General features: G+C 40.6%; 1 protein-coding gene and 1 long non-coding RNA gene across 3 annotated transcripts; one reads left to right on the top strand and one right to left on the bottom strand.

Moving 5' to 3' along the window:
- Nucleotides 1-1095: 1095 nt before the first annotated feature.
- zc3h12aa (zinc finger CCCH-type containing 12Aa) lies at nucleotides 1096-11334 on the bottom strand. Of its 2 annotated transcripts, none has more exons than XM_076280494.1 (6): nucleotides 11227-11334; nucleotides 9820-10266; nucleotides 6889-7028; nucleotides 4595-4829; nucleotides 3631-3737; nucleotides 1096-2687 (listed from the first exon to the last, which is right to left on the bottom strand). In XM_076280494.1, exons 2-6 carry the CDS (start codon nucleotides 10230-10232, stop codon nucleotides 1396-1398), a joined length of 2187 nt encoding a protein of 728 aa, XP_076136609.1. In that variant the 5' UTR covers nucleotides 10233-10266; nucleotides 11227-11334; the 3' UTR covers nucleotides 1096-1395. The 2 variants fall into 2 exon arrangements, with proteins under 2 accessions (XP_076136609.1, XP_076136610.1); XM_076280495.1 differs by lacking the exon at nucleotides 11227-11334 and adding an exon at nucleotides 10978-11197.
- Nucleotides 11335-24495: 13161 nt separating this feature from the next.
- LOC143118410 (uncharacterized) lies at nucleotides 24496-25316 on the top strand. Its single transcript, XR_012986141.1, has 3 exons — nucleotides 24496-24576; nucleotides 24657-24714; nucleotides 24797-25316. It is a non-coding gene; the product is annotated as an uncharacterized LOC143118410 (long non-coding RNA).
- Nucleotides 25317-60948: the final 35632 nt, after the last annotated feature.

Below are 60948 nucleotides of genomic sequence, written 5' to 3'. Positions count from 1 at the left end.
GCTTACTAACACACACACTTAAAATGTGCCATCATATCATGGCTATATATAAAAAAAAGTGAGAAATGGTGAGACAAATTATTAAAATTAAGACTGTCTAAAAAGTCCATTCCCTGAATATTTTCTCTGCCCAGAAGTGTCAGAAAAATGGGAGACAGAAATAAAACTCAGGATTTATTTATACTATTCTATAATTAAGTAAAATATTTGTACAGTTTCAAATATATATCATATTTCAACTTGAGAAAAGTGTGTGTGTGTGTGTGTGTGTGATATAAATCCTGTTTGGTGTATACATAACACCATACCAACAACCAGCACCACATTAGCCACAAAGGGGCGAATTCTCCCATTCACGTGTAAATCGAGCCGACATCGAGCAATATGCTGTTTCACCTTGTAGTGGCCCTCGACCTTAATACAGCCCTCAGGAGCGCGTAGCTGAAAAGGTGCTTAAGTCAGTGGCAGAATGCGCGCAAGAGTTGTATAGATAAGAAACGCCCACACTCTTAAAACGAATGTGTGGAAAACAACACAACTTGCGTTGTTTTTAACACATATCTGTGTCCAGATAGGGACAACACAGTTTGTGTTGTTTCTTTTTTTTATGTGTTACACAACATGAGTTGAAAACAACACAACTTGCATAGTTTTTTTTTAACACATTCTCTTGTGTCCAGATAGGGACAACACATTAATTTTAAGAGTGCAGATTTTGGAGTTGCTTCTCCTAAAACGCGTAACTCCCTCCATCGCGCTAAATGACAGATTTAAGTAAAGGGGAGAATTCCTGCAGGCTAAAAAGCGCTTAGTTACACGCTTTTTTTTACGTACGCACCCTTACGGACATGGGAGAATTCATCCCTAAGTAGTTAAGTGCTATTTGGATATTTATAACATGATTTTTACATGTTCATTTATGACAGTACATGTTCATTTGTTGACTTTGAATGCCTTGTACTTTAAAATACAATTCATACCCGACAAGATACAATATGTATCAACAATTCAGCCCTTGCTACTCGCTACACAGTTTTTCCCCAGTATCATACCAAGTGCAAAGGCAAATTTATAAGGCAAGTGTGCACAATAGTCTTTACAAAAAATGCTAAGACCACTTTACTGTTCAATTAGACAAACAAAGAAATGGCATATAATTATCATATAACATTACTTGCCAAAGACTGATGGCTACTGAGATCACCTGGGCTGAAAAGCCCAACATAAACAAATACTCATACCGTAGTTCTAGTAGTCTTTGTGTCACATTGGACCTTGGTTCTTTGGTGTATTTGGCCACAAATACTTTGTAGTGCCATGCGAAAGGAAAATAAAAAATAGATAGAATAGTGAAAAAAATAGATAGAAAATAGAAAAGTGGCAGTGAAGTCTTCCTTAGAGCATTTCTCCTTTTGACTTGAGGGTGAGAATCTCCGCCGCCAGTCTCTGGGCATCCTTCAGGTGCGGGTGCATGCTCATGACTTGGTCCACCTGGTACGGGTTGAAAATGGCGTGCAGCTTCTTGCGCATCTCCTCCCTCTCTGGGTCCAAGCTGACCGGCGGTGGCTGTGCTTGCGCTGGCGGGCCGGCGTAAGCTCCGGGCCACACCTGCGGCTGGTGCTGGTAGCAGTGAGCAGGCCCTGCGAGGCTAGCCAGACGCCTGGCCTCTGGAAGACTGCAAGGGCTCAGTACGCCCCCCGGCAACCACAGCAGGGATTCTGACCAGCAGCTCTTCTGGCCTCGGCCTACCTGTCCTCCTCCTCCACCACCTCCTCCTCCTCCTCCTTCTCCGAGCTGGATGTTGCTGGGTAGGCTGTTGTGGTGCATATGGGAAGGCTGAGGATACTGAGGGGGCTCATACCTGCAGGTGGGGTGGTATGGAGGACAACCAGCTGGACTGGAGTAGCAGGACTGCAGGAGGTGCGGCAGTGGTGGCGGCGGGGCAGCCATGTGGGGGCAGCAGGCCAAACAGTCAGAAGGTGCTTCCAGAAGGCTTGGGAGCCTGGGCTGGCCACAGCATATGTCCTTAGGGTGGTGCTGGTACTGCTGGTGCTGCTGTTGCTGGTGGTGTTGCTGCTGGTGTTGCTGCTGGTGGTGTTGCTGGTGCTGGTGTTGCTGGTGCTGCTGTTGCAGCTGTTGGTGTTGCTGCTGGTGTTTGTGCTGGTGCTGCTGTTGCTGGTGCTGCTGTTGGTGTTGCTGGTGCTGCTGGTGCTCGTACGAACCCAGGCCTGAGTCTGCACTGAAGACAGACGCCGGGTCAGTGGCGAAGGGGGAAAGCAGGCTGGTCCACTCCGGTACTGAGTGGCCACCGCTGGAGCTGCTGCTGTTGGAGGACAGCGTTCTGCTAGAAGCTGCTCCGTCCCACCAGTGCTTCTCACCTCCATGACCCTTGAGGAGGGGCCGCCCGCAGGGGTCCAGGGTGAGGGAGTACTGCAGCTGCTGCTCCAGCGAGGGGGAGCTCGTTCCGGAAAAAAGACTTGTGCCAGAAACTGCAGCACATTCTCTAGCTGTGCTCGTCCCAAATGTAGGGCTCCCCCTTTGTGTCAGACTGGCACCTCTGCCACCCTCCTTCTGGGTGGTGGTGAGTCTGGCATTCTCCCGCAGCTCGTCTGCCAGCGCTCGCTGGGATTGGTTGGCACGCTCCGGATGGTAGAACTTGCACTTCATGCCATAAGTGCACTTCTTTCCTGTAGGGCAAAACAAGCAGATACATTACTGTGGTTTTGTTCTTGAAAGCAATGATACATCAAAGATCCTTGATTACCGCTTGAACTCTCTCTGGATACATGTTTGTGACTTGTTAACCGTGTGTTATTACACGACTCTTCAGAGTGCTGCATAATGCTCCATTCACTTGAATGGGCCTTCCCAATGTTCGGTGGTCTGCTAATTCTCAATAACAGACCGCTGCTAAGTATAACAGACCGCTGTCAAGGAAAATGGGCTTTGTGCTTCTAATTTACGTCTTTCATATTACTGCGCAAGGACTGGACCTTTATTCAAAAGTGAAAGCAGACGGTTGATCAGCTGTGTTCTAAAGAATGTTTGATTCAAGTTCAGCGTGTGCTGTTGCAAACTATTTGTTTCTCACCAAAAGCCACAATGAAACGGTAACAAATAGGCTATAGTCTAGGCTATGTAGGCTAAAGAGTCACATCGTGGGGAGTTTATTGTTTCGTTTTGGCAAGTAGCCGTGTAATAAGCGGGATAATGTATAGAACGCCGGTCATTATTGGGAAAATAAGTCCCTACAGGGCAGAACCAGACCCCTCCGGTTCGCCTTGTCGGGACTTATTTTCCCAATAATGACCAGCATTCTATACATTATTCCTTAGGCTACTTCTTGTATGACACCCTACATGAAAAACAGAACTGAGGCATTAGAAAGTGTTCTTGTTTTTGTCTAATTGTCTGTTGAGAAATGCTTTAAAAAACATTAGGCTTGGCAATAACTCAACTATTAAATATAAGATTAGAGATGAATACGCAAGTAATGGACCTAACGGAAAAGAAATTGGTTGTCTATTCAACATACTGTTGCTGTTGTCTCTAGCCAATTTTTCCCACATAGGAGCTTATTCAATATAAGAATTAAGTCACTTCTAAATTGACAGTGGGAAATTACTTTACCATAAGGGCAAAGCTGACGTTTGTTCTCTGGCAGTATCGGCTTCTTCCTTAGGAAGTTGTCAAGATTGGGACCATGGCGACCGAGAGGGTCATCAGGGGGCATAAACCTAGAAATCACAAAGTCAGAAAAGTCAATGAGTATCAGATGAACATAATTTATTAACAGTAATTCCACTACTTTTGACAGTAACAAACATGTAACTAATTATCTTTTAATCAAGTAACACAATTGTATTTAATGAAATTTAAACGGGCTTGTTCACATGGAATATGGGCAAGACAAGCAGACAAACACAGCCTGTTCCCTTGTTTTAACAACGCTCGACCTTACAGTGGCGCAGTAAATCGATCAATCAGCATAAATAACCGCACGATGGCTGACAGTTTGGGAAATGTGAGCTTTGATGATTTTTTTCTCTCCTTGAGAAATAGGCTATAGTCTAGTCTATGTGCAGGTGTGAGAAATGTATCCATATCAAGTGGAGGACCCAGTGTTAGCGAAGCTGACGGAGGAGCCACTCCATCCAAACAGCCGAGGCTTCATTTCAAACAGCACACATGTGCACAGTCTATAATCTAGATGGGGCTAAACAGACTGATTGCTTTCAAACTCATGTAGAAAAGTAGACATTCAAAAGACAATAACAACAACCATCACAAAGTCAAAGTAGTGGCAAGTTGGAGCAAAGGTAAAGCTCCAGGTAAAGTGAGCTAAGCAGAAGAGCGCTAAGCAAAAAATGCTTAGACAAAGGAGGGTTCTCCGTGCTTCTGTCGTTTGGCGACAATCCAGTGCAACCAGGCTAGGACAGATATTTTAGAGAGAAGGAGAGACGCCGGTGCAGCTCAGATGTCTTCTTAATTTTCTTTATTCTTTAGTAAAAGGTGCAGAACATTATTAAACTTTGACTAACGTTTCGATGTAGTCACATCTTCATCATAGTCCTAGTCCCCAACAAATGCTTACTTGTCGTTGACGAAAGAGTACATAAGCAGTCGCTCCTCAATGCAACGCTTCCATTCTGGCTTCTCACTCTGCAGGTCACGATAAGTGTCGTTGGAGACGATTACACCGTCCAGTTCATGGGCCAGCTTCACAATGAAGCGGTCATCGTAGCAGACCACTCGTTTGCCCCCTACACGCCTTGATGGAGTGAACACCACAATCTTCTGCTTCTCAAGTTTGCTTAGGATGTGCTGATCTAAATAGAGACAAAATGGAGTTATGTATTTTAAGAAATGATGATAGTCTGGGATGACATGTTGCCGTATGGTGCATTAATGTTCACATTTACTTTATTACATAATTATTCAAATACCTTCATAATTCCATGCTCATTCACTTTTCTGCTAGTACAACTTCTGTACATTTTGTATATTTTCCTGACAATTCCTTTCCAGCCCTTTAATTATTTTAAGGAATTGTCCATTAAAAAAAGTGAAGAAGTTGTCTGTATAAACATTCAAAGTCTTGGAAATTGGCAGAAAACTACATGTACATCTTTCTTTCTGGCAGATGTTTTTTCAGTGTTGAGTAGAATGAATATGAGTGATATTCTTCCATGTTCAAAAATTCCTACTCTATTGGTGATCCCAATAATGCCTACTAGTACTAAATGCATAATGCCGCTGGGATTTAATTGACAGTTTTTTTGTTTGGGCCAAACATAATCACGCCATCTCCACCACAACTGGGTATACAGAGCATGATGTTGTAACGTCCATCCATGTGTGGTTTCTACTCCTGTCAGACATGTTTGTATGCTGTGGGCCATAATTCCTAAATGGGACACACCGGTTGTCACCTGTCTGTAAAGTCCACACCTTCTGAACTTTGTCACGTGAACGTCAAGGACTTCAAGGTATGTCTCGGGACACTTTTTTACACACAGAAGACAAATCCCCGTATTCACACCGCAGAACAAAGGCACCTTTCCAATGAAAAGGTACAGAAACAAAACAAAAAAAGGCAAAACAGACTGATAGGCTTGGATGATATCAAAAATTCCTTCAGCAAACTGACTGCCTTTGTCACATGAGAGAGAGAGAGAGTGAGGAGTGGGTGTGTGAGAGAAAAAAATACTCCAATACTTCCTGCTAAGGGAATTTCCCTCTATGGGCCTCTATGTTTCCTGGTACTCAGATTGACTTGTCAAAGGCAACCTTTGCGTTCTTGCATTCCCTGACTTAGAGGTCTCAGAGGAGTTCACTTGTTCAACAATTACAGGGCATATCACAACAACCTTGCCATTGATGTAAAACATTATGGTAAAAAATCAATTCAAACTGATGACAATAACTACAGAAATATAATTCTTCATCAAGAACTGACAGATGTTTGAACCCTGATTATTTGAGGGAGCTGTGTAAAAAAGTGAATGGTAAACCATGGTGTGCAAAGCCAGCAAAAGGCACACACCTAACAAATAAAAAACAGCTGTCACAGAAACTGTTTTGGCCACTAAATATCACCAAAGAAAGGAATCTGCTGTTACTTTTGTCTCTGGTTGTTACTTGTTACCAAATCTTCTTACCTGATTCACCTGCACCTCATGGTCTTGTGGTCCTTTTTGATAATAGTGTCAGTTTATTTTAAACCCTGTTCTTTTTTCCTTTATCTTTGCTTAGTCTTTGTGAGTTCCTGTATTTCTTAAGCTGTAAACCTCCTGCAGTAATTCTCTGTCTTGCTGGATTTTGCCTTGGTCTGACCTGGACTGGTTAAGGTATCTCTTTTAAAGAATTGTTTGCCTTGATTTTTGGACTTGGATTTGCACCTTTTGTACATTTATTTTCATTTTTTGTTTCTAATTTTTTACATTGATCTTCTGAGCTTTGGATTTTTGTATTTATTGTTTGAAATAAATTCCATTAAACTTTACTTGCTCTGCCTTGCATTTGAGTCTCTGTTCTCCCATCTCTGGTGGTTAAAATGTCAATTTGCCACTCTGTTTGACAACAACAACATTGCCAACTGTCTTAATTATTTCAAAAACATCATGTGTAAACATTCCCTGTCAAAAATGTGAGTTCTCAGAAATGACACCGTCAAGTGGAATAATCTCAGAGCCATTCGCTAAAAAGCTAATCTACAATCAGATGATGACTCGCAGCAGGAATGTGTTTAGATAAGGGAGGGTGTGTGTAGATTCTATTTAACCACATATTTGTGTGCAACAGTGACACAAAATATAACACCACCACCCAAAAGATCTATACAAAGTCTATTTTACAGGAAGATTATTTTTTGCCCCTTTTCCCCACCTGAGATTGGCACATCAGGTCTGGGTTGTTCCTTCCTCCAGGAGGGCACGAATACCGTGATCTTTTTGTGTCCCCGCTTGAGGAAGTAGTTGACAGCCAGCTCAATTCCCCTGCATGAAAAAACTTCCTTGTTCCCATGACTGTGGGAAGAGAAGGGGGAAAAGGGAAAGGAGAGTGAGAGGGGAAATGTGAGGGATTCATTGACAAAATACATATGGCTTACCGTAAACGGTACATACAAAACCATACACATGCACCTAAGAATATGTAAATATTTACTAACACATCATGAAACAAGAGCCGCAATCAGGTCATGACTCATGAAGGAATGGAGCCAAAAGCCCTTAGGCTTAGTTCTACTGCCTGCCCAGCACTTAGAGCCAGAAGATAGCTGCTAGGGGTGAGATAATTTGCATAAAGCCAATTGACAACGATCTGCTTCAGTGGCTGCCAAAGAAATATAAAGAGAAAAAAACAACAATAGGGGTGACTGGCTTGAAGCCTTTGGCTTCGGATGTCTGCCCTACAGCTGTTCTCTGCTACACCAGTAACGAACACGTAGAGGGGCAAGGTAAAGCCGAACATGATCTGCATGGCCACCTTAATTTAGAGAGAATGCCAGTAATTTATTTTCATAATCATAGGTTACATATGCACTACGATATGTGAAAAGGGTGAAATGCACTCAAATTATGGAAAATTATTGTATACTGTGCTATCTGCACTGTCATGGTGCAATCTGCCATTAAATTTGTAACTTTTATCCAGAATAAAATAAGACATTTGATTAAAAGTAAGGCCGTTTCAAAAGAACGCCCTCTGGGTCTCGAGAATACTAGGAAAGGCCGGGACTTGTGTGATAGATTTGCATATAAGAGTACTGTCCTTTATGCAGACAAGAACAGACTTGTGGACGAGCCAGTCGGGACTGTTGACACACACCTTCATCTTGTCTGCTTTTAAGGTCAGAGGCTAGTTGACAGCCAAGAAGAACTGGTGTAGTTCGACAAATCTTCCAGATTTAACCCAGGATTTACACACAAAAACAATTTAGAGGAAGAACAGGGATGAGTTTCTGTGTGTGCATGTTTGTGTGTATGTATATATATATATATATATATATATATATATATATATATATAATGTGTGTGCATGCATATATATAGTACCCTCCAGAATTATTGGCACCTCTGCTAAAGTTGACTAAAAACCGGTATAAAAAACAATCTATTGATTTATTGTAAAAAAATTGTAAAAAAAATAGGAAAAATCTAACCTTGAAGGGAAGCAAATTTATTTTGAAAAAAAGGAAAATCTTTTAAAGAAATAAATATTTTTAACTAAAACACATTGTTCACAATTATTGGCACCCCTGAGAAATCTTATATACAAAACCTAACAGAAGCATTTTCCTAATTTAAATTTATTTATTTAGGTTAATCAGAGTGTCTGTGAACTTTCAGAAGTAGTTCATGACTTACTTTTTCATTCAGAAAGAGAGAGTCAGAGACAACTAGATACTCTGTTGAACTAGATTAGATAATTTGTTGAAAATGCCTATATTTACAGTTAAAACAATTATTAAAAGGTTCTAAGTATCTGGAAATGTGATAAACATGCTTGGAAATGGAGCCATGGTTATCTCGCCCCCACATACAGTATGGAGGATGGTAAGATAGGCAAAACATTCCATAAGAACCACTGTTGGAGAGTTACAGACAAAGGTATCATCTTGGAGTCACCAAGTCCCCCCAAAAAATCTTCAAAAGTGACCTCACTGCTAATAGATTATTTAGAGGGCATGCCAGATAAAAGCCTGTCCAGTCATTTAATTACCAATGTAAACAGCAGGAGTTACTGAATGGTACAGTGACTTTGTCTGGAAGTGTGGTCTAGTGTCAGATGAAATGAAAATTGCGCTCTTTGGCTAGAAACACTTTAGGTTTGTTTGGCGGACATAGAAGAATGGCTATACTGAAAAGAACCCCATGCCTAATGAGAATTATGGTGGAGGGGCTGTGCTATTGTGGGGCTGTTTTTATTCCCAAAGGCCTTGGGAACCTAATTAAGGTGCATGGTATCATGAACACCAAGAAGAACCTAAACATTACCAAAGGAATCTCTGCCAAGACACTAAAAATTGGTCATGATTGGATCATTCATCAGGTCAATGAACCAAAACAAACATCCAGATCAAAACAAATATTGTAACACAAAATCAAGCTTTGGACATTGCCATCTCAGTCCCCTGATCTAAACTCCATAGGAAAACAGTGGGGTGAGTCAAAGAGGAGAATGCACAAGCGTGGACCTAGGAATCTGGACGATCTGTGGAGATTTTGTAAAGACGAACGGTCTTAAATCCCTTGCTTTGTATTCTCCAACTTTATGGGGTTTCATAGGAAAATATTACAAGCTGTTTTATTGGCAAAGGGAGGCTTAAGAAGGTATTACAAGCAGGGGTGCCAATAATTGTGAGTGACGTGTTTTTGTTAAAAATATTTATTTCTTTATGAGATTTTCCTTTTTCTCAAAATAAATTTGCTTCCCTTCAAGGTTGGATTTTTCCTATTTTTTTTATTATACCGGTTTTCAGTCAACTTTAGCAGAGGTGCCAATCATTTTGGAGGGTACTCTCTCTCTCTCTCTCTCTCTCTCTCTCTCTCTCTCTCTCTCTCTCTCTCTCTCTCTCTCTCTCTCTCTCTCTCTCTCTCTCTCTCTCTCTCTCTCTCTCTCTCTCTCTCTCTCTCTCTCTCTCTCTCTCTCTCTCTCTCTATATATATATATATATATATATGAGAGAGAGAGGGAGAGAGAGAAAGAGATGTATGTGTGTGCTTGTGTTGATTTCCATATTACACTTGTAATGACATTATTACATATACCCCCCCAACACACACACACACACACACGTAGTCAGAAACCACTCACCTCATGGCGACATTGCTTCCATCAATAACAATAGGTTTGAGTTCATTTTCTGGCACTTCGTCCTCTTCCTTCTCTTTTGTTACCAGAGGCTGGGTGGCCTTCCCAGGGCTCCTCAGCTCACCGACCTCAGCCGCTGTGTCCCTTTCTGGGGTGGGGCTCCTGGAGGCCCTGGTCCTCACCAGCTCCGCTAGCACCGCGTTGGTGTCTGTGCCCATGCCCAGCTTCACCATGGCCGCCTGGATCTGCTTAGGCAAGTAGCCCAGTTTACGAAAGAAGTCCACCTGCAGCTGAAGCTCTGCCATGCTGGTCTGGTTCAGGGGAAGTGGCGAGATCTGACTGGTACTGGCTGGTTCCTGAATCTTGTAGGGGAGTGCAGATCTAGCTCTTGGAGGTAGCTCTGCAACAGGATTCATTGTTCCTGCCAAAGGTTTTCATGGCAGCATTTACCTGGTAAGCGACAAAAAAGCTTACATTAGAATTGTGCAAATACTTAACTGATAACTTTTCTGAGAACTTTGACCAGATTTGGGTAAGGTTCTTGAAAGACTGCGGTCTTTTAACTAATGCCCCCACTCAAGCTTTACTCAAAAGACTACAGTCTTTTAAAAATCTACCACAAATCTTGTGAAAATCGTATAGTGTAAGGAGGCCTTAATTTGGGCAATGTGTCTAGCTGCCTACTTGTTCGTTACAGCTGATTTTCAACATTACAAATGTTCTTGATCTCAGCTTCTTTGTGATCAGAGAAGAAAACTTAAGTTAATCACTTCCCTTGCAATTTAGGAGAAATTTTGTGGCGGCCCCCACGCAATTTAGGATAACTAAGGTAAGATAAACTGGTTTATGAATGTTAAGGGCAGTGTCCACGTTTTAAGTTTACAAAGATAATAGGGTACATGTTTTGGAGGTATTTACGCTTCTGAACTGAACATGTCACCGGATTTTGCCTCAGTAATCTGGTCACTTAATATAATAGCTCACCACACTGCCACACGGACAAAACCACGTTTTCTGTACTACCAAGATACAGCTTTATTCATTAGGCTAACAAGTTATGATGGTTCAAGCAGCGATCACATAACCTTCCAGTATAGGCCTATAGAATAACACCTGTTCATTCAAACTTATTACATGTTAGTTCGGGGTTACGCTGCTCACCTATCAGCGAGTGTATGTTTGATTTGAACGACGGGTAATCCATAAGTTTTAAGTAGGCTATAGGCCATGACATGTCTACATCATCTAAATAGCCTAAATAAAAAATAAAGGTCTATGGCCTAATGTTAAGCCGCATGTATTCCAAAATGTTGAAGTTACCGCAACCGGCTCGAAGGCTGTCTGAATGACCAATATGTCAAGTCAGAGCATGTCACACAAATAATCACACATGAATGCCTCCTGGCCTACCTTTTACTAGAGAAATGATCCTTCATGTCTTCTTTTTGTTTGACTATAACACCTGCATTCAAGCAGTGCTCTAGCAACATGTATTTCCTTGTGGAATCTCCCCTTGGATAGTGAACTTTGCTTCCTGGATGACGTCTAGGACACCGCCCTATCATGAGCAAGCAAAAATGAGTCTTTGAGACGGGATATTCCCCGACACTTTTGGTTCGTTCAGCCACCTGGGATTATCAGGGGCCATCTCCGTGATTAGCCTACGTTGTTTTTCTCACTGCGAGTTCCTGTGCTTTGCCGTTGGAGTATGTGAAAAACATGGATGCCACAACAAAGGTTAAAACATAGGCCTACTCAAATTTAAATGAACTACGGAGCCCAGGAGGTGTTATTGCAAGATATTTTTGTACATCCAGAGAATGCGCTCATTTTAGTAGTAAATTGTGCGCTCATTCTACTAAATTGTGGTCTCTTACTAGATTGTGTGCACAATTTGTGTGCTCGTTTTACGACATAGTGTTGTCATTATACTAAACTGTGGTCTCATTTTATTATATTGTGCATTCAATTAAGTAAATCAGGCGCACATTTAAATCGTGTGCACGTTTTACTAAATTGTGCGCTCATTTTACTAAAATTTAAATGAGAGCACAATTTGTAAAAACGAGCACACTATTTATTAAAATGTGCAAACGATTTAGTAAATTGTGCTCACAATTTATTAAAATGTGCAAACGATATTGAGAGCACAATTTACTAAAATGAGTGCATGTTTTCTGAATAAACATCCAGCCATAGTTCAGAATTTCATCACATTTGCTAAGATCTTGGTTCTATAGAGTTAGGAATGTGAATTGTGGGCACGGTTTCATGATCCTCAAACCCTTCTGACCATTTCAGGTACATTTATAGTAAACAGTAGTCAGTAAACGTTGGTTGTAGTGTATTCAATTGCGTCGAAGTCCGGAATCAGTCAGTAAACGTTGGTCGTATGTTATCCAATTGCATGCAGAGATATTTTCAAATATATGCTTGGTGCTGTCCCTCCAGTTGGGCCATTTTCATTACTCATAGCCAGACCCTAAATCTTTCTAGATTTGGGTCTGGATTTTCAGGCTATGTCTGAGATATATCACAAAAGCCTGTTGCTCTTTGTTGCACACTGTTGAGGCCAAACATGTCAAGTTCAAACCGGAAAATTGCAGAAAAACAGAGCAAATCAATTTGCTTTTGAACATGCCCCTGGCTTTGAAAAGTTTTGTCCATCTTTAACTCAACCCAGATTCATCTAGTGCAACTGCTGCAATTATGTCAGGCGGACAACTTGAGTGTGGTATATAAGTCAATAAGCCCCCTCATGTGGCTAAGAAGTGTACTGCAGATATAAACCTTATACTTTTGCAATCACACCAAAAAAAGACACCCACAGTTAGTGAAACCTTGCACTCATTGAGCAAAACTAAAGCCCAACTCAGCACAGCACATTCTTGCCTCATACCTCAGCCTCATACTTAAAAAAAAATACTTGTTTTCCAAAATATTCAACACACTTCTAATAAATCTAACACATACATTCTAATATAATGTCACTTCTTGATTTTCAAAATACCAATACCAGTGTTGTGTGCACATTAGAAAGTCTCCCTGATCCTTTACTCAGTGGGTAGTCTCCTGTGGGCCCCAGATATCTGCACCATACATATACAATACTTTCTCATGAGCACATAGACCAAACTTTTGCCTTCACTTTTGCAATACTTTTGACTAGCTGCTTTTATCCATTATGCACCGAAGAACAACCTGCCTCTGTACATCAAAAAGGCAAATTCTTTAAATATCTTTAAAAAAAGACCTGAAAACATACCTGTATATGAGAGCTTTTAGTTAACTCACTTTTCATAGCCTATTTCTTCACATTATTTTACATTCGACTGCTATTTACAGGGGCTTCCCATTTTTACTACACTAATTGTATTGTATGTGTTGTTGCATCTATCGCCATACCATCTTGTGAAATCTAATTCTAAATCTCTGATGTTTTATTTATTGTTTTGTTTGTTTGTATTATTACAATTTTTCTCAACAGTTTTCTCTGTTGTTGTGTTAAATGCTCCAAATGTAAAGCACTGTGAGCTGCATTCTGTGTATGAAAGGTGGTATACAAATACATCTTATTATTATAATTATTATTATTATTATTATTATTATTATTATTACTATTATTACTGTGAGGGAACGCAAAACTATTGCAAGGCAATACAAAAGTAACGCAAGGGAATGCAATAGCTTTTGTAAACGTAAAACCATTGCAGGAATGTAAAGGTATTGTGAGGTAATGCAAAAAGTAAGTACCCACCTCATACAAAAAGGATTTCTCACTTCAGGGGCTCTTTCTTTCTTGTGCCAAGGGGACAGTTATAGCAAAGATCCTGGATTACGTTGGCATGTCTCGCTTCATTTGAACTCTCTCTGGTTATAGTGTGCCAGAACCTATGAAGAATTTATTTTTGGCCATGCCCCAGGGATGGGCAGTATTTCTAATACATGTATTTAAAATACGTATTTTAAATACAAAATACTATTTTGTAATTTGTATTTTATTGAGATGATGAAAATGCCTTCGTATTTTGTATCAAAATACTTCAGTGTTTTGTATTTTCAAAATACTGTAAAATACTTTCTGTGAAACACTGTGATGACATCTATTTAACTATCTATACTGTAAAGCACGAAATCTCTGTCTCTGTTTGTGGCACCCTCGCATGGTCAAGCCCCTCTGCTCCAGTAAAGCATTGATTTTCCTTTGCTGGACTGATTAACAGGCCCCATAGGCGTCATCTGAATGCAACACTGTTTTGAGAAGTTATTGTGCTTAAAGGCATCGAGGAGACACGACTAGCTAAGGTTACACACACTCCTTTGCTCACACAAGGACAGCACAAGGACTTGAGTTCACAAGTTTATATTGCAACACTTGAGTTTGCTATTTTCCTTTCTTTTTTCTGTTTTACAGTTTTTTTATAGACTTTAAATTTGTCTATGTTCTCTGACCTGTGAAATATTTCAGTGCTAACTTGACAAGATACCTCAAACAAGGACATTTCCAATTGTGCACATTTTAAATGAGAAATGATTGATAATGTCATAATATTTGGCTTCTAATTGGCTTAACTGATTGGATGGTATTAATGTGACAACTTGATTTTTTTTTTGTATTTACATTGATAGAGGTTGTGCACACACCAGTTTCAGGTGTATACAAAATTATTCAACTGTGATGAAACTCACCATAAGTGTGGTAGTGATGGTGTTAAATAACTTAAAAGGTGAAAATGCTACCTACATTTCTAAATAAGTCATCTATTTGGATTGTTTGTCTTTGAGTTATTGTCACTGATTCATAGTGGGCAATCTATTACACTAACTGGCTGGGAAGTGCAACAGTTGTGTAGTCGGCATTGCATGTCGCTGCAAAACAGTACATCTCCTAACTTAAAAACAGTAGACTAACAGTAAATAAAACTGGACTGTCAGAGCAGATTAAAATACTAAAAGCCATGCCGAGTGTCCTGTTCGCTCTTAAACTTTCCATCACATTTGGTGCCTCTGCCTAGCCACTTCATAAATGTGTTAGAATTATTTCTTTACTTTAAAGAACATTTTGAGCGATCATAGCCTATGTTCAATTTTGCAATATTATCAGACGGCCCTATGTGCAATTTGCTTTTGAGCAGGATCTTATAAGAACATTTCAAAATGAATGGAAAGACAGTGATGAGATTTTGCACTCAGCTGTAGCCTAGGCCTTCTAGTGGTGAGTCTGTTATAGCCTATTTAGTTGTATTGTAGCCTATGCAACCATTCTATTAAACACTGCGTGCTATAGTCTATTAAACACTGTAGGCTATGACTGCTATGTTCTTGCACTATTTCCCCCATGATATTGTTTCAGTTATCCAAAAGGCTCGAAGGATGCTCTTTATCATATGCCAATTTTGTTAAAATAACTAATAAAAGTGAGGTGAGGTGAGGTGAGGTGAGGTGAGGTGAGGTGCCCCCCCCCCCCCGGCAGAGGTTTATATTGGGATGTCTATATGAGGGGTCAGCATATCTAATATGTTGACTGATTATGGAAGGAGTCTCTTGCTTTCAGATGTTTTTCCAGGTAGTGTACAAGTGAAGGGATAGACGAAAAAGGCTTTTAGAAAGAAGTATTTTGTAGTATTTTGAAAATACAAAAATACAGTATTTTATTTTGATACATTTTTTGGCTGCTGTATTTTGTAGCTTATTTTTAAGGTGGGTATTTGGTATTTTATTTGGAAATACATTTTGATGTATTTGTGCCCATCCCTGCCCCTAGTGTTCCATACATTATTAAGTATAGTATGTATATAAGTATATATACTCCTTTGATCCCATGAGGGAAATTTGGTCTCTGCATTTAGCCCAATCCGTGAATTAGTGAAACACACTCAGCACACAGTGAACACACAGTGAGGTGAAGCACACACTAATCCCGATGCAGTGAGCTGCCTGCTACAGCGGCGCTCGCGGAGCAGTGAGGGGTTAGGTGCCTTGCTCAAGGGCACTTCAGCCATTCCTACTGGTCGGGGTTCGAACCGGCAACCATCCGGTTACAAGTCCGAAGCGCTAACAGTAGGCCACGGCTGCCCCTGAAAAATTGGTATACAGTATGTTATTGGCATATGTTAAATTGTTGGCATATGTAGCAAAAGTTATGAAAAGTGATCATTTTTTTAAAAAAGAATCTATTATTTAGATACATGACTTGTGCAGAAAATATTACTATCAAGGGCCTATTATGTGACTTTTGATTTCTATAATTAAAAGACTTTACAGAGGTTTCTCATGTCTCATTTGGTATGAGCTTGCATGTAAGCTGTCTCTTAAGAACCATTTTGTTTTATTTATTTCCATGACAATAAAGGTGTCTTTTAAACATCTGACTCTTACTTTCTAATCGTTAATTGAAATTAGAGCCTTGGGTCAGAGTCAGCTCAGTCTAACCAGCACTGCTGTGTTGGACAGTGGTGTCTAACGTGGGACACCTAAAGAGGTGATAATGCTGCAATGGGTACCCCCCTCCCCCCCCATAATGATGAATAATGATGCATCTCTAATAGTATGACACAGAGAAAATATCAATAGCCCATAGATCACAAAACTAAAAAACTAAATAATGAAGATGCGGTTATATATAATACAACTGAACATTTCATTTTTAGTATATTTGCATAATGACGATTTACCCTGGTTATGTGCACAATCCATATCATGCTATAGTTGCTGAATGCATTCTCCAACATTATGGAGCAAGAGGATAAATATTCTGCTTCAATAACAGTCAAATAGATTACCCCCCCCCCCCCCAAAAAAAAAATACTTTACTACAAGACACACATACCGTATACATGGACTATAAACTTTTTAATCTCACTGTCTGTATTGGCTATACGCTGTTTCAAAGCATTGGAATAGAGAGAACACACCAGGTACATTTTGTTTCTACTCACTTTTAACAGTGTTGATCCTTTAACAGTGTTGATCTTTTAACAGTGTTGATCCTTCAGAATTTGTCCAGTATTCAGTTCTTTAGGGACAGACATGAAAGTGTATCGGAATGATGGAGCTCTTCTTTATATACACACCCTATGTGTTTAAGATTTGCATATAACAAGATAAATGAATAAGATATAAAAAATCACGTGGAACAGCAGTGTTATCAAGGAAGTCACACGTGTTTATTGAAGGATCAAATGTAGTCTGATGAGGTGTGGTCACAGCTTAAGTGGCTTCAAATGCATGATTGGCAGTTGTGGGGATTACAGACTTTGCATTCAGCAAACAGAAGCATGTGAGCTAGGTGAAAAGGGTATAGGGCAAAACGTGAGTTGGTGAGCTGCCAAGATGTAAACACAATAAAACTATCTTGGCATCTTGACAGACCACTAGAATTATTTGCACTCATCATGTGATGTTAAGGCGTAACATAGCTGACTAAATAACTTGCAATATGTCAGGGCTAGAGGGTGAAAGGATGTGTCTGTGCATTACCCTTAAAGCTGCTGTTGGAAAGTCTGACAGATTGAAGGGACTTAGCCAAAATTTTGAATGTGTACAACTCTCATGCCCCTTCCCTACCACCGAGCACCCACTCATCGAGTTTGTGCTCGTCAGTGCGCACCAGACTGCTCCAGACTGTGATTGACAGTCAGATCTCACACAGCCCTGCTCTGATTGGACCAGAAGAACCGGGAGCTGTGGATTTTTGCAAAACAAATAACAGGCTCTAGGTGGAGGTAGAAGTGTGTTTTTTTTTTTCTAAAACCGGCTGATTTATGTTGTTCTGTCGAAGCATAGTGTCAGTTTCAGTGAATATCATAAAAAAAGGGTAAGGCTATTTGCACCCCTGGTACAATTAGCAGTGTATGCTATTCGTACCCTGGTGCAATTAGAAGTGAATTCTATTCGGTGCACACAGCAATGTGTCCTATTAATACCCCGTCTGGTACAAATATCAGTGTATGCTATTTGCACCCCTGTACATTAATTCTGGCATATTGATTACACAATGTAATAATAAAAAAAAAAAACAAGCAACATGTTTTTTGTTGTTACGTAACAGGGTGTGAATAGCTCAGCTGTGTAACAGACACTCTGAATAAGGTATGCTGTTTGCATTAATGTATAGTTAGAAGTGGATGCTATTCGTACCCTGGTGTATATAGTACTGTATGCTATTTACACCCTGGTGCATGAACTAGCTAATTGTTGCAATCAAAACTTCCGTTTGAGAACCGATTTCTTGTTCAAATTGTCTTTTTCCACAAGAACAGGTAAACTTATAGTTTATAGGCCTGAACGTCATATTCAAACTGACGGTTGTATGTGTTCACTGAACCAAGATTATGAAAATAAAACACAATTTTTCAATCTAAAACTTAATCTGAACAGATATTAGTGCCGAAACCTTTCAGAATTCTTCACTTTCTGCTGACGAAAAAACGAATGTCCACCATGTTTTTTGTGCACGTGAGCAACGTCTTTTTGTTGTTGTCACAGGGTGTGAATAGCTCAGCTGTGTGGCCAAGGCTATTCGTACCAGGGGTGTAAATAGACACTCCGTAAAAAAAAAATCTTGCCAACTGGCTAGCTGTCTGTGTCCTGAATTCACTGTAAAAAAATGTGATCTCTGTGGACAGCCCAGGCTCCAGAAACGGCAACAAAAACAACCTGGGCAAACCTAGCCTAACCCATAAAAACATCCACAGACAATCACAGACAAGATGCGAGTTTAGGAGAGTTTCAATTGCACGGGAGCAGCACAGGAGGGAGGGGGAGGAAGTAGCGAGCTAGCTCTCTGTTTTGTTTGAAAGTCAACAGAAGTGACATTACCCAGCATCGCTTAGAGCACCTATAATATTAGATTATAAGTAAGTATATATACTCTTTTGATCCCGTGAGGGAAATTTCTTGAATTTCCCCTGGGGATCAATAAAGTATCTATCTATCTATCTAATTTGGTCTCTGCATTTATCCCAATCCATGAATTAGTGAAACACACTCAGCACACATTAAACCCAGTGCAGTGAGCTGCCTGCAACAACAGCGGCACTCTGGGAGCAGTGAGGGGTTAGGTACCTTGCCCAAGGCCACTTCAGCCATTCCTACTGGTCGGGGTTTGAACCGGCACCCTCCAGTTACAAGTCCAAAGCACTAATCAGTAGGCCACGGCTGCCCCAGATTGTTGCACCGTTTATGTCTGTGTCACTTAAGAAGACGTTTGAAGATAAGAAAGAGGTCGAGTAAGAAAGTGAGGAAATGTGTAGGCTTAAATAACATATAAGCCTAGGCTTAGATTTTGACGCAGCACAGGCTAATCCACATGTTCCTTTCTCTGCTTTTACCTCATAGGCGTAATAAAATATAGCCTTCACTTAGCAAAGATAACGCATGATACTGTATGTCTTTGCATCTTGCGGACGTGTCACGTTACCTTGCATCGACGTACTCAGATATTGCATGAATAATGCAATTAAGTCAGATGAATCATAAATGACATAAATCATAAATGACAAGTTGAATGAGACATGGGAAGAAAACACAGCCAAGGATAAAAAAAAGATTAAGATGTGGAATGCACTTGGCAAAAACGTGATCACAAACATGATTATTTCTAGTGCATATTCATCTTGTACTTATCTTGACGAGTTGGCTTTTTATTTACATAATGAAAAACACAAGCTAAACAAATATTTAAACATAATATACTGTAAAGTCTAACACATTAAACCACAGACAAAACAAGACAAAGACAATCAAAGGCAGGCCTACCTTTTTCATGAAAAAAATTTACATTAAATGTAGCTTAGGTTGGTATTAAAATAATGCAAATAATTCTTCATTTTAGTGCGACAGCTGTACTTTAAGACAGCTGGGTCAGGTGAAGTTTCCCCCTTCAAGAGCGAGGAAAGAAACGGGAAAATAGAAGATAACATTGAAATGTAAATACACAAATCAGATTTACAGACAGGAGGCCGGATATTGTGAAGCGTAAGCACTCTCATTCTCTCCAGTGGCACTCAGTTTGGGGAATACTGTAAGTTGTTTCTATTAAAATTTACATGGAAAGGGTATTTCACCGGTGAGATTGATATGTCAGTCTAACAATGTCCAATTAAAAAGGAGAATGCTTCTATTATCGCTTCATTAGAATAGCTCTGGCAGAAAGTACAGGGAAGGACCTGTCACCCATGGTTAAAGGTGCAGTTCTGTCAGGCGTGAAATAACTACAACCTACATATCATAACTCATATTTTCCCATTGGGGTGAATAATGTCTTCTGTGATTGCATTGTGTAGTTTTCCTTGCACAAAAAAGATCAGGAGCAGAAATGCATTATGCTATTCTAACCATTTTCTTACCCAAAGCCAACTTTAATGTGATTTTAGCTCACTGGAAAGTTTATTTAAATAAATGCAATTTCCTGGTCATAACTTGGAGGTTTAATTGACATATAAGGTCAAGAGGAGGCTTAAAAGCAATGATAGATATGGAGTATGCAGTAGCTTCAGCAGACAGTATTGATTCCGAATATTAAATCTCAGTTCTGAATTGTGTTTTATTTCAGAAGTCGTAAGGACACATGTACACATGGCAAACATTTTCCAGTTAAATAATCCATGACAGGATTCATTACCATGCATAGCCACCATGACTTCTCTCACAAATCAATGGGAGTTCTTCCATAAAGACTCGGTAGGCAGAAATTGAATTCATGATTTTACCCTAGATAGGGTGTTACAATAATAAAGATATGAAGATAGAACAGCCTTTGGCTTTGCCCCCTGTCCTCAGTTCAGCAAAAACTACAAAGTAAAAGACCCTGCTGACTGGACAAGGCAGGGGTGTGGGTCCTACCCCTTGAACCCCCTGATCCCCCATTAAGACAGGAACCAAGTGGTAGAGGTGGCGCGGAGGAGGTCTCTGTACGGCCCTGGACATAAGTCACTTTAGATAAACATTACTATGGATACATTTATTTAATAAATGCTATATTGTATATGAATAAAGATACATGCAGAGAAACAGCAGTGAACTCTACTAGTCTTGGCAAGAGTGTAGAGCAATGCCCTGGAGGAAGTCATCGATCCATGGAAAGAGTGGGTGGGTCACTCTCGTGCCCTTTTGTGCTGTTTCTGTTCTGGAGTCCCCTGACTATTGGCCATGGTGGGAGGGAAAGGAGGGTTACTAAAGATGTATCCACATGTATTTTCTTATTTGGTGAATAAATGTTAGCAAAGCTTATGCAAAAGTCCTACCAGAAAGACTCGCTGTCAACGTCATTCGCTCATTCGTTGATTCAAAAAACACAGAATACCAGAAAACACTTTTTCTCCATTGACATTGCCGTTGTCAGTAGTTTCTAATTATTTCAAGTTTGGCAATCCAATGCAGAATCTGGTGTTAAACCTAGGTTTGGTAGCTACAGCCAGAAAGACTTTGGAGAAAATCTATCACAACAGCTGGCAGGCATGTCCGTCAGCCTCGCCTTCAGCTGCTCCAACTACTACTCTGTCGTCTTTTCATCAAGTATATTCCTGGGCCCCGGCCATGGCGCAACTGGCTGGGGCACCTGCAACGTACACTGGTGACCTGGGTTCAATTCCCGCCCCATGGTCCTTTCCGGATCCCACCCCGATTCTCTCTCCCACTCACTTCCTGTCATTCACCACTATCCTATCTGATTAAAGGCATAAAAAGGCCAAAACAATATACTTAAAAAAAGTACATATTCCTGTACAGCAGGAGCCACAGAAAAATTGTTGGCTTTGTTATAAAAAACTTACATAATAAAACTAAAGTAGCTTGTATGGCCCTGGAGTGTAACGGTATAGGCAAATTTGTTTTATTACTGTAGTAAACAAAATTGCTGTCAGATTTGGCACTCTGCAGAAGGGGATGCATTTTGTAATGAGTCATAGCTCTTCTGTGTTCAACCTTCAAGTTCCCACCCCACCTTTCCCTATCCTCCTCTCTTTCTCTCTCTCTCTCTCTCTCTCTCTCTCTCTGTGTGTGTGTGTGTGTGAGAGTTTGTGTGTATATGTGTGTATGTGTTTATTCTCTTCTATGTAATCCACTCTCCAATGTTTAGAGCACATTGATTTTTGAGTGATGTTGAAGTTGATTGTATTCTTAGCTTTTTATAAATAATAATACATTTTATATATGTATATAATTTTCACATTATACTGATTTATATAAGGAAGTTGTATCTGTTGAATCAAATGTATTTTATGTCTCTATTCCGAAATGGTCTTCAATAAATATGCAGCATTTGCTTATATACAAATAAATGGTATTTAAATTAATAGTAATATAACACATATCATATATATTAGGGCCACATAAGAAGAGTCTGGCTCAAAAACGCTATATTCTCCATTTTAATGCATTTTCTTAATTCATTTTTTAAATTAAATGATTATTTTGTTTTCGGATCTGTAATTGGGTAATTGTTATTTACTCAGTCAAAACAACACAACTGCACTTTTATTTATATTACCTGAAAAACACAATGAAATAACATGACTTATTGATGTTTACAAAAATGGATTTATAGCGTTTTGTAAAAGAGCTCTTCATATGCTAGGCTATATCATTTTCAAGACAGTGTAGCCGACCCATACCTGGGAAAGTATGATGTGATCATGCTTGCATATATCTTAGGTCAGCCTTTATATTAGGGAAAAATACTTTGTGTCTGCATCCATGACACCTGAAGCATGCTGGTAGAAATATCTATTCAAAAGCACAGCGGATCTGTACATGCCATGACCAACTTTCGATTCTTTGATTTGGAAAGCAAGTTCATTAATTTGGGCTGCTATTAGAATATATTAGACTCTCAGCCCAAAGTTGGATAACATGTAGAATTCTGCTTCAATTTCAAAGCCGGATTACTCGATATCCGCTTACTGTACAGAGTGATGCTTCATATCCCTGTGATCGGTAAGGTCTGCTATTTATTATGACCGCCGCGCAGCGAAGCGGCGGTCATATAGGTTTAGTCAGATTTTTTTTTTTTTATTTCTTTTTTTTTCTTTTTTCTTTTTCGCATGCCCAAATTTCTGTCAATGAGTCCCGGGACACTGAAAGACCGGGGTAGACGAAACTTGGTGGGCATGTAACCCCATATGGATAGCATGGAACCATCGTTTTTCGTTTTGATCTGTAGCCCCCCCTCTGGACTGCACCCCCCGAAAGGAGGGTAGGGCAGACACAGTTTTCTGTGAATATCTCGAGAACCGTAAGGTTTAGGAGGACCATTTTTTTTTTGGTAAGTTGATCTCAAGTGGCCATGTCAACCCATTCCATAACCACTCATTTCATGTATAACGCCACCTAGTTAAACCTAAAAAAGTAAAAATGAGGTGTTGTAATCGCAGGTATCTGTGACCTAACATAGTCAAAACTGCACGAAATTGGAAGTGTAGGATCATTATGACACCCTCTGAATGCACGCCAAGTTTCGTGGAATTCCGTTCATGGGGGGCCACACAATAAATTAATTTATGTTACTATACACCAACTGGCCTGTAGGTGGCCGGAGACAGTTTTCTGTGAATATCTCGAGAACCGTAGGGCCTAGGAGGTCCACCTTTTTTTTGTATGTTGATCTCAAGGGGCCATGTCAACCCATCCCATTACCACTTATTTCATGTATAGCGCCACCTAGTTAAAAATTAAAAAGCAAAAATGTAGGTGTTTTCATCACAATATCTCTGGCTGACATGGTCAAAACTGCACGAAATTGAAAGTGTAGGATCATTATGACACCCTCCGAATGCATGCCGAGTTTTGTGTACTTTCGTTCATGGGGGGCCTTACAATAAAATCATTTATGTGTACATTTAGTGACGTACACCAACAAGGATTCCCGGGACACTGAAAGACCGGGGTACACAAAACTTGGTGGGCATGTACCCCCACATGGATAGCATGGAACCGTCATTTTTCGTTTTGATCTGTAGCCCCCCCGCTGGACTGGACCCCCCGAAAGGAGGGTAGGCCAGACACAGTTCTCTGTGAATATCTTGAGAACTGTAGGGCCTAGGATGACCATTTTTTTTCCGTATATTTGCCTCCAGGGGTCATGTTAACCCAGTTCATGTGCACACATGTGCACAAACAGATACACACGCACACACACACATTCACAGTAATCATACGTATGACATATAGTCACACAGTAGACATATGTACGCTTCCATGCACAGGCACATACGCAGGCACACACACAAGCACGCACACACACACACACACACACTCACACACACACACACCCACACACATAACATAAACATAACACAAACAATCAAGAATTTCTCAGAATTATGAACAGGCAAGATGGAGGTGGGGTTGTATAAAATGAATTTTACATGTGAAATCTATGAACTAATCATGTTTTGGGACTTGTTGTCTAGCAGATACCAGTGAGAATTGAGTGTGGATAATGCAATTTAGTGAGACAGTTAGAATCATATAGGCCTTTCAGCGTGATTTCTTTTTGTGGAAAAAATGTGCTGGACTGGGCGGCGGTCATATTTTGTACCGCTCTGCGGTACATCTAGTTTTGATATATGTGTGGCACTTGGGTCACTAATGATGGCCACTAGAGGGGTGTATGCCCTCCTTAAGATGGCTCTTCCCTATATAAGGGGGGAAGGGAGGGAATGATGAGTGCCACTGATTGTCAGCACCTGTGTGCTGCTGCTCCTCAGACCAAGCGTGCAACCAGCCAAAGGAGGTTGCTGGTTTTCTCCTTGCCTGGAGGTATGTTACTAGGCCTCTTTTGTTCTCTGTTTGTGGAAAGGTTGTGAACTGTTTTTATAAGTTGTTTTATCTTGTAACAGATGTAAGCAGATGTACTTTGTCCGGTGGTTTGTAAGTGAGTAATTTCAGCGTCTGCAGGTAATTGAAATTTCTTCTGTTTAGTTTCTGCATGTTAACCTTTTAGAAGATATGTTGCTGATGTTACTTTTGTCTGTTGTAGAGACTACGGGGATCTTTGGCCATTGCTTCTGGGAGGATTGCAGCGTAGAGGCTTTGTTGTGGCAATCGTTGTTCCTCTTGTGTTCTTTTGTCTTTTCTTTTGGGGTATATGTGATTGTGTAGACATATGCTTGTGTTTTTCTTTCTGCTAGCCAGCAGTGGCGGTAATTGCTGATCGAGGGATCAGCTTGTGTGTTACGTGAACTACTACGCTGGTTAGCAGGTTTATATTGTTTTTGTTTGTTTGTTTGTTTGTCAAACCATTTCCTAAGTGTCTTTGTCGAACACAGCGTCTATTGCATGTATGTGGCTGTTGGGAGGTGGAGCGGGGTTTATGTTTGTGGCACGTTTGCTTGAGTTTTAATCCTTTGTTTGGCACCTGTTGAGGCCCTGAGTGTATTTGATCTTTTGTTTGGTTGTTGAGTCCTTTTTCTTGGTTGTAACCCCCCTGCTCTGTCTCAGAAAGTGGATGATTAGAAGCTGTGGTTGATGTAGCTAACTGTGGGGAAGGCTTACTGCTCTCAAACTGTTCTCCTTGAAATGCATGTAAAATAAATTATGTTTTTATATTCTCAACTGTTATCTACTTCTTGGTTATCATTCCTAGAATTTTAATAATTCCCATTTAACACTGGTCAGACTATATGGTTTGCTATGTTTTGACCAAGGTGTTCGTGAGATATACCATAGAGAGTAATGGGTGTGGAGAAAGCGCTGTGTGCACAATTTCCAATATGATTAAATGTATATCCAACGTTAATTTTCTCACGAACCGTTTATCACAACACCTAGCCGCTAATATCATGGGATCATGATCATGGGATCATGATATCTGTGTGATTTATGTGTGATAAGTACTCCGTGAGCAATTCGGGGTGTGAATTTTGACACCTTTTGCGTCCATCAGCGACATAGCCAGGGGGGCCCTAGCCATAACCCATGTGAAACACACCCACACCACATTTTCTGTCTCACTCACACTGGTTGTTTTGTTCGCTCTGTACGTATATTGCATCCCATGTGTTTTCATTCTGCATAGGACACTTTCTAGTGAAAGTTTTGATTGGCATTTGAGTGAATAGAATGCACATACAAATCTGGCTCTCCAAACTACTTCCATAATTGGAGAACACAAAGAGTTGTTCATCCAGCATTATGGATTCTTGCCCAAAACTGTCTAAAAACGGCAAAGCTTGCTGACAAGCTAATTGGTGTTTTTTGGCAACATTGAGCTGTGAAGGCTTGTTATATTTTTACAGGGTGTTCTGTCCTGGCCTGCATAGGCCTCGACTTCATAGTGCATTGCTTGCACGGTCATTGGTGTACTTAGCTGTCCTTCACATGACCACGTGTCCTTCACATACCATCAAAATGTATTTGAAGATGCTTTTTAAAAAAAAAAAAAATAAATAAAAAGGGCAAATTGTTGCATAGTATTCTCTCTTAGTATAGAAAACCATTAGAATGGCTATGCATCTTAAAATGTCGCATAGTGCTCCCCTCACCAGAGATAGTGTTGTGGAAAACCATAGTAATAATCCAATAAGTCACCAATAAGAACTCTGGATAAGCACAAATAGCACTCCGGAAAAACCCGATGTAAGAAGACACGCTGAGACTAGAGCTGCCGTCGACCACAAAGTACACAGTGGACACAGTCTGACAAAGTCCGACCAAGTACCACTAAGCAGTAGAGTGAATCAAGTACAGATAACCCAGTGAGAAGGTGCGCATGATCTGAAGTCTGAGTTATGATTCTGTGCCTTTTACACAATAGCCTACAATGTACTGTAGATACACAATATCTCAGGGCCTCCTAGTTTCCCAATGTCCAATCAGATCTCAAGGTTCTTCCCCTTGACAGGTGATTGACTTCAAGGCTCACCAGTCACATACACAAAGGTAAAGGCTAATCTTCATATTCTTGTACATTTTCCAAATCACAGTGAGTGCAGCCTATGTCAAAGTGCCCAGGTTCTCCTCCCACAGTTTATAACAGGTTACTAGGCTACAGGGACAAGGATAACTCTGTAATCTCCTCCAGTCTCGTCTTTGTTGTCTTAATGATTTCCTTTTAAAAGTTTCTTATATTAAAAAGGAGATATCGATTATCAACAATGACAAGTCAGTTAGAACCTGCCACTCTCTCCCTCTCGTGCACGCTCAGGCGTGTTCCCAAATCAATGGAGTAGCATAACATTAAAATTAATTCTTAAAATTAGATTGAGAGAAAACCCGAAAAGTATCATCCTTATGGTACATGCTGTTGGGGCCTACTGACATTAAATGTTCTCTAAGATGATTAACTTCGGGTGTCCCACAGGCGGGACAATTGCAGTGCCCCCCACCTCCCCCCAACATTCTAAATCATTTGTATGCACCATATTGCTATGTAGCATCGTAATATTATATACCATTTAAAAGCTTGAACTCTTGGGAATCTATATGACAACATGTTTCATGTACAATCTGTATAGTGCTTTACATTACTGCTTTACTATGTCTCAATTAAATTTGATCAAAAATGCCCCCCCCCCCCCTCCGCTTTTTGTGTCTCCCTACTTTCTAGCTGCAGTGTATATCCCTTAGCAATAAGTAGATACAGCATATTGGGAATTGAAATATTCACAGGAATCCCTAGAAATTGAACATTCATGTTTCATCCAATATTAGTTGTGCAGATGTATAGTCCTTCTTATACACACCCATTGAACTAACAAAGAAAATGCAAAAATAGAGACATTTGTGTAATCATTCCATATGTTGTGTAGTCATTCTATATCAGCACCCCTGTCATACATTCCAAATATAGTCTACAAGAAACCTCAAAGTGTTACCTTTCATTTGAGGATTGAGGATTATGCTTCTACACCAGGGGTCTCAAACTCAAATGAGCCGGGGGCCACTTTTGCCAATGTCATCTGATTGGGGGGCCATGTCAGTGTTAAAGAATAATAATACAAAAAAAGAACGGCTATTTCCTAAAACGCAATGTTTTTCTCAAATACTGTATTTTCAAACACAAAACTACAAACTGAAAGTGCAAGTCTTTTTGTCTATTTTTAGACACCTGTGCTAGCAACCTTAGCTTATAAATAAAATAATGATAAAATAAATATTAATACAAATGATAAAAACAAACAAAAAAGCATTAAAACAGGTAAGCCTATGTGTGTGTTTCACACCAAATAAAAATATTTTCCTCTTATAACTTTTTTAAACCTGGCAAACTAGGCGTCAGGGTTAAAAAAGCAACACCATTGGATTTTTATATCAAAATTTCAAAAGGCCATGACTTGAAAGTGGTCAGAGATAAAGACCTAATGTAAATGTAAAAATCTTTGAGTATAAACAAAAGTTTATGAAGTGGATGGCAAGCACCTCAAATTATGGATGGCAAGCACCTCAAATTATGCACCTTTCAGTAAATAGCCTACTGGATGTTGAACATATTTGAGCAGGTTTACTTTCTTTTTTGTCATATTACCCACATAACAAATGAACAGGAAAACAGTAGGCCTAAGATGTATACCAACAATAGTAAACTATTACTAGCCTATAATCACACCGCACCGTGATCACTGTCAATAGACGATCGATCATAATCTCCAAAAGGCAGATAATATCTCCTTCAGAATCAGAATAGGTGAATAACATAGCCTACCCAAGACTTCATCACACGTGAACGTTTGTAGGCCTATTTCTGCTTCAATTTGTGCAAAACTATGGCCTGCATCGCTTCCGCATCATTACGAACAAATGAACGTCTTTGTGTTTCTCGCGTGTAATAGTATTTCCTGAAAACTTGTGCAGCGATTTTGGGTTTGAATCAAGCTCTGGATGTCTAGCAAATAGTGGAGGAGAGTACAAATGAGATTTGTCACCGTACTTGGATCTATCGTCTGTTTTAATCAGTATAGTTGTTTGACGCAATTAAAAATACCCTCAAGGGCCGAATTACATTATTATTTTGACATATAGGTCGCGGGCCGTATTTGGGCCACGAGCCGGAGTTTGAGACCCCTGTTCTACACCAAGGGGTTGCCACACAGTAAGCATTTTATTGTCAATATGCATCTTGGGTAGCCAAAAGTCCTATGGGGAGTTTCCATAGGGCATTTTACAAAACGCATGAGCATATCTTGGCAAATAATGGTCTAAAGTACTCATATTTCATTCTATATTGATCTACTTTGAGATACAGATTCACAAGACCTGGTAGTGGGCCTCAGTTGTATTTCCAAGACAAAATAAATGACCAACAGGGCAGAATGTGGTCATTTCCAGAGATCTAGTTCCAGTCAATCTATTGGTACCAAAATTATCTACTAGGCATCTGCTTTCAAAAGAGGTCAAGCACTTGAATGTAAGTCAAAGTATGTGGAAACAGGGCCATTGTTAGTGTGCAATTTCGAGCAAAAACCCAAAATGGGGGGGGGGGGATGCCCCCTCTGTCCCTTGGTGCCCTACGCACAGTGTGTGATGCGCGTGGTGGTAGCAGTGGCACTGAGATTATGTACCTTAGTACAGACCTCTGCAATGGATTCTGGCATGGATATGTTTGATACAACCTTTTATTATACCATATAACTCTCAGTGGTTGTGTCAACCTGCATGTGATTCTTAAGATTTGAAAGAGAAGTGGAGGGCTGATGCAAGGCCTGGCAACAGGGAGAGTTGTTGAGACACATCCCTGTGCACTAACCTCATACACTTACGCAGATTCAGATATTGCAAAAACGTCCCACATACTCGACGCACCCGACCAGTAGCGCGACAATGTGACGTCACAGAAGCGCCGTAACCATTTATACTCGCACGTGGTGTGTTTTGTATGTTTTGTATGTATGAATGGTATGTTATTGAATATACATGTTGAACAGTATATGAAGTGATGGATTGCTATAACATGTAACGTGTATTTTTGCAATAAAAAAAAAAAACTTGCGCGTGGTGGTCTCGACACTAGTTGCAATATTCTCCTGAACAGAGGTGTCGCTGTTGTGAAAAGACTGTCGGTACCGATCCACTTGCACGACACGTCATACGCGTAGAGTCGCGCTGCCTCCCCTCGTTCAGTCGTGTGTGGGCGTTTTGTTTAAAATGTCAGTTACCAGCTCATACTCAGTTTGTTTTAACATATCTTAAGTGTTTTTCCACAAATGGACCACAATTTTAGGCATGTACTTAACAGTATACAACACATTAATAGCCTAAACAAACTATGCAAGCCATTTGGAAATCTTGTTTTATTTAAACTACTCAATGCAATTTCAAATCCTCACCAGAAACACCAACAGTCAATATATTCATCCAAATCCTAGTTTCGTTTGTTTTATGGACTACTAGGTGGTCGTGGAAGAGATCGTTAAAACATTATTTGTCTTGTAAGCGGAACCAAAGTTTCACAGGCACCGTTGTGGTAGAACAAAGGACCTACAACCTCGTCCTTTCATTGGAGAGTCGCCTCGCGTTCAACGGATTCATTTGCATAAAGCTGGGCATCGGCCAGCTTTTTGACGCGCGACATTATTTCAAATGCAGCGCTGCCTTCCCGGAATGCTTTGCGGGCGCGTTAAAGTCGCTTGACGTCACCCATAGGACTAGAGTGGAATGCGACACGACAAAAAGAAGTGTCGTGCAAGTGGATCGGTACCGTAACGGCTCCCACACACAGCTGCGTGCATCGCGTTGCTGGAGACGCATCCCATTCACTTTAAATGGGCTCACGTGATCCGTTGCCGAACTGAATTGTGGGTCCGTCGCGTCGCGTTTCTCCCGCCGCTCGCGTTGAGGAGTTCAGCTGTTGCTGCACCGACAGACGGCACCGGCCAATCAAGCCAATCTACGGACGGCACCAACCAATCACATTACGGTTTTACTTCAAGTCATTTGCATAGCTACCGTCGGGAACACCCACTGGCATGCCTTGACGGACCGCAGCTGTGTGTGGGAGCCGTAACGGTACCGATCCACTTGCACGACACTTCTTTTTGTTGTGCGTCGTGGAAGAGATGGTTAAAACATTATTTTTCTGGTAAGCGGAACCAAAGTTTCACAGGCACCGTTGTGGTAGAACAAAGGACCTACAAACTCGTCCTTTCATTGGAAAGTCGCCTCGCGTTCAACGGATTCATTTGCATAAAGCTGGGAATCGGCCAGCTTTTTGACGCGCGACATTATTTCAAATGCAGCGCTGCCTTCCCGGAATGCTTTGCGGGCGCGTTAAAGTCGCTTGACGTCACCCATAGGACTAGAGTGGAATGCGACACGACAAAAAGAAGTGTCGTGCAAGTGGATCGGTACCGTTACGTTATTTTGACGTGACGTTGTCACACTACCGGTCGGGTGCGTCAGGTATGTAGAAGCTACACCGCCAGTGAAGACATTCATGGCTAATATCTAATGGATTGTGACACAATGCTATCTTTAACTTTCACCACCAAATGTCCTCATAGAGTTCTGAAGCTTTGAGTACTGAACCTCTTTTTCTGATACAGTATGATACTTTAGGATTGAAAGCTTCACACTGGTTCAGAAAGCTTCAGTTCAATTCAACTGTTTGTCATTTGTTAAACCAGCCTACTTATGGCACTTTAACAGTGTGTGTAAATCAGGCCTTTCTACGAACACTTGTAACGCAAGCTTACTAAAAGTAACTAAACTAAAGTTAACTATAGAATCTTTACTAACAATCTTTGTTATAAATGCTCTATCTACGTGCGCCATTTTAAAATAACGTGACCAGCTAGGGACATTTGTGAAATACAGCGCCGTCTTTGGCATGCAAAGAAAAACTTTCTTGGATTCATCTGCTGAATTTTCCTACATTCAGCGATGTAAGTTATGAACTCAATTTTTTACAAGCATGTCTTCCTAACATTCCGACATTGGCATTGCATTTTCCAACGAAACAAATAAAGAAAGCAAAGCTCTTGTGCACAGCCACCTATTCAAAGGCTCTAGACCCAGAGACAGTTGATAAACTAACCTACCATAGTTTTGCTAGAACTAGCAGACTACACAAAGTTGCTGAATGTATGTTATTTCAGGTCAGTTTGCAACAATGTACACGTTTAACCAAAGTAGCCTACTTAGCTGCTACCTAGCTAGCGAACATGACTAGCTATTCACTTTCAGTTTACTGTGCTAACGTTAGCTAACTGCTCGGTTAACAGGTAAAATTAAATGATTTATTCCATGTCCGAAAGTGTGTTTCATTGGCATCACACCCAAGCAATGACAAAAGAGAAAAGTTTATGTTTATGCAGGGGCGGAGCTAATGGTTCACTATAGGGCAGGGGTGGGCAACTAATTTCCCCAAGGGGCCACATGACAAACTGGGACTGTTGAGGAGGGCCGGGCCCAAAATACCGAACTCAAGTCTGAACTCAATTCTGTCCAATTCTATTCTGTTCTTGTATAACATTAAGTAAATCATATGGTTTTGTTTACTACTCGTAAGAACAGATGAAAATGTGAGGGAGACCAAGGAAAAACAGCAATAGGCTATTTATTCTATGTCCAGTATTTAATCCTCATTCTCGAAAATGATTTTTTTTAAATTGACATTTTTTTTTTCAGTTTTCAAAGGCTGATATAAAAAAGTACTACAATATCTATATAATTAGGCTAGACCATGAAAATGTGAAGGAGTCAGTACAACCATAGGCCTGTGCCACCATTTCATCAACACAGCAATATTTCATCATTACCATCATTAAATTAACTCTATGCATAATTAGACTATGAAAATGTGAAGCAGACAATAGTAGGCTGTCATTAGTTAATCAACATGCACAAAGAAAACTATTTTAAAAATGTAGGCTATGTTTTTGCTTTAACTTTATGCACAAAACTGTGATTGGTCAACTCGCCCTGTGTGTTGAGCCGGTGTTCCAATTTAGATGGTGAGCAGTTTAACTGGTGATATTTGCATAAAATCAGTGAATATTCAACAAGACCCTGCCTACTTCTTAATCTGCTCTGCCTCCAATAGTGCAGGTTTATATTAGGCTACATTTTCACAAAGTGTTTGTAAGTGAGACAATATAACGGATATCGCTGAAAACATCACCAGTGTATGTCTAATACATGTCCGTTTAAGCATTATCCACAAATATGATACATAGGCCTACTGAATGAATGGAAAAAAATAAAACTAGCGATCTAGCTGGGATTCGAACCACGCATGGACAAGAAAGTTGATTGGATTAGCTTCTACATCGTCTATATCACTACACTACGAGCCGCTGAAATTGATGCCAGATTTCTATGTATATATTGAACTGTTAGTCAAAGTTAACACAGGTTAACATAAGTGAGAAATATACGCCCATGTTAACTGGTGCCATCACAATTTAACATGGGCATATGCAAGCCTCAAAACAACAAAATAGGTACCAAAACCTAACTGATGTACAACAAACTGGCATGTCCCACTAACACTTTATTCCGTTTTGGGGGTTAATTATATGAAATACGTCAGTCATGTGCAAACATTATCATAACTTAGTGTCACGTCTCGGTGAAGTTATGCAGTGAGCTGTCTAATGATTTGAAGTGAACACATGAAACTTATTTTCTCTGAGTTAAATATTATTTAATTTGTTGGTCCTAATTTGACGACACAAAATGGTTATCATGGTAGCATATATTACAAAACTTTGATGAGAGAGTTTGATGACAGATGTTGCTGTTTCAGATTCCCACGTAGCCTAAATTAGAAAATAGTTTAGCCTACTTACTGCTCGTTCAGCAGCCTGTTGCAAAACATTCACTTAGCCTAGATGTTTGCTATAATGAATATCTTGATCGATTGACAAATAAGCTGTCAGAACATAGACCTACATTCATTTAATAGGAACACCATGCTATTGCATAGATACAAAATAACCAGTGGTGCAATTGGTTAGCAGGGTGGACTATTGCTGCTAGCTTGCTATTTTAGTGAGCAGTTCGAGGCCTAAGTGATCTTCATAATTTTTGCTTTCTGCACAAAAAACGAGCAACGTCTGATGGGGTCATTTGTTACTGTTTGTGATGCAAAATTACTGAGGCAAAATTAATCTGCATTATTCAAGGCATGCATTCGCTGTGTTTGCTCATGTTATAGGCTATCACCAGTTAACATGGACATCAGGATAGCTAGTAAGCTAGTAGACTAGTCTAATAGACTAATAACAAGTGTTGCTCTCTGTGGTGTAGTGGTGATAGTGCTTACTGCTTAGAACATTTTGCCTCAGTGAGACTAATGTTCGAAACCCAACAAAACCTTCGCTGATTTACTTTGACACATTTCCTGTTTGCACAACATTTTGTGTGGATGCTTAAGCAGATGCATTATACATAGCGATTCCCGCATGTTTTCGGCAAGATCTTGCTTCATATTCTGTCACGCACTGTAGGCTTGTGAAAATGTGAATCTCCAGCACTGGAAGGGCGGAGGCAGAGCAAAGCGTTGTTAACAAGTAGGCAGGGTCTTGTTGAATATTCACGGATTTTATGCAAATATCACAAGTTAACCTGCTCACCATCTAAACTGGAACACCGGCTGCTTCAAGCAACCTGTGGGTAGTAGCATCATACTAGTTCGCTAGCGCTTTCCAAATAAACTCAGACATATTTTGGTTACACTGACGGGGTTATCCGAATGTAAACTGTCTATCTGCCAGTAACGTTTTGAAATTAACACTTCGTATCTCCAACAAACAGCAGGAGTTCGTTCTGACAACCTTTGCGGTGGTGAGCGACGCAGACATAAGAGACAGCACATCAGTGAGGGTGTTTACATCGTAGCCTATGCATGCACGCACAAATGTATGGGCGTACAAATAGTAGTCGCTTTCAAAATAAAAGCAATGATATTGATTTGCGTGCATTATCTCTATGTTAGGCTCTTGACTATTTCACGGACTCTTTCACGGACCTTACGCGGGCCGGTCAGGGAAAGCCCACGGGCCGGATGTGGCCCGCGGGCCGTATGCATGTATGCTATAGGGGGTGCGACGATCTTTAGTGGGCCCCTATAGCCTACTGTCGGTGTTTATCCCAAAATTCATGTTTTTATTTAGTCCACTTCATATTGTTCTTATTAGAGGTTGAGGCATTTGGTTTATGTCCTGATGACCTAGCCTACCGTTTAGTCTGTGCATCGGGGCAGCTTAGGCCTGCATCAACATCAACATCTTGACATCAAATAGATGTAGAATTGACATCAAATGCCAACAAAGCTTGACATGGAAATGACATCTTGATGTAGAATAAATGTTGAATTGACATCAAAGCTTGACATTGAATGATATCAGAATAGCATCAAAACGACATCAACATCATGACATCTTGATGTCAAATAAATGTCGAATTGACATCAAAGCTTGACATTGAATGATATCAGAATAGCATCAAAACGACATCAACATCTTGACGTCAAATAAATGTTGAATTGACATCAAATGCCAACAAAGTATGACATCCAAATAACATCAAAACGACATCGCGGAGGTCAAAATCTTGACGTCAAATTGACATCAGTACATTGACGTCGATACAACTTTCATTCTAGACCTGTTTCTAGACGTAATTTTGACGTCGATGTTTGATGTCATATTGATGTTGAATTGACATCAAATGCCCACTGGGATGCGAACTGTGATCAGGCGTGCCTGCAGGTGTAGGCCTACGGCCGTACGCACTGTGCGTACCATCAGGTGCGTACGTGAGAGAATTTTCCCTGTGTGTGTTCACACAAAGTTAGCCCACCATAACTTCCCAACTGCTTCCCAACTGTGCAGTATCCCATTAACTGCTCGACAATAGGCTATTTACAATTTTCTTTCAAATTTGTAAACACGTTGTCAAAATCAACTTTAATGTACACACCTTTTGTTTGAGCAGGAGAGGGAATAATAGCCTAACAAACGCACGCAGCAATTACAGCCGTTGTGGTGGGCTAGGCTACTTGTTGCTTTCTTTTACTATGGTTGCCTGTTATCAACACACAAGCTAATTCACTAACTCAAGACTTCAAGGCTATCATGAATATAAAACGTTTTTTGGAAACAATGAAAGGGTGGAGGTAGCAAAGGATGGAGGCAGCACAACTAGAGGAGTTATTTCAGATGAACAAGGTAGGCAAAATGCTTGTCAAAACGTTAGCATTACATCTGGATTATACTGAATAATGTTTACTGATGTTAAAGCACGAACGTTTAAAGTCATACACAACGGTAAACTAAAACAAAACTAAAGGTAACTTTACCCTTTATAGGGCCGAATAAAGTTGTCCAAATGAATAGGTCGTTATTAGGCGTTGTTGTTGTATTGCATATGGATTTTGTACTACAGTATAGGCTACTTTTAGGTGATCAATGCACGAACGAAACCGGGAAACGGACAAATATTATTAAGCCTTTCAATGTTTTGTTGCGCGCAGAGGGTAGATGCGCTTACCATTCATTCCTGCTGGCGCGCCTGATGACTGCTGTTGTCGCGGCAAGTGCACAGTGTAGGCACAGACCTACATGCTATGTCGCTGATTTTCTGTAGGCTAATAAATGCAGCCTGTAGCATAGGCTACTTCGGCAAACCCAGACCGGTTGTGGCATCAGTTTCGCTTTTAAAACGCAACAGTGTAGCGAGAGGGAGAGTGCGGGCTATTTAATTTGCAGCATGACAGACGAACTCCCATTGTGAGCGCACTCTACGGACCAGTGGCATCTTTAGTAGGCCTAACATGTTTCATTATTATTTTCCCCCAGCAATCAGTACAAATAAGCATCGGTAAATATAACAATTAATCAAGACAGATTTGGCCAAAAGTGGGCCCCCTCTGCGGTCGTGGGCCCGGAGCGACCGCCCCCCATGCCCCCCCGCTCCCTCCGCTTATGTGTTTATGTTTTGACACACCTATTTAGGAGTCCGAAACTAGGGCCATCATCTAGGTAGATTCGCAACGACATGAGCTGCAAGTAGGTAGGCCTACACCATTTAATTCACACCGCTGCAACTCCTTCTGCGATGGTTTCGTCTCGACGCGGATCTTTGGTGTGAACTGGGTGTTATGTTTTTGATGTGCGACGGCCACCGTAGTTCTATTAGGTTGCAATATAATCCCTAAACACTAGGCCTAGATGGGAGAAGTTCTTACAAATTGGACCTTTTAATAATTTAACCATATTTTATCCAACTACTTAACTGTTCAGCCATTCCAACTGTCAGTTGTCATCAACTATGACTCCCGCCAAATGTTTCCTCTGCCCACAACTGTTTCAAAATAAAAGTCCTCACTACAGTAATTTACTATTAAATAATTTAGCTATTTAAACTACACAGCTATTTAACTGTTCAGCCATTCCAACTGTCAGTTGTCATCACCTATGACTCCAGCCAACTATATTAAACCACCACCTCTCTAGCAACCAACATAGCAACCATTGAAATAAAGCATCTATGTCAGTTTCCAGTTACAAATCCCAGACTGTCCTGAAAAATAAACAAAAACAAGTTAGGATGTATAGATTACAATGACAAATTCATGGTCTCAAAGAGTTAATGCTTCTTTCCAAAAGCACTTGCCAGAAGTCATTATTTAAGGGGTTATTTTTTAAAAATGTCTTCTAGGGGAGCATGCCCCCAGACCACCCTAACTAAGCTGAGTTACCAACCTTAAAGTAAAGTAAGTAGTAAATAGTGGACTTACTTTATTAAATTCTACTGTCATTGTACAACAATTAAAATGAGCACATGATTTAGCACAAGCCAAACATTTCCCAGATAGCGAGAGACTGGCGGACCACTGTCGGTCCACTGGGACATAGCTGGCGGTCTGCTGGCATTTTGCTCATCGGTTCTCTGGCGAGTTGCAGACAAATGGCCCAATATATTGCCACTGTTGGTCTAAAATCTTTTTCATTTGTTCAGTTATACTCCATACATCATTTTAATAACATTTCATGTGTTTTCATAATATTCATGACTTAAATTGAAAGAGATGGTGGTCCAACAGCGGACCACAAGTGGCACGCCACTGGTGGCATACCAGCAGCGGTCCGCTATCTGCCAGTCTGATTTTGCTACCTGCGTGTGTGGGTGGGTATGTGTTGTGTTTAGGAGATGAAATGGTGTGTGTGTATGGTGGGGTGGGGTAAATGTTAACATCCAGGTCATATGTAGGTCTGTGGTCCAGGACAGTATACAGGAAAGTTTTCACAGCGCAATATTACTGTATATCACTAGTATTCTAACATGCTTTATCAGTGCCAACTTGGCTATTGTTGGTCTTTGCTAGGTTTTTACATGCCTGTCGTATGAGCACTAGTTTTAGGCCCAAACTTTTCATCGCAGCTTTAGTACTAAAAACGTTTCCTTTTAAATAACGGGAAACTTCACAAAGTATATAAATAGCAAATAGCAACAAAACGCAGCCTGATTTAGAGGGGTTCAGGAAAGGTTGTCTGGTTATCTGACCCAGTGGTGCCAGCTGCAGGGCTGACAGGCCCCGGTGCCAAGTGAGTCCACCTGGGAGCTCAGAGATGTGCAAGCACGAGCACCATTGGCCAAGTGTAGAAGGGGTTGGTGCCAGTCTGATTTCATGGGCCATTTCACACACCACAGTGGAACAACTTTCCACAGCATTTATTTCTTTATTTATCTTTTTATTTATTTATGCATTTCAATCTTGGCAAGTCAAAACTTTACCAGCAGGGGTCAGTCTTTGCCTAATAAATATGAGAATGTATTTCATGAGAATTTTAGGAGAGAAAAGGGATTGCAGAAATCTTTCTTTATTGTTTATTTTCTTCTCTCTCCATGTCTCTCATTCTCTTTGTCTGTCTGATTCTCTTACGCTCTGCCTCTGTGAGATTTAGAAAGTGGTTCTCTCACTGTACAGCTGTCAGGTAACACGGGAGAGAGACCAGTGAGGGAGAGAGGGGAAGAGAGGAACACAGAGAGAGAGAGAGTGGACAAAGGTGCTCAGTGCACAGTGTCTGCAACATCTAAAGTCTGCCTCTGCTTCTCAGGAGACACTGGTACCATTTAACAGGTGGGTGAGTGAGGGGCAAAATGAAAAGTGCTTGAAAGCTTGCTACTGTAAACCAAATTGTGTTTGCTCGCATGAGCTTGTCCTTTGGGTCGGAGGGATGGATTAGTCCAATTACCCAGCCTGGCAAACCCACCGACACACTTGTGTCCTCATCAATCATTCAGAACTCCCTTAGCATCCCCCGACAACTGCCTCCACTGACCTAACCCCACTGTCCAACTCCCAGACACTCACCCTTCTCTCTTTCATTCAATATATCTGTCCTTCTACTCTCTGTTCTGTCTCTCTCTCTCTCCCTTTCTCAGTGTCATTCTGTTCTCTCTCTCTCTCTCTCTCTCCCTTTCTCAGCGTCATTCTGTTCTCTCTCTCTCCCACTCTCTCACTATCCTTCTCACTATCTCTCTTTCTCTTTTTCTCATGGTAGTTCAACAAACTAAAGTTCGAAACGCATGAAATATACATAGACAGAAGGAGTTTTGAGGGTCCCCCCCCCTCTCTGAACAGTATGTATTGGTTTCTTTCCTCCTCTCGTCTCCTATTGTATTGATTGGTTCAAGGTACCTTCAGCCAGTATAGTTGGGATTATGGATTTAAGATTTCTTTAGTATTTCACTTTTTAAAGTAAGTATTTTCACTTATTAAAAGTATTTCACTTTTTATGTGAGTCTCCAAGTATTCTACATGTCTTGGACAAGTCTGGACCATATGCAAACAAATTCAAACCCTCTTGTAATGCAGTTTTTTGTATCATCCAGAAATTATGTACTGTAAAATGTCTGAGTTAGTCTCACAACAGTAAATTAATGATCTCTCACTACGCCCTTCTGTCCCTCATCTCCATGAAAGTTTAGACTCTCCAAAATGATGTATGGATGCACTACAGTATATAGCATCTTGCACTACGAAAAGGGCTTATAGCAAGGAGACTAAAACCCATGGATGCTAGCATCTGTCGCTAGCACATCTTTAAAGGTATTTTCTAAAACCCATGGATGCTAGCATCTGTCGCTAGCATGTCTTTAACAGTGTTTACTCAATGCACAGCTACAGTACCCTGTGGCTACTGTCCATCACACATATCCAAGTTTGTCTTTGCCTTTGCTGCCACCCCCTATCTGAAAGGCTCTCCTTTTGTGTGTGTGTGTGTGCACGGGTCTGCATGGTTGAGTTTGTTTGACTGTCCCATAATAACATTCAGAGCTGACAGTGTGCTCTGTCACACTCTGCGAGAAAGACCCTGAACAAAAATTGCCAGTCATCTCAGAGGTGCCACTTCAGAAGAGTACATGACTGAAAACAAATGAATATAGAAGACGCATTGCCATTACATTAGGATGGTTGGCAATAATGCTGTCTCTATTGTACTTGATTGCTGTGGATTATATCCTCTACGAAGTCTGTTTGTCTGAGTGAATTTGCGGCAAACAATTGCTCCCTCACTTCTCATGCCCCCAAGTCTGCAGAGATTATTTTGGGCTCTTGACAGGAAGCAGATTATTGTTTCTGCTCCAGACAGAGATTGCAAAATGATTTTGCCGTTCGTCTCTCTATTTGAAGAGCAAATCAATTCTCCATGGAAAGCATTACTCTCATGCACACTCACACACACCATCATTCTCTCTACACACATACACACAAACATAAACATGGACACTATATCTGTCATCAACAACACACACACACGTGCACACACACACTTAGCCTTTTCTCTTCACAGATGTAGCTCTGAGTTTCACAGTGGGTGATTAACCCCAAACATCTTGCTGCTATATTTGGCTGCTCCAGATTTCTCTTGAACTGAGTCCCTTTGATGGGTTTTTATACAACTCACACACACGTCTCACCTGTCCTTGGTTTCTGGAACACTCCTCTTGTTTGTAGTGTCTCTACGCTTGTTAGAAATAGATACCTATAATGTATGGATATACTTTTTAATTGATACATGCTTAGTGAGGTAAGCATGATGTCAGCACAATGCAAATCTCTCAGTTACTGAGTCCTGTATTCCAGTTGCCCTTCACTTAGGAGTCATACTGGAAAAACAAAACAGATCGGGAACAGTGAGTGTTTTTTTTTTCTTTTGCTAGTGTCAAGGTTTCATTTATCTAGATTCAAGATACATAGATATGTTAAGGTGACATTCTTGGGAGGCTCATTTCTCCTTTGTCTACTAAAAAGTGTAGGAAATACAACAGGATTCCTAAGCACAGGGGTCAAGTACAGGACACCACAGCAAAGACTGACTGAGAAAAAAATTTGCTTTAAAAAAAACCCACAAACCAGTCAAAACATGTCATCACTGCAGTCTGGAATGCTGTGAGTCAGACAATAGACGTGCTGTCTCTTCCCCTCAGTCTCTTTACAGCAAAGCAACGCAAAACAGAGTAGCAGGTGCTATTGCTCTTTCCTCAACACCTTGAGAGGATCCCTGATGTCTTTCCTCATCACTCCCTGGTAGCTTCAGGCAGACCCAAGCTGGGTTGGGGGCAGGCTGGCCTGCCTGTCCCATCCTACTCCAACCCACCTCGCGGTCTTCTTGGCTGCAAGTCGAATGTCTCCCACCTCATCATCACCCTTCGGCTCATAAGCAGGGGAGCTTAACTAAGATGAGTGGCTCGTAAATGCGCTCAGTTCTCAACGTGTCAATATCTGTGTTTAGGCTTGTATGTGGCAGAGGGGCTCAAGCCGTTCCGTTAATGCTCGGAGGCACCCTGCTTAATATGCCTGGAAAATTACCAGCTGTGTATTGACAAACTGCTCCATTAGATGAGTTTGGCGTGTAATGCTGTAATACAACATGCAAGTAAATAATGCTGGATCTCTTGTCCTCACAGAGGTTGGCAGGAGACACTGTAAAACTCCCTCTCCTTCTCTGTGTGTGCATGTGTAGGTGTACTGTATTTGTGTTTATTTTGTTTATTTTGGCAGAGAATGTTGCCACTTAATAGTGCACACTGTGTTTTGCTTCACTTACAACGATGACAGCATGAAAGACTGTTTACCTGGACTTTGTTGAATAAGGAGAGTTCGATGATGCATGGCCAGAAAGCTACAGTGAACCAAACACGGTTGTTTCTTCCTTCATATGCAAATCTCGAACGTTAAATGACCACTAAAAAACAGGTGAATCTAAACAAAAGACTGTGACGCAAATACAGACTGTGATGCAAATACCGTAAGTCACACCGGAGTATAAGTCGTACCAGTCAAAAGATGTGTTATGAAGAGGAAAAAAACATATATATATATAAATATATATATGTTGCACCTGAGTCGCAGGACCAGCCAAACTATGAAAAAAAGTGCGACTTATAGTCCGGAAAATACGGTATACAAACTGTGACGCAGATAATACCAAATAATAGCTAGACTTATGTGAGTCATATGATGCATTAGTTATTAGAATGCATATGTTATGAATGTGTTTGTAGTGCTTTATTGTTGCTGTTTGAGAAAAGAATAGCAAAACCATGGCTTAAAGTAAAACATGATGATAATTACACTTTATTAGAGTATACAGTGCATGATATCCACATCAAATAGGCTACATGTTGTGATAAAGCTATTATTTAAGTGACTTGTATGTTATACTTTCATATCATTATTTCATACTTAAAAACTTGATCAAGCTGACAACATAGATGAAGTTAAGCTTTCCACCCCCACTTTAGTTTTTATTAACATTCTTGAGTAGTTTTGGTAAAATCCATTAATTTGGATAGTACAAGATTAAGATTTAGAAGATAAGTAGAGAATGAGAGAGACTCTGATTTTGAACACATTTTAAATGGGAACCTCTATTGCTCTTCATTGCTTTCAGGATGAAATGGAGATTTGACTTCACATTGTCATCATATGCAGGCTACAAAACACAGATGCAGGATCGATTGTTCAGGAGGCATTACGAATGATGTGATTATATTCTATAAAGAAGCATTTTGACAGATGCCCACAAATTCATTAAATGAGGAAAAAAAGGCACATGGAGAGAGAGTGAGTGAGAGAGGGAAAGAGAAGCAGATTGAGATACAGATGGACTATGCAAACCTTCATTGCACATTCATTTGAAGCCACTTACGTCTTAATTGATTCTGTGCTAGTGTGTGTAGCTGTGGTGTCTCCAGCAGATGCAGCTTGGTCGCATTGTGTGGAGCCACCCAAACTGATTCAATTCCCCCAATCAATATCTCATGCCCGGCCTGGTGCTGGCTGCTCCTCCAAGAACCCCATTTCCTGCGTGAGTCGTTTCCTTCCGACTCCAAAAATAAATAAATCAAAAGAGAGACAGGGAGAGTGAGTGAGTGAGAGGGAGAGAGAGAGCACAAACATGTATGGAAGGATGAAGTCTGGATGCCATGGCAACCGGGAGCATCAAAATCCATTTGAATGGAGCTTCCTGCCTCTTCAGCAGACAGAACTTCCTCTACTCCCCACTGCTTATCTCCTAAAGCATCAAAATTAGTTATTCATGCCACGGGTGAAGACAGTTCTTATAGGACGCCGCTAGCACATGTGCACGAAGGCTGAATGGAGGAGAACACCTCCATAGTTCTCCACCTGAGGCGTATATACCTGGCTCAGTAACAAGCAGAAACTGGGATCCATAATTTGGGACCATCATTCTGCTGTGTGATACTACACCTATCGCATGTCACCTGCTGTGTGATACTACACCTATGGCATGTCGCCTGCTGTGTGATACTACACCTATGGCATGTCACCTGCTGTGTGATACTACACCTGCAGTGTGTTGGGGAAGTTACTTTTAAAAAGTAGTGTTTGCTCGTTACTCGTTACTTCTTAAAAAAGTAACCCGTTACTTTACTTAGTTACCCTTTATGGAAAGTAACTTTTTACGTTACTCATTACTTTTACGTTACTTTTATATTGCTCGACTTTGGGCAGAACCAAATATCTGTTCCTAAATGTGTAGGGCTACATAAAGTTCTACTGAGGACATAACAGGTATTTCTTTTGTGCTCTTTATTATAAAAAAATGCCAGAGCACTTGACAAGAAAACATTGGGCTATTACAATATAGGCTTCAACACCACCACTATGAAACAATATCAAATAACATATAGCCTCGATACATCTTAAGGGCATATAGGTGAACACAAAATACACAAGGGCTTATTTTCTAGCCTTATACTCTTTCATTAAACAGGTGCTCCTCTGAAATTTGGTGCAAAGCTAGTGCAAATCGTATCAATAAGCTGGCAGTGGACAAACGTTTGTCAGTAGTAGTAAGTAGTTAAGTTACTGTTAAAAACAACATTGTACACCTGTCACCTGTGTTGTGTAATGCCTATGTCCTTCTATGACTCTCCTCTTCCTCCCTTCTTTCGTTTTCCTTACTCACTTGCCCCATCAAGTTGTTCATGTGGATGACAGCTGAGATTCGTCTCCACAGCTGCACAGTCTGCTTGTTTGGCTGGCAATCTGGTTGGCTCTTCCATTACGGACTGGGGCTGGCCCAAGGCTTTTCCCTGGTCTTAAACACCGGTGCGTGCCTCATTGTGTTTCCATAAGGTGCTGTAACATTGGGGACACTATCTAACAATGCTAAGAAACTTCTAAGGGACCGTTCGTTATTTATAAACGGGGTCACCGGAGGAAAATAGGGGAGGGTCATGTCTTTTTATTCTTTGTTAAGGGGAGGGTCACCTAACTTTTTTTTGTCTAGAAGGGAGGGTCACCCATCTTTTGTATTAATGAAAACAGCAAAAAATCAAAGTGGCTTGTTTGATTGTTGATTTCTGTCGCCATATAACGCTCTCTTTCGTTCCATAGCTCTGTCAACATTAAACAATGAAAATAAGGGAGATTTCCCGGGTTTTTCACGCAAAATACGAAAATGTCAACATTTGTCCCCATTAACGTTGGAAGGGTTGGAGCAACAAAGTAGCCTACTTTATTCACGCCTAACAGCCTATATCCATTTGGTCAACTTTATCCAGCCCTAAAAAAGCTAAATTTAACTTTGGTTTACTTGTAGTTTACCGTGTAGCCTAACTTTAAACAGTGTGCATGCTTAACATAAAGCATACTTGTGCTTCATTCATCCACACATCCAGCTCCTAACGTTTTGACAAGCATTTCTACCAATTGACCTCGTTCCTGCCCATCTCTAGCTTTGCTGTCTCCATCCTTTCTGTTTTTGTTGTTTGCAAAAAAATATATAGTATTTATTGATAACCAGCAACAAGTGCAATGTGTTAATCGCTGTCATTCTCTCTCCTGCCAACACAAATGTGTTACGTTCCAAGTAGCAGTGCGTAATTCTGCTTCATAAAGTTGAACAAATACATTTGGTCATATAAATAGCCAGTTTATGGTCTACAGTGTAGTTGATAAGTTATGGTAGGCCAACTTGGAGTGAATATACAGGGGGAATTCTTTGTCTAGCTGAGTAGCCTGGAAGGTGCGCACGTAGGCATAGCCTACGGCCGAACACTGCAAGCGCTAATGAATCATGCTCTCACGACAACCACGTCGTTAACTTAAATAGGCCTAGGTTAACATCACTCTGAGTTCGCATTCAAGCAAGCAAAACGTGATTTGAATACATCTGTTTCACTGGAAGGGCAAGGGGTAACAACAGGACAACACAGAGACAGGCCAGAATGCAGGACTAATGTTATGAGAGTATTACAGTAATATGGGATATTCTACGGAAAAATATTAAAACGGCAAGACAGCGGGGAAACGTTAAAATGATAAACCCGGAAAAAGTTGGCATGTTAGGTATTTTTCGGTCCCTGTGATTATTTGTGAAATTGTGCAAACGGCATTTTCAAGTCATTTGAGAAGGAAGAATGTGTAGCAAGCTCCCAAATTGACGCTCGTCTGAGAAATTGAGTTTTGGATAATGTTCAGCTTCGGCAGCTTTACAATGACTGAGGAAGCCTAGAGACGAGTCCATAGCAACAAGTTCATGTGTTGAATTTGTTATTACCCAGTGTGCTTTGTTGAATGGTCTCAATGCTTTATTGTTTTATTTCATGTGAATACTTACTAGAGGAGTAACTTTTCAAGTAGGCTAATGCAGTTGCAGGAAGTGTGCATTTAGTTTCCATGCTTCCACAACAATGTTAGTGAGTAAATCTACTAAAATGGCCACCATCTTGGTGAAGTGTGATGTGTAAGATCAGAAAGCAGAGGTTGGTATTAGGGCGGTAGCATATGTTGATGTGTTTTCATAGCTTAGCGCGTAAGAGCGTGGGCGGCAGACCTCGACAATTGGCCGGGGAGGGTCATGTCTTTTTTGAAAATGCTACTGGAGGGTCGTTGAAAATTATATAGCAGGCAGGAGAGGGTCATGCAACTTTTGATCGAAGCACTCAAAATCCCTCCGGTGATCCCGTTTATAAATAACGAACGGTTCCTTACTGTAATTAAGATAAGTGGCTCATAAATGCGCTCAAACCTACGTGTCGATATCTGTTTTCTGTTGGGGGGTGAGCACATGCATAATGACACATGCAGACACATTTGCTGGAGATCTGATACAAACAATCCTGTCCGAACAGGCAGGGGCGGAGTGGGGCACTTAAATCCGCTGAGTTTTTTTTAGGGGGGGGTCTGTCGGTCAGAGGTAGGCTATATTTCTGTATAACACAGGCCATTGTTATGTAGGCTATAACAGGCCGCTGACAATGACGACGGGTTTTGTGCTTCACATCTTTCCGAATATCACGCCGCAAGTATTCCGTTTAGCCTACTAGTGGATTTCATTGAAAGTGAAAGTAGACGGGTTGATCAGCTGCGTTCTGAAGAATGCTTGATTCAAGTGCAGTGTGTGTGGCGAACTAGTTTCTCAGCAGAATCCATGAAACGGTCAACAAATTAATTTATAGAAAGTGTCAGCAGGCTACTTGTGGATCTGGGTGGCTTCTCTGCCGCAAAGTTTGTCTCAAAAATACGTGATCCACAAATGCGAAAACGAACTGTGTGTGCTGGTGATCCACAAATGCAAAATTAGATTTCACAAAGGCAATTTTCAGTTTTACAAATGCCATTTCATTTACAATAGGGATGCACGATATATCGGCGGCCGATATATTATTAGCCGATAAGTGAAAAAATGAAAATATTATTATCGGTCCGATAACAGAATTCTGGCCGATAATTTGCGCGGATATTTTTTAAAGTCCTAATTTAGGCCTATGTAAGGTCCATCTGTCTACACTGAGCTACTTGAGCTTGGTTGGCTATACTTTTTCCTCATATATAATGTCAGCGGTGTGAATGTATTTCACCACTCTAACAAAATCTGTGGATATGCGTTAATTTGGGAATCTGTGCATCTCAAAATCCTCTCGTGAATGATCCGGCATTTTTTTATTTTTTTATTGGGTTTTTTAAAAGATTATACAGAACAGTTTACATGTACAATTTGTGTAGTTGTAATAAGATCAACATAACAGACATAACATAACATAACTACATAACATAATGGCCACCCCCAACCCCCCAAAAAAAGGACAATAAATAAAATACAAATAAATAAATAAATAAAAGAGGACAAGACAGAACAAGACTAGGCAAGAAGTACATAGAATGAGAGTTACTACAGAGCTGAAATTGAGCAGTAGGCATGCTTAGAAATGTAGGCATTGAGCAGTAGGCATGCATAGAAATATTGTACATTGCAGGTAGCTGGATATTATCTCTGACATGTGTGATAAATGGGTTCCATAAATCAAAGAATCTCTTCACAGAGCCTCTTAGTGAGTGTTTTATTTTTTCTCGTTTAAGAAAATACAGCACATTTTTAATCCAGTGTGTAAACATGGGAGGGTGGGGATCTTTCCACTTGAGTAAGATTAAACGTCTGGCAATAAAAGTCACAAAAGCAATGCAATCTGACTTTGTTTTGGACAATTTAAGATGATCTGGGGAGGCACCAAAAATGGCCATGAGTGGGCAAGGACTGATGGGTGTCTCCACACCTATGCATTCTGAAAGAGTTTCAAAAATCAAAGACCAAAAGTTTGCTGCAAGCCCAGAACATGTGGGCATGAGTAGCAGGGGATGAATTACATCGACTGCAGATAGGACTAATGTCTGGGAAGTGTCTTGAAAGTTTTAGGTTGGTCCAGTGTGAGCGGTGTAGAATTTTACATTGCATTAGGCTATGCCTTGCACATATTGATGAACCATGTACCCTTTGCAGGATAGAGAGCCACATATCGTCAGTAATGCTTTCACCTAAGTCAAATTCCCAATCGGCTTTTAAAGAGGGTAGTAGTGAGTGGCGCTCCTGTGTGAACTTGTTATATAGTATGGAAATTATCCCCCTAAATGATTCAGGACGCTCTACAAGTACCTCAAATTGGTTGCATGGTGGCAGTGCTGGAAACACTGGTAGCGTTTTACGCAGAAAGTCTCTGACCTGAAGGTAGCGAAAGAAGTTGCTTTTGGGGAGGTCAAATTGGCTACAGAGCTGGTCAAATGAGGAAAAAACACTGTCCAAGTAGAGGTCATGGAAATCTTTAATACCTAATCTCTGGCAATTCAAAAATGACATGTCTAACAAGGAAGGTGTGAAAACATGGTTTGAATGGATAGGAGCTTTTAAAGAAAAACATGTCCATCCAAAATGACGACGCATCTGTGTCCAGATCTTTAAGGTTGATCTCACAATCTTATTTTTGGCAAAAGCCGTTGGGGACTCAGAGGTGGAAGAATAGACCAATGCTGGTAAAGAGGAGGGTAGGCAAGATAAAGATTCTAAAACGGCACCTGGATCTTCATACAGCCAATGTACAATTGGACGTATATTAGAAGCCCAATAATATGCTAGAAAATCTGGAGCTGCCATACCACCAAGACATTTTGGATGTTGTAAGATACTTCTAGCTATGCGGGGAGCTTTATTATTCCACACAAAAGATGAAATGACAGAATTTAGTTTGTGAAAAAATTATTTGGCAATGAATACAGGGATGCATTGAAATAAATAGGTGAATTTGGGAAGAATGTTCATTCGTATGGAATTAATACGGCCTGCAACAGAGAGTGGGAGGGGCCCCCAGTGCTTATGGTTTAGTTCAGTCTGTTTGAGTAGAGGTAAAAAATTTGCAGAGAAGAGGTTGGAGAATTTATCCACAACATTGACACCTAGATATGTAAATTTATTTGAAACCTTGAAAGGCAGGGAGCTAAATGTGTATTGATGGGCTGCCACATTAATTGGAAACAATTCGCTTTTCTGTAAATTGAGTTTATAACCTGAGAGATGATGAAATTTATCTAAAATACAAAGCACATGTGGGAGAGATTGAGCTGGGTCTGAAATGTATAAAAGCAGGTCGTCTGCATACAATGAAACTTTCTGTTCCTGACCCTCTCTCATAATACCTTTTATTAGTGGAATGTGTCTCAGAGCAAGAGATAACGGCTCAATGGCCAAAGCAAAGAGCAAGGGTGACAGTGGACAGCCCTGTCTTGTACCACGGCCTATTTGAAAATATTCTGAGAAAGTATTATTGGTACGTACTGAAGAGAGTGGAGAAGTGTATAGAAGAGTAACCCAAGAAATAAACTTCTTGCCAAAACCAAACCTTTCAAGGGTATAGAAGAGGTAGCCCCATTCAACCCTATCGAAAGCCTTTTCGGCATCTAAGGACACTACAACCTCTGGAATGGCGGTGTCAGATGGGTGGTAAATGATCCGCCATTTAACCTTAACAGAGCGGAGCTCAGCCCTATCTAGAGCCGTCTTGTGCTGGTGTGTTTGTACTTTACCGCACTGGTCGGGGAAACAAATAAAAAAACTCGTTAGTGGGACGAGTACATAAGTAGGCCCAGTTCTAAGTTGTGTTTTAGTGTTATATTTGCATTACTTTAGCTTGGGTTTTGTATTATTACCTAGAAATATGCTAACCATTCGTGCTTCAGTTCCAGACAGGTCATCATAATAAGTTATTAAAACCTTCGGGGCTAACTCCTTTCATTTCTGCTGCAGCAGGTTGTGCGCAACAGAGTAGACGGACATAAGATACAGTCTGAGGAGTTGCAGCTTTATTCAGTTTCCCTCACAAACACTGATTTGGTCGCTATTGTTAGGCGGGTCAATATATGAAAAAAAAAACATCTAACCTCAAAAAAATTGATACAAAAGGTTTTTCAACTGATTATGATACCTTTAGATGTACTTAATAACATATTAAAAATCTAGTAAAATCTGACCCCAGTAAAGGGGTCATTTTCAAGATGGCGTCCAAGATGGCCACCAGAAGCTAATTTGGGATATCTGAAGCATATTCAGCCTAGGAAAGTGTTTTCCATATTTAATCAGATTTAGCGGTTACTGAATCATATATGTCACACTAAAGTATTAGTTCATCATTTTCAAAGACTTATAATTTTCAAGATGGTGTCCAAGATGGCCACCAGAAGCTAATTTTTTGCTATATCTGAAGCATTATTCAGCCTAGGAAAGTGTTTTTCGTGTTTAATCAGATTTAGAGGTCACTGAATCATATATGTCACACAATCCTTCATTAAATCATGCCACCTAAAAAGATGGTTGTGGCATAACAAGAGGTCATGAATTAATTATAATCTATTGAATTGTAATTAGTCCCTCCTTTTCCACAACTTTCCAACCATGCTTCCAATTCAGTCTACTTAAAGCATAGAGAACAATAGACATAATTTCATTCTACTTTTTTCTCACGACTTTGTCAGTTCAGTCACATACATACGACAGACTATTAGGGCCACACATGAAGAAGACAAATATTTTTGCCATGATAAGCCAAACCCAACATGTCGGACATGTCAACATTAAACACAACATTTTGAGAATAAAGTTGAAATATCATGTCAACTTTAATCTCTAGGATCTTTGGTGTCAGCAAAAGACAGCATTCCAGAAGAGGAGATTTTTTCCTTCAGTCATGTGTTCACTATGCCTTCACTACTGCCAATCAGACAACAGAGGTGATTGGTGAATTAAGATACCAAGTGATGGCTGTACTTTTTGGTGGGAAGTCCACAGACTCTCTTACAACATTATGGCACAACACCCTGAGTAGGAAGGTTGTCCTTGCGTCATTATTTGTGACTCCAGAACGTCTCCCTCCAACTGAATCTGCTAGGAAGCTTCACAGCTTTTGAAAGTTATCCGCTGTAACTGTGTGCATTTCTGCAAGACACTCTTCTGTTAATGTAGATACGGATTACGCTTCACTGCTGCCTGTGGAACATGTCAAAATGAACAATGTGACAATCTGCACAACTTCCTTTCAGAGGACCTGAGGATGATGGATGATGATGAATAATGATATAGCAATTATTTCTGATATACTAATAAATATAGTTTAATATTAAGTTTAATTAGCTCCCCCCTTATGATAGATGCCAACATGTATTTGATGAACACAAATATATAATGCATGCATATGCATGGGTTATGGTTCACTAAATTCATAGAACAGCCAGAACTATATATATTATAAAAGCATACATACCCTGTACATGAAATATAACATCAATCAACTTATATTCCCATCTTCCACCACACTTTGCATAATACATAATCTATTCTGTATAGGCGGATCTAGTGTGCAGCTGATACATTTTGGTATGTACAGTCCAGGGGAAACAAATTAAACATCCTAAACTATATATTTTCTGAAAGCATATAACCTGCAGATGAGATATAACACCAGTTAAGACATATCCCATCTTCCTCCATGCCATGAACAATACATTGCCCTCTATTCTGTATTGGCGAATCTAGTGTAAAGCAGATACATTTTGGCATGTACAGTCCAGGGAAAACAAATCAAACATCCTAAACTATATATTTTCTGAAAGCATATAACCTGTAGATGAGATAAAACACCAGATAAGACATGTCCCATCTTCCTCCATGCCATGAACAATACATTGCCCTCTATTCTGTATAGGCAAATCTAGTGTAAAGCGGATACATGTTGGCCTATATTGTCCAGGGAAAACAGATTAAACACCCTTAACTATATATTTTCTGAAAGCATATAACCTGTAGATGAGATAAAACACCAGTTAAGACATGTCCCATCTTCCTCCATGCCATGAACAATACATTGCCCTCTATTCTGTATAGGCAAATCTAGTGTAAAGCGGATACATGTTGGCCAATATTGTCCAGGGAAAACATATTAAACATCCTAAACCATATATTTTCTGAAAGCATTTAACCTGCAGATGAGATATAACACCAGTTAAGACATATCCCATCTTCCTCCATGCCATGAACAATGCATTGCCCTCTATTCTGTATAGGTGAATCTAGTGTAAAGGGGATACATTTTAGCCTATATTGTCCAGGCAAAACAAATCAAACACCCAAAACTATATATTTTCTAAAAGCATATAACCTCCAGATGAGATATAACACCAGTTAAGACATGTCTTATCTTCCTCCATGCCATGGAGATGGTTCATAATCCTGTATTGCATTTGCTCTGTATTAAAATGCATTGATTTTAATATGTGGCTGAAAAAAGGTAGAGCATTGAAACATTTTCAATATTACCATTTAAAATCATATTCTTGTTTAATATGACCACAATTTGACATCAATTTCACCCCTGTAGGCTGAATAGTAATTGAGATATAGCCATTTTAACCTCTTGATAGCCATTTTGGCGGCCATTTTGAAAATGACCCCTTTCCCAAGGTCAGATTTCACTAGATTTTTAGTATGTTATTTAGCATGTCCAACAGTACCAGAATCCATGAAAAAACCTTTTGTATCAATTTTTTTGACGTTGAACCCTATATTGACCCGCCTATGTAGCTTATTCCAAGCTGAGCCGTTTATGAGCGTTTAGTCCTAAATGAAAACAATTCAAACTCTCTAGCCACTCACTCGCAATTCACTGACGTCAGGTTCACTTAAAGGAGCCACACATACTGTAGGGCTAGGCTACTGTTATGTTGTTGACTGCCGTACTATTGAGGACTATTATGACTTCTGTCCATCATTTGGTGGTAGGTAAAATTACTGCAATACAATTATGCTTATTAAATGCTTTCCCCAAATCACTTTTCACAATTTTTTTTCAAGAGTAATATTATCGGTTATTGTATCGGTATCGGCCACAACAAATCAATAAATATCGGTTATCGTTATCAGCCCTAAAATTCCATATCGGTGCATCTCTAATTTACAAATACACTTCTACAATTGTGAAAACCAACTTACAAGTTACAAATATGATTTTTTTATTTGTGGATATCAAAATACGAATGCAAGTCAAGAAATATTTGTGGATGTCGCCATCAACTGGATTGCGATTTCTGTGAGCCGGTGAATTAAAGTAGGCCTATTTACGTGTGGATTTGTGTGACTTTCATGTGAAGAACGTCTCAAAAACACGTAACTTTGGAAAGCGAAGAATGCGTGTGATCCACAAATGCAGAATCACATTTCACAAATGAAATTTTCGGTTTTACAAATGGCATTTTATTTACAAAAGCGCATCTATATTTGTAAAAATCAATATACGAGTTACAAATATGATTTTTTTTATTTGTAGATATCAAAACACACATGCAAATCAAGAAATATTTGTGGATCCCCCTCTGCGCACAAATATTATTGAGACAAATTTATCTCCATAGATAAAAAGTCGCCTATTTAAAGGCACAGTCCGCATTTTAACCCTAGCGCTCCATTTAGTGTGTGCGCTTGTAAAACTAGTGTTGTAGCCGCTTAGCCTACACAATCCTGGCGCAGTAGCTTAAAACAGCAAGAGCCTACCATTTATTTTAGGAGAGGTGTAGGACCTACAGTGTTACTTTGGGAAGAGAGGAATCGATGTAATTTGATTCTCTTTGGAACTGAATATTAACAACCTTCAAGTTGCAACCTCTTCAATCAGCATCAATATCAGTAGGCCTATCACATGATTCACTATTTTGTACGTAGGCCCAGAGGACTGTTAGGGGGCAGGCTATATATTATTATCAAGTAGGCCTATAGTAAATAATTTAGTCAACATTTTAACTAATATTGGTTTAAGTTCACAAATCATGTTATAAATTGAAAAAATCCATGGTTCTGTGTCACTGTTGGCAAAATAATCATGATGGCCTATATATTTCAGCCATATTTGGTTTAGTCTTGTGTAGGCCTAGGATACTTTGCTCTATTATAAATGAGTTGCTATAATGTTTGAAATATATGTATCTCAATGTATCAATACTTCCCATAAAAGTCATCAGATGTCATTAAGGGGTTATTTTTCAAAATGTTTTTCTGGGGGGGCATGCCCCTGGACCCCCCTAGTATTTGGCCCAAACATATTTTCTTTAAAGGCACACTATGCAGGTTTTTTAGCTTAATATGCAAGTTTTTTAGCTTAATTTACTTTCATTTAACAGCTTCAGAGTCATTGGAATGGTTATATGACTTTTTTCGGATTGAATGGTGGCCGTCTCACTTCCCCCTAGCGCCTGTGAGCGGAAAAACCACCCTTGCAACTGTGGGCCGGCGGGCCGACGGCCTCAGTGTCAGGAAGAATAACGAGTGTAACGAATTGCTTTACTGCATTCAAATACACATACATTCCAGGCACCGGCTAGAAAAAGGTAGTGATGGAGTTTCTCAGACACTCATCATGACAGAGCCAGCGAAAAAGAAGCAAAAACCAAGAAAACAGTAAGGAAATTGCCAATACTGCATAGTTTACCTTTAAGGCCCTTTTCCAGTGCCACCCCTGCATAGGATTTGCCTCATGAATTTTATGAAGTGTAGGTGATGTAAATATATACGGTAGTCAACACTATAGTACACTAAAGTACTCAAACCATCGGGGGAGTGGGGTCACTCCATGCTACGTATATTTTCCTTTTTTTTACCTTTGCCAATCACACTATATGTAAATTTAAAATACTATAGGCTACGTATAGGCTATTGGAGAAAGGAACTGGATAGTGCTAATGCAATACAACAAGCCAATCAACCACAAACCAGGCACTTTCAATAAATGTGTAAGGAACTAGATATTTAAGTGCAGTATAAAAACAGCTTTGTGGGTGGATGGAAATTTTAAGCATCATGCAAGGACATGTATCTAGGCATCATAGCACTCCAATAGTTGCCTGTATAAATTTAAAAAAGGCCTAGCCTAGACAAGCATTAATGCCAACCTAATAACACAGGTAATTAAATAATTAGAAAACCAGGCACTTTGAATAGGTTTGTATAGAGAACAAGGCTTACATATAGACAGTTCAGACGAGTTCCACAAACCATTTATCAGCCTGAGTGGCCCACTAATTAGTCATTAGGCTAGGCCTACATATCAACATCAGACTAGCTTGTGCTAGTTTCCGCCTAGCAATAATGTCAATGCTTTAGCTCCGCTAACCTTTCTCTCTGCCTTCCATCCATGTGTAAAACAGCAAGCAACCACGCAAATCCGTCGACTGTCAAACATCCTGAGGTTTTCCTCGAACTTGATCGCTTGTAGGGTCATGCCATTAGACGAGGGGCTGCTCATTTATCCCCCTACATTTCTGTAAATAGACTTGACCTGCAATCGGTTCATTGGATAAAACAGAAACACATTCCCCATTCCCAACATGCTTTGCTCCATTCTAGCCTAGGCCTACGTTAATTTAAGAACAAACAAACAAATTAAATTGTCATTTTGTCTGTAATACGGAGCCCCTAAGGGGACATGAGCAAAAAAAATCTAAAGTTTAGTTTCATGTGCTCACGTGAAACTTTCATGTGCTGTGAAACTTTCATGTGCTGTGGCCACTTTCATGGCCTACATGATTCTACTGTCGCACTAAATTGCATTATCCACACTCAATTCTCACTGGTATCTTCTAGACAACAAGTACCAAAACATGATTAGTTCATAGATTTCACATGTAAAATTCATTTTATACAACCCCACCCCCATCTTGCCTGTTCATAATTCTGAGAAATTCTTGAATTGTGTGCATGTGTGCGTGTACATGTTTATGTGTACGTGTGTGTGTGTGTGTGTGTGTGTGTGTGTGTGTGTGTGTGTGTGTGCCTGCGTATGTGCCTGTGTTTGTGCATATGCATGCATGCGTACATATGTCTACTGTGTGAGTATGTGTCATACGTATGATTACTGTGAATGTATGTGTGTATCTGTTTATGCACATGTGTGCATATGGAATGGGTTAACATGACCCCTGAAGGCAAACATTCTGAAAAAATTGGTCATCCTAGGCCCTACGGTTCTCAAGATATTCACAGAAAACTGTGTCAGCCCTACCCTCCTTTCGGGGGTCCAGTCCAATGGGGAGGCTACAGATCAAAACGAAAAACGATGGTTCCATGCTATCCATGTGGGGTTACATGCCCACCAAGTTTCGTGTACCCCGGTCTTTCAGTGTCCCGGGAATCCTTGTTGGTGTACGGTCACTAAATGTACACATACATTATTTTATTGTAAGGCCCCCCATGAACGAAAGTTCACAAAACTTGGCATGCATTCGGAGGGTGTCATAATGATCCTACACTTTCAATTTCGTGCAGTTTTGACCATGTCAGCCAGAGATATTGTGAGGAAAACACCAAATTTTTTGCTTTTTAATTTTTAACTTGGTGGCGCTATACATGAAATGAGTGGTAATGGGATGGGTTGACGTGCCCTCTTAAGACCAACATACAAAAAAAAGGTGGACCTCCTAGGCCCTACGGTTCTCGAGATAGGCTATTCACAGAAAACTGTCTCTGGCCACCTACAGGCCAGTTGGTGTATAGTAACATAAATTAATTTATTGTGTGGCCCCCAATGAACGGAATTCCACGAAACCTGGCGTGCATTCAGAGGGTGTCATAATGATCCTACACTTCCAGTTTCGTGCAGTTCTGACTATGTTCTCAGGTCACAGATACCTGCGATTACAACACCTCATTTTTACTTTTTTGTGTTTAACTACGTGGCGCTATACATGAAATGAGTGGTTATGGAATGAGTTGACATGACTCCTTGAGATCAACATACAAAAAAAAAAAAAGGTCCTCCTAAACCCTACGGTTTTCGAGATATTCACAGAAAACTGTGTCTGCCCTACCCTCCCTTCGGGGGGTCCAGTCCAGCGGGGGGGCTACAGAGAAAAACGATGGTTCCATGATATCCATGTGGGGTTACATGCCCACCAAGTTTCGTGTACCCCGGTCTTTCAGTGTCCCGGGAATCCTTGACGGAAATTTGGACATGCGAAAAAAAAAAAAAAATCTGACTAAACCTTCGGCGCTTCGCTGCGCGGCAGTCATAATAAGGCCAGCCTACATAAAAATCAGCATGGGAGAGATGAGTGTGCAGGGTAACCATGAATGACATATAGGCCTAGACAGTGAGCGAGTGGTATAAATGTTGGTTGGACTTCCACATACTCTAAGGTGTAAATCTCGGAGGTTTTCGCAGAAAATTCTTAATGCATCTATCACGTCGATGGCCGCGTACGCCTCACGGCCGCGTCAAAAGCTCTATGGGCCGGCCCGCACCGCGCACACTCCTTGGCCGGCCGACCAGGAAAACTCCCGATCTTCCCGATTGCCACTCCGCCTCTGCGTACAGGTCCTACAATGCTGAGTTTGGTGGATAATTACCTTGCTCTGCCTGGCATTCCCTTTATAAAAAAAAAAATACACATGAAAACATCATGTGGCCAAATTTTATTATTTCATTTGGTCTTCTCTAGATCTGGTGCTGTTCTGTTGTGCAGTAGGACAGGAGAATGGCCATTTATGTTTTTGGAGGTATGTACATGCCATGGGCCAAAAGTGCAAGGAGTTCTAAACCAACTAATTTGCAGCATTATTAAAATAATAACAAATAATAATCCTCTTAGTAGAGAATGGCAAAACAAATGACCTTAATTAAAGGTAAACTTAAGACGGTGGTCATGGAGACTTATCAGGGGGAAAAAAGAATCTGTGTAAAATGTTAATGTTTCCAATGGATCTTGGGTCAGTGGCAGAAGCTAACCATTCTGAAATACATCAGCAAAAAAACACATTCCCTCTATAGTGTTTCCCCCAGAAACCCTCACTAGCCCCCTCTACATACTGGACTGGACTATTTGAACTTTCTGACACTAAATAAGATTCATGCATTATCATACTGGAAATGTAACCACCTCTGTGTAACATATACCTCAGGTGGCTTTAAACACCATGTTCTATTCTCTACACCTAACTAACCTTTCATTCAGTGGCGGACCGTCAGGGCAACTATTTTCAAACGAATGAAAAATAATAGTGTCTTTAATAACATTTTATTTATTATTCGCTTCTTCTTCTCCTTCCCGATCGTTCTTCACTAGGCTACTACCATATCCTACCACTGTCCGCTATATTTGATTGATAGATTGTGTGAACAAATAGTGAGGGCGTGCGATACATTTTTATCCAATCGCATGTCTTCCCTTGTTAAGGCCCGCATCAAGCCTTCACAAGGAATCACTGCGTTTTCGGTACCTAAGCAACCATTAGAAATCATATGTTTGGATTCTGGTTGATTGATGGCAATTAATTTTGCATTTCAATTTTCAATATTCAGTTTCATCATTTAACTGTGAAATCGTTTTGCAATTTAATATTTAAAGTACAATGTAGGATTGCATATTAAAAACATATTTGGCAAGATTTTGGATTATTTTGGGCAAAACGTTTTGCCATCGTTTTGAGGCATTTTATTCAAATGGAAAAGAAATAGCGCCCCCCGTGATTGCATTGCACTTTGGTCACGCTCTTTGTGTTGCAAAATTCAAATGGCCATTCAATCTGCCAAACGCATTGCAATCTGTCAAGTCACTCGTCAAGGCGTCTTCTTATCCAGTTAGCGTTTGCAATGGAGGAGTTTGCGGTCTCTGGCCGACAGACCCGGCTGTAGAGTACAGTGACAGAGGGGGCATTTGCGATTTTCAAGGGGGCACATTTTTTTTTATTGGGGGGGGGGGTGTTGGCGGCGCAAACATATCATGTCACAGTTGATGAATAATGTTAACCGTGACCGCGAGTAGGCCTAGTGTCCGCGAGACCCAGCTGTGTTCTTACATTATTAAGGCTCTTATGTTGCTGCTGATAACTTTGCCAACCAGCGGCATCTTTAGTAGCACCCGCTCCCCCCAGCAATCAGTAGCCTACAAATAAGCATCGTATACAACAATTCAGCGAGATAGATTTGGCCAAACGTGGGCCCGGAGCCACCGCACCCCCCGGTCCGCTTATGAGGCTAGCCAGACCACGGAGGGGAGTCTCCGTTGTGTATGTGTGTGTGTGAGAGAGAGAGAGAGCAGGGCAAGGAAAGGCTGTGTGAGTTTTAGCCTAACAAACGACAATGGACAACAGAGTGGGCGATCTAACTCTACTGTGAACTCCAAAGAGCTCCGCGATCTCCCTAATAGGAGGTATCCACAGAAGGTCTCCCCACCGGCTAGCGCCCATTAGCTGTAAGGCCTCAGAAATCTTTGAACGGACCAGGTTGATATCAAATCGGACAAGTAGGGCTAGATAGCCCACTCTGTCGTCCATTTTCAGTAATCTGTCCGTTGAGTCAGACTCGTTGACACGGTGGTGTTCTACATAATCAGCCAGAGACCTAACCTGACTCCGCCAGATGGATTTGCTCCGCATATCCATCTGGGAACTTTTCATTGAAGAACTTTTGGGAAGGGGCGGAAATACTGGTTAGCTGATTGGATAAACCATCTGTCTATCACTACCTTTGTTGGTTATCGACGGGCCAAATCAACCAATTAGATGAACAAAGTGTTCTTCTAATGCCTTCGTTTAACATACAATTAAGTTAGGTAACGTGACTAACGTTAAGATGTTTTAACTTACCATTTGTATGACATGAACCTAATCAACGAGAATTCCCATCAAGTTTTCACGGTAGGCCCTACACTTCTGAAGAAAGTATATTGCTCCATTGTGAACTGGAATCAGCCGTGGAGGATGTCTGTGTCTTTCATTCCTCCCAGCTGCATGGCTGAGACTCATAGCTTCACAGCTTACCCAGGAATACTTTCTAATTTGAATAAAACTTGCGCGATAGCTATGCTCATCTCTGTGGATGCAGTCATGTTGTTCGTTGCGTCACACCTCAACCCGCCTCAAAGCCAACGCTGATTGGACGTTCGTTTGGTGAACTGCTCCAAATTCTCTTTAACGGAAAGTATCCAGACTGATCTGCGAGTGAAACCCTGAAGCTCGCGAGATCAGGATGGTCTCACGAGGCTACCAGAGACCATAGTGCAGCTGCAAACTCCTCCATTGACCTCTCCAGAATAAGTCCTGCCTCCGTAACTTCCGTATCCATCCAACTTCCGGGCATGGATTGTCTATGAGAAATAACATGGCGTTTCGAAATATCATACCGGTAAAACATCTGTAGGTAGCGAAGTTGAAAAAGCTGGTGGGCAGATTGGCATACACACTTCTGCCATATAGTTTCCACTGGATTTTTTGATCATCGGTGCCGTTTAAGTAGTATACTATAGACTATACTACTTAAACGGCACCGAAAATAAAAAAATCCAGTGGAATCTAGATGGCAGAAGTGTGTAGGCCATCGCAGAAAACGGCATCATGCCAAAAGGGGCAGAAACCTGCTTAACCTCCAGCAACTTAAACGGCCCTCACCTACTGTACAGAAACCTCCTTCTCCATGGGCTTGTGGAACTGTCAATCCGCAGTCAACAAAACAGACTTCATAGCTGGCTATGCCAACCACCTTTCGTTGGAACTCCTTGCACTCACTGAGACTTGGATCACACCAGAGAACACTGCCACCCCGGCTGCACTCTCCACTAACTTTACCCTCTCCCACACCCCTCGCCCATCTGGACGAGGAGGTGGGACGGGCCTGCTGATCTCCAACAAATGGAAATTCACCCCGCTACTGCCTTCAAACAAATACGTCTTATTTGAATTCCATGCCATCACAGTGATTGCCCCAGCAAAACTCTACGTGCTGGTCATCTACCGCCCTCCAGGCCAACTAGGCGACTTTACGGACGAACTTAACATTCTGCTGTCCTCCATCCCTGAGCATGACTGTCCGCTTCTCGTTCTCGGCGATATGAACATCCACTTAGATGCCCCA

This window comes from Alosa pseudoharengus, unplaced genomic scaffold, assembly GCF_046254945.1.
Source record: "Alosa pseudoharengus isolate Yale_2024_CS ecotype anadromous, Long Island Sound unplaced genomic scaffold, YU_APseudo_1.1 YU_APseudo_1.1_scf_12, whole genome shotgun sequence".
Taxonomy (NCBI): Eukaryota; Metazoa; Chordata; class Actinopteri; order Clupeiformes; family Clupeidae; genus Alosa; species Alosa pseudoharengus.
This window is presented reverse-complemented; position numbering and strand designations above follow the sequence as displayed.

Bases quoted from the DNA above. Each gene is read 5' to 3' on its own strand.
- zc3h12aa (XM_076280494.1), bottom strand. From the start codon at position 10,232: ATGAATCCTGTTGCAGAGCTACCTCCAAGAGCTAGATCTGCACTCCCC. The intron at 3,738-4,594 runs GTAAGCATTTGT...TGTGATTTCTAG, and splicing joins TACTCTTTCGTCAACGACAA to GTTTATGCCCCCTGATGACC. The intron at 2,688-3,630 runs GTAAAGTAATTT...TTTGCCCTACAG, and splicing joins ACGTCAGCTTTGCCCTTATG to GAAAGAAGTGCACTTATGGC.